Source organism: Telopea speciosissima, chromosome 2, assembly GCF_018873765.1.
Source record: "Telopea speciosissima isolate NSW1024214 ecotype Mountain lineage chromosome 2, Tspe_v1, whole genome shotgun sequence".
Lineage (NCBI taxonomy): Eukaryota > Viridiplantae > Streptophyta > Magnoliopsida > Proteales > Proteaceae > Telopea > Telopea speciosissima.
The window spans coordinates 42,623,719-42,695,807 of NC_057917.1; the positions used below are offsets into that span (position 1 = coordinate 42,623,719).

General features: G+C 41.8%; 1 long non-coding RNA gene across 1 annotated transcript; it reads right to left on the reverse strand.

Moving 5' to 3' along the window:
* Positions 1 to 31,311: 31,311 nt before the first annotated feature.
* LOC122652170 lies at positions 31,312 to 45,124 on the reverse strand. Its single transcript, XR_006331561.1, has 3 exons — positions 45,115 to 45,124; positions 39,344 to 39,349; positions 31,312 to 31,453 (listed from the first exon to the last, which is right to left on the reverse strand). It is a non-coding gene; the product is annotated as an uncharacterized LOC122652170 (long non-coding RNA).
* Positions 45,125 to 72,089: the final 26,965 nt, after the last annotated feature.

Consider the following 72,089-nt stretch of genomic DNA (forward strand, 5'->3'; position numbering starts at 1 on the left):
TGAGTCCCTTGGGTCCCAAATACCCTAAATTAAACCTTGGCTAAGCCCTGGGCCAAGGCAAGGTCGAACCAAGCTACCCTTGGCCTCACAGAGACAATTCTAACATCTGGCAGATCATGGGCTAGCGGCTTATGCATGATCTATCAGTTTCCTACTGCATGATCCGCCAGTCCCAGATTGGCAGTTTAGGGGCCCCCAAGATGCTAAGATCCCTATTGGTGGGTCCCAACCAATGAGGGGGGGGGGTATTAATGGGCATCAATGGAGGAGGTTGGTAGACCAATTCTCCCCGGGGTATAATTAGAATTAAAATAATGTGAATTATACATACCTTCATTCCTCCAAGGGGGGTGGTCCCGAGGGAAGGTTGACATGTGTGGAATCATTGATGAACCTTCCTCGATCCCTATCGAGAAACCTCTCCTCAACAGGCTCACCATCCGACATATTGAAGATCTTATAGGTTGGTTTCATGGTGATGTTCCAGAGGTCCCCAACATAATCGAGCTCTGCCCCTACACACAGGTTTAAATTAATAACGATTTGGTTACAGATGTAACATTCTTCCCACCTTATCAGAAATTTTGCCCTCAAAATTTGACGTACTTGATAGTCCAAATAATTTTGGATGCTTTGCCCTCAGCTCGCTCTCGAGCTCCCAGGACGCCTCCTGATTGGCGTGGTTGCTCCAACGCACCCAAACAAATGGGGTAGAGCGGTTCTGAAGGTTATACCCCTTCCACTGCAATATTGCCATAGGCCGCTTGTGGGAAAGAACATGAGTTTGGTCCACGACATATTTCTTCAGCATGGACATGTGGAACACGTCGTGAACCTCTGCCAAGGTAGGAGGTAGGGCTAATCTATATGCCACCTGCCCAACATGAGCTAAGATCTTATACGGTCCAATGTATCTCAGACTCAGCTTCCCTTTCTTCCCAAATCTCGTCACCCCTTTGGTGGGTGAAACCCGAAGGAACACTTTCTCCCCTACCTCAAACTCGAGGTCCTTTCCTCTGACATTGGCATAACTCTTCTGTCTTGCTTGAGCGGTCTTTAACCGTTCCCGAATCAGATCTACCACCTTACATGTCTCCTGAATCAAGTCTGGTCCTAAGATGCGTCGTTCGCCAACCTCATCCCAATACAATGATGTCCGATACTTCCTCCCATACTGGGCCTCGAAAGGTGCCATGCCAATGGATGCCTAATAGCTATTGTTATAGGCAAATTCGATGAGAGCTATGTACTCATCCGAGCTACCCTTTATGTCGATAGCACATGCCCTAAGCATGTCCTCCAATGTCTGGATGATATGCTCCGACTGAGGATGAAAAGCTGTGCTGATGTTTAGCAATTAGCCCATGGCTTTTTGAAAACCACCCCAAAATCTCGAAGTAAACTTTGGGTCCCAGCCTAAAACAATGCTAACAGGCACACCATGTAAGCGAACTACATTGTCGATGTAAAGCTTGGCCAGCCGGTCCATACTATATGTTATGTCACACCCCAAACCACCCCCTAGGAGGATTGGGTCAGTGACCCGAATTGCATAACGGCAATCCACCAAATCCCACGGATCTAGAAGCAGTGCTTAAGATCATGGAACAACCATCTCTTTACCATAGGCAAGATCAGAGTGTCGTAGATAACTACAATTTAATAAACAAAAGGAAACGTAGTGATACGGGGAAACGGTGATAATATTTACATATAAAAGGTTTACATTTCCCATCAACCCACACACAAAGAAAACAAAGAAACAAAGCTGATGAGTACAGTACTACTTACAAAAATATATACAGGGCGAACATACTCAGCCCCAAAAGGGAAAAAGTAAAAACTACAAACAATAAGTCAGAACGGGGATAACTCCAGAGAACCCGAAAGGAGTCCCCAAGTCAAAAAGCTATCATGAACACTCTTCAATGGTCTTCATCAACAACCACCGAATACGTGCGCAGGATCGATATGTCCTCCGTCGGGGTCCACACCAAGATCATCGTAACAACCAAAAGTATCCTCCTCGGGATGGCCCGCCATGCCACAACGGCATCCACCTGTAAAATCATTTAAGAAAAATATTGCATAACAGAGTGTGAGACCCACTGAGCTCGTGAGCAAATAATATCAATCATGCATGCATATGAAATCATAATTCACAATTCATATGGTCCTACATGATATGCAAGTCCAGTTTGATTATTAGCCACCTAGGAATACAACTAAGTTAGGTCTGTGCAACTACAATCCCCAATACATGTATCCCTGGTGCGGGCTTCTAACCCCTTCCCGCGATACACCCATTGAGTTATCGGAGAAGACTGGTCAGCCCCCGCATTCATTCATTAAGGTCTGCCCGACCAGCCCTCTGTGATTAACCTGGGGAAACAACCGTTTCTTCCCTCATTTTCTTTTATGGCTTAAAGCCCATATGCACAATTCCGGTGTTCTTTTATTCTTTTTCTCTCTCCTTGATAATTGCCCCCAGGTATCCAGCACCTTAACCCCTGCTGGCAAGGGTGCCTAGCACGGGTGATGAAACTCTAGCCCCATGTCTATATGGCATCGTATGAGTCAAGCGGTGTCAACCGTATCCCATAATACGGGCTACCATAGGCCCCATTTCCAAGCCGACTACGGCATCTAGTCTAGTAGACATTCATCAAGCAACATTCTCAGAGTTGATCAACACTCATTCAATATGTAGTGATTTGAATAGCTTTAAACAGAAATAAATATCACAACATTTATATTCATTTCTTATTAGCCGGCATTAGATCATGATCACATTTACACATATGATAGTATTATTCACTCACCAGTACTTGGCTCTAGGTACTCAGTCACAAATTCAGTTCCAGCAGTTGTCTGATCGTTGTCCTTGAGCACGGGATCAAGTCCTAGATGTAAATCACAAGTTGTCATGTTAAGTTATCAGTCTGTCATTAGAAGTCCTAGGGTTACCCTAATCTTACTGGGTTGACCAAGAGTTCAATTGGTTCACTCATGGAATCACTGGGCCATACACTGGGCCTTAGGTCATGTCTCGGTGCATCAACCAATGTTAGTGGCTCAAAGGGCAAAATGGTCATTTCCAGGGTTATACCTGACCCTAGCCTAGGATATGCTTTCAGTGCTGTCCACAACTTGTCTGTGTTGTAGGACTAAACATAGAAGTGATACAATCACCTGCGGGGCCCACTAGGGTTTCAGAATATTTCCCAATTAAGGATAGATGTGGGGAAAGGGTATTTTTGTCATTTTCCACATCCCACAGTGTTCAGGGGGTCATTGGATGAGATCCCCCAGCTCTGTCCAACAAAATAGTAGGTTTTCCATCACTGGGCGTTGGCTCTGGGCACTGCTGCAATGCCCAGTGCCTGCAATTGACAGCAGGGCTGAGATCCCAAGGTTACAAGGCTGGGCTTATACCTGATCCTTTGCATGTTTAGGGGATTAGGTAGCCCCAGTGATGGTCTACATCATGGTCCAGAGGGTTTTTCCATCAGCCCCACTGTCAGGCTGACTGTAGCTGCCCAAGTAGCCCTGATGAATAGTATTCAGGGTTTTGGCTAGGCTTGGATTTCAGTTCTAGCCTTGTATATGGCTGAAAATACATGAATCAAGAGGGCTCAAGGCTGCCTCCATCTAGGGTTAGGGCTGTGTAGCCTTGGCCTGCACCCAGAGTTCCAAACCACAGATCAATAGGGCCATCTGGCAATGCAGGTGGGCCAGATTTTGGCCATAGAAACAGCACATCTAAATGCTAAAAATGTATAAAGATCTCAGATCTTCCATGGACAAGGTCTGCATGGTAGATCACGACCAACATTGGGCAAACCCTAGCTAGTCTGGGATACCCAGGGAGCAAAACACAGTGAAAACAAGAGAGGGATAGGGAGCAACAGCATATAGGAGTATTTTATACCTGCACAAGGCTGGGAGAACTTGGATCCAAGCTGGTTGCAGGGCTGCAACAGGTCCTCCTCCCTTCTTCTTCTCTTTCTCTCCTTTTTCCTCTCTTTCTCTCCTTCGGATTCAGCAGAGAACAAGAGCTCTAAATGAGTTTAGGTCATGCCTATTTATAAGCCCAAGACCACTAAGGTCTGTTTGGCCTAAAGTCCCTTTTTAAAAAATCAGTTTTTAACTTGATTCTGACTGATTCTGGGCTCACTGGTGGGGTCCACACTGAACCAGGGGTATGAGGTGGTCCCTCAGACTCCCCTCTATCAGTGGAGGGTTTCCATGTCCATGTTGGGTGGTCCCCACAATTGAAATAATAAAAAATAATCAAAATCAGCCACTGGGCGATGTCACTGGGCCTTGCTGAATCGCCCAGAGAATTCCAACAAGCTGAAATTCAATGGGGCTTGCACAGGGGTTTGACCCTTGGTCAGGGTATTGTCCCCACATGCCACCTAGGGACTTTTACATGATTTTTTCAGAGGTGGGTCCCACCATTATAAGGAGGAGAGAGATTACCTGGGACCCAAACCATATATCAAGCTGTGAGTTGCACAGTTGCAGGGGTCTGCTATCCATCTTCTAACAGGTATATAGGGAAACCTATTCAAGGTATTCTCATTGATCTCATTAAGTGGAGTGATGCTCCACAGTGATCCTAGTGGCCTGGCCAGGGGTTCCTGCCCTTCAAATAAAAAATCCAACCAGTCAGGAGCAGGGTTTGACATTTCTCCCCACCTTACAAAAATTTCATCCTCAAAATTTGCTTACCTTGTAATCCACAAAGTTGGGGATACTTCTCCTTCATTTCTTCCTCTCGTTCCCACGAAGCTTCTTTTACTGGATTATTTCCCCATCGAACTTTCACAAAAGCGACGGTACGGTTACGAAGGTTATGCTCCTTTCTGTCCAATATCTCTGTGGGGTGTTCTTCATGGGTCATATCCACGTCCAACTATTTAGGTTTAGTCGATAGTACATGTGTCAGATTGTTTATATATTTCCTCAACATCGACACATGAAAAACATCGTGGACGCCTAACAAAGATGGTGGTAATGCCAGTCGGTATGCTACGGGTCCCACCTTATTAAGAATTTTGTAAGGACTGATGAATCTTAGGCTCAATTTGCCTTTCTTGTTGAGATGTAGCAATCCTTTGGTTGGAGATACTCGAAGGAATACTTTTTCTCCAATTTCAAACTCGATGTCCTTCTATTATCCACATAACTTTTATGTCTTGACTGGGCTGTCTTGATCTTTTCTCTTATGACATCCACCTTGTCACAGGTCGCTTGTATCATCTCAGGTCCGAGATATTTTTTCTCGCTAACTTCATCCCAATAAAGAGGAGTTTGGCACTTCCTGCCATAGAGTGCTTCGAATGGTGCCATGCCAATGGTGGAGTGGTAGCTATTATTGTATGCAAATTCCACCAATGGTATGTGAGCATCCCAACTGTCATTCATTTCCAGAACACAGGCTCGGAGCATGTCCTCTAGAGTCTAAATGGTTCTTTTTGATTATCCATCCATCTACGGGTGGAAAGCTGTACTAAGATTTAGTTGAGATCCCAATGCCTTTTGTAAACTTCTCCAAAACCTTGAAGTAAATCAAGGATCTCTGTCAGACACAATACTGACAGGCATGCCATGTAAGCGGACTATGGTCTCAATGTATATTTGGGCAAGCTTCTCCATTGGATAACTTATTTTGATCGATATGAAGTGAGCTGCCTTTGTCAGTCCGTCTACAATCACCTAAATTGAGTTCATGCCCTTCTTGGTGTTGGGTAAGTTTGTCATGAAATCCATAGTGATTCTTTCCCACTTCCACTCAGGTATGGGAAGTGGTTGCAACAATCCATATGGTCGGTGTCTCTCTGCTTTTATTTGTTGACAGGTGAGGCACTTGGACACGTATATTACTATGGTTGCTTTCATTCTCATCCACCAGTAATACTTCTTCAAATCTTTGTACATCTTTGTACTTCCGGGGTCGATAGTATGGGTGAGCTGTGCGTCTCTTTAAGAATTCGGTCTTGGACATCATAATCATCAGGCACACATAACCTGTCCAAAAACTTCAATGCACTTGGCCAATGAAAAATCTAGGTCCTTATGGACACCTTGTTGAACTTCCCAAATTATTTTGGCCAGCTTGGGATCTAATGGTTGTTTCGCAATTATTTCCTCTCGTATCGACAGCTGTAGGTCCATTGCTGCTCATTGTATAGCCGCTTCTTCGATCACGAGTTCTAGATCAAATCTCTGAGCTTCTTCTATTAATTGCTTACTTATGACCAAAGATGCAAGGGACGCAGTCTGAGATTTTCTGGTTAATGCATCCGCCATAACATTGGCCTTACTGGGGTGGTACTGGATTTCACAGTCATAATCCTTTACCAATTCTAGCCATCCCCTCTGTCTCATGTTCAGCTCCTTTTGGGTGAAGAAATACTTTAGGCTTTTGTGATTGCTCAAGATTTCACTCTTTTCACCGTATAGGTAATGTCGCCCAATTTTCAATGCTAAAACTACAGCTGCCAACTCTAAGTCATGAGTGGGGTAGTTTTTCTCATGTTCCTTTAATTGCCTGGAGGCGTATGCGACTACTTTACCTTTCTGCATCACGATGCCACCCAATCCTGTTCTGGATGCGTCGGTATATACTACCATTCCTCCGGTGCCATCCGGAATGGTTAGAACTGGAGCTGACACTAATCGGTTCTTCAACTCCTGAAAGCTTTTCTCACACTCTTCATTCCATTAGAATTTGGCTCCCTTCCTTGTAAGTTTTGTCATACATGCTGAAATCCGTGAGAAATTCTCAATAAACCTCCGATAATAACTGGCCAATCCTAAGAAACTTCAGATCTCAGTGGCACTCTTGGAGTCTCCCACTCGAGAACCGCTTTCACCTTGTCGGGGTCTACTTTGATGCTGTCTTTGGTGACGATATGCCCCAGGAAACTAATTTGGTGGAGCCAAAATTTACATTTACTAAATTTGGCATAGAGCTGGTGTTCCTACAATCGCTGCAACACGAAAGTAAGGTGTCGTGCGTGTTCCTCCTCATTCTTAGAGTACACCAGAATGTCATCAATAAATACTATGATGAACTTATCTAGCACGTCATGGAATACTCTATTCATCATATCCATGAGTGCTGCCAGGGCGTTGGTTAATCCGAACGACAACACTAAAAATTCATAATGTCCATATCGGGTTCGAAATGCCGTTTTATGAATGTCACCACTTTTGATCTTCAGTTGATGGTATCCCTACATAAGATCAATCTTGGAGAAAACTCTTACTCCGTGTAGCTGATCAAACAGGTCATTGATATGCGGCAATGGATATCGATTCTTAATTGTCAGTTTGTTCAACTCGCAGTAGTTGATACACAACCGCATACTACCATCCTTCTTCTTTACAAACAGCACAGGTGCTCCCCAGGGTAATACACTGGGTCGGACAAATCCCTTCTTCAGCAAGTCTTAAAGTTGTGCTTGCAATTATTTTAACTCTATAGGTGCCATACGATATGGTGCCTTGGATACCGGTGCTACACTAGGAATCAAATCAATCGCAAACTCTATATCGCGGTCAGGCGGTAGTTGAGTCAGATCTTTTGGAAATACATCAGGAAAGTCTCTGACAACATGGAGTTTCTCCAAGGGTTTTATCTTCGCCTCCATGTATATCACAGTGGCCAAAAAGCCTTGGCATCCTTCTTCTAGTAACTTCCGCGCCTGAAGTGCGGATAATGTTATCCTTCTGGATTTTCTCCTTGGTTCACTTTGATAGGTGAAGTCTGACCCATCTTCCAATTTAAATTTTATCTTTTTCTCCGCACACATGACGTTCACACCTTAGGCAGTCAGCCAATCCATGCCTAGTATTACGTCAAAATTATTTATATCCATCTTTATCAGTCGTGTGGTTAGATTCTTCCCACAAATTTTGATCTGACAAGGGTCGTAAACCTCCTTCAATCTCAAGACACTCCCTGTTAGTGTACTAACTACTAACTCATGCCCGATGTCCCTTGGTTGATCTCCCATCTTACTCACAAAGGTTGAGGAGACGAAAGAGTGGGTTGCGCCCGAGTTAAATAATACTCGAGCGGGATGGTTGAGACATTCAGGGTACCTAGGGTTTGTAGGTTATTTAGGTTACATGTAGTAAGCCAATTATTCCCTATAGTTAAGTAGTGTTCAGCAACGTACCTGTCAATACGTCGGGGTTAGCCTCAGCTTTTTCATTCGTCAAAGCATACACCTTTCCTTGTGTTCGATTGTCCCATGGCTGAAATGGCCTAGTGTAGGGCTGGTTTGATAAATTGTTACCATATCCACGCGATCTGCAATCTCTGGCCATATGGCCTTCCTTGTTGCACAGATAGCACTTAAAGGGTGGAACTCCAGGTGCTGAGGCTTTGCTCTCTTGACTTGTTGTTGGTTGGGTTGGCAAAATTGCTGTCGTCGCTTTACTCATAGCAAGTTGAGCGGGTCGAGTGAATGTAGGGCAAAAAGAGATCTGACCTACGCCCGGCCTACGATACAGAGTCGAGTTCGGACTTGAGCTCGAACCCCTATAAAATTTACTCGGCCAGCTAGAGGTTTGAAAATTAATTGGCCTTTTATTCAACCCAGATGACGTCACAGTCTTTTCTTTCTCTTTTTCCTTGAATCTATCCTCCATTGTCTTCGCCTTATCAACCATTGAGCATAATCCCGAATATCCATAATTGACAAAACTGATCCAATCTTAGTTTTGAGTCCTTTCTCAAATTTCTTGGCCTTACTAACTTCCCCTTTCAGGTGCTCTGGGGCAAAATGGAACAGATCTTCAAATCACTATTGATAGTCCAGCACTGATTTATTTCCTTGCACTAGTGTGTTGAACTCAGCTTCTTTTCTATCCCTGAAACTCTCGGGAAAGTAGTTCTTGAAGAAAACTTCCTTAAACTACGCCCACGTGGGATTTGGGTGAGCAGCTTCCAAATTAGGCCTAGTTGCCTTCCACCATGCTTCAGCTTCATTCTACAACTTATATCCAGCAAAAATAATCTTTTGTGCTTCCGTGCACTCAAGTACTTCAAATGCCTTTTCTAGGGCACTAATCCATCGTTCTGGCTGCATTGCCTCAGAGGTTATTTTTGAAAATGCAGGCGGTTGAAGTTTCTTGAATCTCTTCATAACCTTGGCGGTGGAATTTTTTGCTAAGTGCTGAGGTACTGGTGGTGGAAAAAGTACGGGTCGATTAGGTGGTGGTGATGGTGCTATGCGTTCGTGCATCATGGTTGCAAATTGGGTTGACATTTGACCAAGCAATTCTTGTTGTTGTTGCATGGTCCACATTATCGTGGTCATGAATACAGTCACGTCGCCGGCTGCCACACTTGCCTGAGGTGCTATTGCAGTAGCTTGTGTAGCCGCTGGTGCTTCTGATGAAGCAGCTGATTCCTCAGAGTTTTAAGCCTCAGTTCCGTTAGGCAGCTCAACCTCCGGTAAAACTCTAGGTTGTTTACCTTTATGACCTCCACGAGAACTTCTAGTGTTGACCATTGCTGCTTCTCTGAAAAGAGAAGCATGTTCAATATTCCCAATTTCATCTATATGGATAAATAGTTGTTTCTTAACTAAGCAGGTACAAATCCAGTCCACAATTCCAATGAGTATCATAAGTCATACCAGTAAGGTGGATTGTTAGATTCATTATCTTAGTTTGTTAAGCAATGTGTTTTATTGAATACCTTGGTGTTTCTCTTTCTTATGCATTTTATGTGTCAATATGCTATGCATTGCACTAATGAAAAATTTCAGATTTTTTTAAAAAATAAAGACTTTTAATTACTTACCTGATCTAGCAAGCAAGCATCTCCAGCTTCTTCCCAGTCACAAACCCCATAGCCAAAAGAAATTCTATGTCAGCTCTTACCTCGTCAGGTAAACTCATAAAATAACCTTGCTCTTTAGGTCCACTAATAGCAGCAATTGCCAAGTAAAAGTCCAATTGATTCTCAGCTCGGGGTAACACTAATCGTATCCATCTCAATCTCTCTCCCTGGTGTCTAAGATAGATCATGATGCTGGGGTCTCCAGCCTCAGGTAAGGTAATATCTGTCACAATAAATGGTTCTAGGCATGAGGGCTTACTTAATTAAAAGAATTAAGTACACGACTACTAAAACTTAAATAATCAAAGATCAATGAAATAACTCTTGGGTTGGCTTGAGCTACCTTAGCGTCTAAGTGTTTCGATTGACTAGGAGCCCTATTAGGTCCTATTCTCAGCTATCCTAGGCCTAGGTTTGGATGAGATCTATGCTTCCCACACGTACTACATACGCATTACAGCATACCTATGTAACTATGTCCAGTTTGCACATCAACAGTCCAGTCAGTTCGTACATTACAATAGGCAAGCATAAAGCATATTAGTAATACACACCATATGCTGTAATTATACATACAAATATACTCACAAATATGAAGTACACTAATTATTTATTTTAACCTGACCATATAGATTTTCCCTAATCCCAATGTGTTGCATTTGTAAAATTTTCACTCTCTTGAACTCATGAAATCTAAGTTCTTAGGTCATCAATTATTTATTATTATATTTTATTAATATAATATTATTATTATTTAATTATAATATTTTGTTTTTATTAGTCCTTATTTTTTATGTCCTATGGGGTCATTATGCCCAAACTAGGGTCCTCATGTACAAATACTGAAATTCTACAAATTTACCATCACTGGGCGATGTCTCTGGGCGTTGCCACATCGCCCAGTCCCATCGCCCAGTCCCATCACCCAGAGAATCAAGGAACAGGGTTTTAAGTCCGAGAGGGTCCCATTTGCTCCCTATTTCACTCTAAACATCTCTAAACCTTAGAGAGAAGCTCTTGGAGGGTGAAGGGACCACTTCTACACCAAATCTCATCGATTTCTTGGGCTACTTGCGACCTTACACGTGCTTTGGTAAGCTTCCTAGGTCTACTTTGTCTTTTACTTGTCCCTTTCACTTCCCTTTTACTTTGGTTAGGTTTTTACCAAATTGCTAGCCCTAAACAAGGGGTTTCTTTCTTTTTTTGTAGAGAATGTCTACTAGTAGGCATACTACACGAAAATTAGTAGCCCAAAAGAGACTACGAGTCGAATCTGAGGAATCTTCTTACTCTTCGGTTCCACCATCATCCTCTAGAGATGATTCGTCTTCCGAGGAACCCGATTTTGACCATCATCTTTTCTCCAGGTTTGAGTATGCTAAGGAATGGAAGAACTTTGCTTCGGTGAAAATAGTGAATGGCCGGGTGGTGAGAGTTGAGGACTTTGAGCAGTATAACCTCTATGCCCGATTTAATGCCCTAGGTTGGGCATCCATGTTGTCCCCCACCGAGTCATGTTATCCCAACCTGGTTCGGTATTTCTACTGTAACCTAGGGCCCTCTAGTGCACCAGTGTTCGGAGTGGAGAGCAGGGTGAAAGGAGTGGACATCAGATTGACTACTTCCCTCCTAGCAGAGATCTTGGATTTACCAGACACAGGAGAGCGGGTTTACTATCAGCCTCGCATGGACATCTCGTAGATGTTCACCCTAGAGACCAGGAGGACAAGATTCGGGCATCGACCGGGTCAGAAACACTCCTAAGTCTGAGACTGCCTACAAACCTAGTGCCAGGGTAATTAGCAGGTGTGTCACCTATAACATCTACCCTAAGGGCGGCAACAAGGGTAGTATCTCTATGATGAGGGCATACATTACCTACTGCTTACTAGGAGCTGGTCAGGGAGGTCCAGTCATCAACCTTCCATACTAGCTTCTTTAGGTCATGCTTTATCATGCGAGGAACCTAGCTGATGGGAACCTTCCTTATGGGAAGTTTCACACCTTAATTTTTCAGCATTTTGGGGTTCCATTGGAGGGTGAGTTTATTGATAGGACCAAATCCAGCCCTATAGATAAGACTTCTATCTTGAAGATGAAGGTGCCTGGGGAAGATCCAGTAGTGGGCGAGAAGCAAGGTGGTGATGCACAGGATGAGGGTCAGACCGGAGAGGAGCAGGGCGACATTGGAGTAGACACTTAGGGCATGTATACAGAGGAGCTAGGCATGGATTAGGACGACTTGGAGGGCTTAGGCACCCCGTTCACTAACCTACCCGCTTATGACTCAGTCGGTGCCACTAGCTCACAGGTTCCAGGTCCTTCAGAGTGGTCTCAGATAATGGCACATTTCCAGAGCCTCGGTACCTAGCTCACTACCTTGACAACCAGAGTAGATCAGGGTTTCACTTCCCTGGAGCATAGAGTGGATTCTGTAGAGCAGCGCCTTGACTTCTGGGATAGGTTCTATAGAGTTGATTCACGCCAGACACAGGCTCCGCCTAGTGATATTCCTCCTACAGAGTAGTTCCTTATCAATTCCTGACAGTCTGCTACGTGGTCTAGATCATCATCATTTTTTTCCCTGCTTATGTATTTTTCTTTCTTTGTTTTCAGTTTATGTACTTGTTAAATTGCAGTTATGCAATCAAACTTTTGTAATTATTGCTGAGTTAATGAAAATTTTGCATCTTTACTTAATTACATCTACGTCCCCTATAGTTTTTAATTCTTGCATGTTTTATTGTTTAAAGCTTATTAGTCCTAGTCTGCAGTCCATAATCGTAAGAAGAGCCTCACGCTCTGATACCAAGCTCTGTCACACCCCAAACCACCCCCTAGGAGGATTAGGTAGGTGACACGAATTGCATAACGGCAATCCGCCAAATCCCACGGATCTAGAAGCAGTGCTTACGATCATGGAACCACAACCATCTCTTTACCATAGGCAAGATCAGAGTGTTGCAGATAACTATAATTTAATAAACAAAATGAAACGTAGCGATACAGGGAAACAGTGATAATATTTACATATAAAAGGTTTGCATTTCCCATTAACCCACACACAAAGAAAACAAAGAAACAAAGCTGATGAGTACAGTACTACATACAAAAATATATACAGGGCGAACATACTCAGCCCAAAAAGGGAAAAAGTAAAAACTACAAACAACAAGTCAGAACGGGGATAACTCCAGATAACCCAAAAGGAGTCCCTAAGTCAAAAAGCTATCATGAACACTCTTCAATGGTCTTCATCAACAACCACCGAATATGTGCGCAGGATCAGTATGACCTCCGTCGGGGTCCACACCAAGATCATCGTAACAACCAAAAGTCTCCTCCTCGAGATGGCCCGCCATGCCACAGTGGCATCCACCTGCAAAATCATCTAAGAAAAATATTGCATAACAAAATGTGAGCCCCACTAAGCTCGTGAGAAAATAAAATCAATCATGCATGCACATGAAATCACAATTCACAATTCATATGGTCCTACATGATATTCAAGTCCAGTTTGATTATTAGCCACCTAGCAATACAACTAAGTCAGGTCTGTGCTACTACAATCCCCAATACATGTATCCCTGGTGCGGGCTTCTAACCCCTTCCCGCGATACACCCATTGAGTTGTCGGAGAAGACTGGTTAGCCCCCGCATTCGTTCACCAAGGTCAGCCCACCAACCCTCTATGATTAACTTAGGGAAACAACCATTTCTTCCCTCATTTTCTTTTCTAGCTTAAAGCCCATATGCACCATTCCGGTGTTCTTTCATTCATGCACCAGTCCGATGTTCTTTTATTCTTTTTCTCTCTCCCTGATGGTTGCCCCCAGGTATCCAGCACCTTAACCCCTGCTGGCAAGGGTGCGTAGCACGGGTGATGAAACTCTAGCCCCATGTCTATATGACATCGTATGAGTCAAGCGGTGTCAACCATACCCCATAATACGGGCTACCATAGGCCCCATTTCCAAGCCATTTACGGCATCTAGTCTAGCAGACATTCATCAAGCAACATTCTCAGAGTTGATCAACAGTCATTCAATATGCAGTGATTTGAATAGCTTTAAACAGAAATAAATATCACAGCATTTATATTCATTTCTTATTAGCCGGCATTAGATCATGATCACATTTACACATATGATAGTATTATTCACTCACCAGTACTTGGCTCTAGGTACTCAGTCATAAATTCAGTTTCAACAGTTGTCTGGTCGTTGTCCTTGAGCACGGGATCAAGACCTAGATGTAAATCACAAGTTGTCATGTTAAGTTATTAGTCTATCATTAGAAGTCCTAGGGTTACCCTAATCTTACTGGGTTGACCCGGAGTTCAATTGGTTCACTCTTGGAATCACTGGGCGATACACTGGGCCTTAGGTCATCTCCCAGTGCATCAACCAATGTCAGTGGCTCAAAGGGAAAAATGATCATTTCTAGGGTTGTAAGTAACCCTAGCCTAAGATTGCTTCCAGTGCTGTCCACAGCTTGTCTGTGCTGTAGGACTAAGCACAACAGTGATATAATCACCTGCGGGGCCCATTAGGGTTTCAAAATATTTCCCAATTAAGGACAGATGTGGGGAAAGGGTATTTTTATCATTTCCCACATCCCACAGTGTTCAGGGGGTCATTGGATGAGATCCCCCAGCTCTGTCCAACAAAACAGCCGGTTTTCCATCGCTGGGCGTTGGCTCTGGCCGTTGCTACATCGCCTAGTATCTGTAATCGACAGCAGGGCTGAGATCCCAAGGTGGGGCCTGTAAGGCTAGGCTTATACCTAATCCTCTGCATGTTTAGGGGATTAGGTGGCCCCAGTGATGGTCTACATCATGGTCCAGAGGGTTTTTCCACCAGGCCCACTGTCAGGCTGACTGTAGCTGCCCAAGTAGCCCTGATGAATAGTGTTTAGGGTTTGGCTAGGCTTGGATTTCAGTTCCAACCTTGTATATGGCTGAAAATATATGAATCAAGAGGGCTCAAGGCTGCCTCCATCTAGGGTTAGGGCCTGTGCAGCCTTGGTTAGCACCAAGAGTTCCAAACGACAGATCAATAGGGCCATCTGGCAGTGCAGGTGGGCACAGCCAGATTTTGGCCATAGAAATAGCACATCTAAATGCTAAAAATGTATAAAGATCTCAGATCTTCCATACACAAGGTCTGCATGGTAGATCTGGACCAACATTGGGCAAACCCTAGCTAGTCTTGGCTGCCCAGGGAGCAAAACACAGTGAAAACAAGAGAGGGATAGGGAGCAGCATCATATAGGAGTATTTTATGCCTGCACAAGGCTAGGAGAACTCGGATCCAAGCTGGTTGCAGGGCTGTAGCAAGTCCTCCTCCCTTCTTCTTCCTTCTTCCCTTTTCTTCTCCTTCTCTTTCTCTCCTTTTTCCTCCCTTTCTCTCCTTCGAATTCAGTAGAGAACAAGAGCTCTAAATGAGTTCAGGTCATGCCTATTTATAGGCCCAAGACCACTAAGGTCTGTTTGGCCTAAAGTCCCCTTTTTAAAATTTAGTTTTTAACTTGATTCTGACTGATTCTGGGCTCACTGGTGGGGTCCACACTGAACCAGGGGTATGAGGTGGTCCCTCAGACTCCCCTCTATCAGTGGAGGGTTCCTATGTCCATGTAGGGTGGTCCCCATAATTAAAATAATCAAAAAAAATAAAAATCAGCCACTAGGCTATGTCACTGGGCCTTGCTGCATCGCCCAGTGCCATCGCCTAGAGAATTCCAACAAGCTGAAATTCAATGGGGCTTGCACAGGGGTTTGACCCTTGGTTAGGGTATTGTCCCCACATGCCACCTAGGGACTTTTACATTATTTTTCAGAGGTGGGTCCCACCATTATAAGGAGGACAGAGATTACCTGGGATCCAAACCATATATCAAGCTGTGAGCTGCGCAGTTGCAGGGGTCTGCTATCCATCTTCTAACAGGTATATAGGGAAACCTGTTCAAGGTATTCTCATTGATCTCATTCAGTGGAGTGATGCTCCACAGTGATCCTAGTGGCCTAGCCAGGGGTTCCTGCCCTTCAAATAAAAAATCCAACCAGTCGGGAGCAAGGTTTGACATGTCATCTTTATAGGGATGAAGTGTGTTGCTTTGGTCAACCGGTCCACGATGGCCCAAATGGAGTCTACCCCTCTAGATGTGTGAGGCAAACTAGTGACAAAATCCATGGTGATGTTATCCCACTTCCAATCCGAAATAGGCATCGACTGTAGTAGCCCATGGGGTCGCTGCCTCTCGGCCTTTACCTATTGACAGGTTAGGCATCGGGAGACATAAACTGCTACATCTATCCTCATACCATACCACCAATATCTCAGCTTCAAATCCCTATACATCTTGGTGCTACCTGGATGTACCAAGTATGGTGAATAGTGAGCCTCGCTCAACACCTCTTTCTTTAATTCGTCATCATTAGGTATACAAACTCTCCACCGAAATCTAAGTATGCCATCCTCAGATACGATGAAGTCTGTATCAGAGTCGTGTCCACCTTGAGCCCTCTTTATCAACTCTTGAAATTCTGGGTCATTGGGTTGAGCCTCCTTGACCCTTTCAAGCAAGGATGATTGTATGGTGAGAGCTGCTAAGGACACCATTACATTGTCAATCATACCCTACTCAAGTAGGGTGGCTACTAATATTGACTCTCCCTGCACTAGCACCTCAAGCTCCATTTGGCGGGCTTCCTCAACCAACTGCTCATAAGTGGTCAATGTCGCCAAGGATGTAGTTTGGAATTTTTGGCTGAGGGCATTCGCTACCACATTTGCCTTGCCTAAGTGATAGTGAATTGTACAGTCATAGTCCTTTATCAGTTCTAGCCTTCACCTCTGCCTCATGTTTAGCTCCTTCTGTGTAAAGAAGTATTTCAAACTCTTGTGATCACTGTAGACCTCACTTCTCTCACCATACAAGTACTGGCGCCAAATCTTCAATACAAAATGACTACCGCCAACTCAAGGTCGTGAGTGGGGTAGTTCTTCTCGTAATCCTTCAACTATCTCGAAGCATAGGCCACCACCCTCCCATTTTGCATCAATACGCATCCCAATCCTAGACCTGAAGCATCACTATAGACAGTCATCCCGCCAGTGCCATCTGGTAATGTCAAGACCGGTGCAGTACCTAACTTCCCCTTCAATTCCTGAAAACTCTTCTCAGATTCATCAGACCAAACAAATTTCACCCCCTTTCGGGTTAATTTTGTCATAGGGGCAGATATCTGTGAGAAGTTCTCAATAAAGCGCCGATAGTACCCAGCTAACCCCAAAAAGCTACGAATCTCCCCCGCATTCTTTGGTGCTTCCCAGCCCATAACAGCCTTTACCTTCCCTGGATAAACCTTGATCCCTTCAGCTGAGACCACATGACCTAGGAAGGCCACTTGTGAGAGCCAAAACTCGCACTTGCTATACTTTGCATACAACTTCTTCTCCCGTAGCTGTTGCAATACCATTCTCAGATGTACCGCATGCTCCTCCTCTAATTTTGAGTAAATCAGGAAGTCATCAATAAATACAATCACACACTTGTCTAGCACATCTTAAAACACCCGATTCATCAATTCCATTAACGCCGCTGGGGCATTAGTCAATCCAAACGACATCACCAAAAATTTGTAATGGCCGTAGCGTGGTCGGAATGCTATCTTCCTAATGTCACTCTCTTTAATCTTCCATTGGTAATACCCAGACCTCAAGTCTATCTTGGAGAACACCCTAGCCCCTTGTAGCTGGTCGAACAAATCATTGATCCTAGGTAGAGGATACTTGTTCTTGATTGTGAGCTTGTTGAGCTCCCTATAGTCGATGAACATCCCCATGCTCTCATCCTTCTTCTTGACAAAGAGGACCGGTGCTCTCCATGGGGACACACTAGGATGGATAAAACCCTTCTTCAACAAATCTTACAATTGCTCTTGCAACTCCCTCAATTCGGTTGGAGCCATCCTGTAAGGGGCTTTGGACACCGGTGCTGCCCCAAGTAGTAAATCAATGGCAAACTCAATCTCCCTATCAGGGGGTAATTTAGACAAGTCATCTAGAAATACATCCAGAAAGTCTTTCACAATCTCCAACTCTCCTAATGGTTTCACCTTGGCTTTCGTATCAATTACCGAAGCTAGGTAGCATTCACATCCTTGATCCATAAGTTTCTTGGCTTGGAGAGCCAAAATCACAAGCTTCTTGGATCGCTTCTTCATGTCCCCCTGGAATACAAATTCTTCTCCGTTAGTGGGTTTGAAAGCAATTTGTTGCTCTGCACAAGCTAGATTTGCCCTATAGGCGGCAAACCAGTCAATACCCAGGATCGTATCTAAATCCCTCATGTCTAACTCCATAAGATGTGCAACAACCATAGATCCATACGGGCAGGGCTCATAAATTGTGTCTAAGCCAACCACACCTCCCATAGGCATACTAACTGCTAAACCTTGCGTTAGGCCCTTCGGACTAATACCCAACCTCTTGGCAAAAGAAGAGGACACAAAAGAATGCGACGCCCCCGAGTCAAAGAGAACGTACACGGGGATGGAAGCAATAGAAATGGTACCTGTTACAGTTATACCATACAACCACACATGCATGAAATGACATGATGCAACACGATAGCTTCACATAAGTCAAGAGTAGAGTAATACATTTCAACACTCCAGGTGTTGCCTCAACTTCGGCATCAGTCAAAACATAGACCTAGCCTGGGATTCTACTCCCCTGGGTTGGCACGGGGGCCTTGCCGTCCGGTTTAGAATGAGACACCTGCGAAGCTGAGGGCTGCGCTGTAAGCCACAGTGTCCAAGGCTTGGGCTAAGGACAAGCCCTGGAGATATGCCCATGCTTGTTATAATTGTAACACCGCACCGCACCTCCTGTAGGTAAGGATGAAGCTGCAGACTAAGTAGGTTGTGCGGGCTGAGTTAAATCCGCACGCTTGAAAAAGGTGGGGGTATAGCTTGAGTACTGTGCCCGAGGAAACTTGCTTGGTTCATGGCTAAATGATGTTGTGGCCGCTCTCTTGCCCTAATTAGACTGAGCAAAGTATGAACCCATTTTCCTATCTTCAATAGTCTTGGCTACCTGGACCATCTTAGTATAGGTCTGGGGTTCATGGGATGACAAAATTGAGCTAATCCTCGGCCTCAAGCCCTTCTCAAATCTCTTCCCTTTCTCAATATCCATCCTCAAATGGGGAGGTGCAAAGTGAAATAATTCCTTGAATTTTTGTTGGTATTCAAGAACAGACTTGGCCCTTTGTGAAACATCCATGAATTCCGTCGCCTTCCTCTCTTGAAGCTTTCCGGGAAGTAATTCTCAAAGAATGCCTCTTTGAACTGTTCCCATGTGAGGTTAGGGTGGGCAACAAGTAGGTTAGGCTCCATAGATCTCCACCAGTCATCCGCTTTGCCTTTCAACATATAGGCGGCGCACTGAATCTTGCAATCTTTGGTGCAATCAATCATAGTGAAGGTCTTCTCCATTCCTGGACCCACACCGCCGGGGTCAATGGATCTTTGTTAAGACCGTTAAATTCCATAGGCCTCATCTTTTGGAACCTCTCCGTGATCTTTATAATTTCGGCTTGTACTTGAGCCGGTGGAGCCACCACCTCTGGTGTCATAGGTGGAGGGGGTGGAACATGTGTTGCTGCCCTAACCCTCTCGCCAACCTCATATCGACTGGTCAAGTAATCCACAAACTCCCTTTGTTGCTGCTGGAAGGTGTGGCTCATTTCATCTAAGTAGTCCATTTGTTGGACCCAAAATTCCCTCATCATATCTCCGACCATTTAGCTCACATCATGAGCCATAGCGTACCTAGGGGCATCCAGAAATGGGTCGTTGGAAGTACTAGCCATATCCCGATCATAGCCCCGACTAGGTGTAGCTGCCCTAGGACCACGTCCACGTCATCCGCGCACATGACTATCCTCCTAGAAGGAAGGAAAAGAAACCACAAACATTAGCCTCGCAATTAAACATATTACGAAATCAACATAAATGCAAAAATTCAGACAACTATATATGTGAAGTCATACTTGAAGGGTCTATAGCGTGTACTGAGCATGTATGCCAGATGGGGCGGCCAAATGCAATAAAATATGCCCAGATTGCACCTGGCGGACAATGTGCCTAGCGGATCATGCATCGTCCCCCAATTCTGGCAGCTCTTGCAGACAGTAGCTGGCCCAATTTTTTCCAAGCGGATGATGATAGGAGGATCGTGTGAACAGTTGTGGCAGACGATGGATCATACGCCGCGATGGAATCAGGTTTTTAAAACAGAATCGCGATCCTTGGTCCCTCATTTTCTATTCCCTCTTCAGCTAGGGCAGGATAAGGGCGACCAATAGAGGTCTATTCCCCCTCCAATCTTCATCCCTAAGGCTCCAAATATCGTGGCTTCATCGCCCCCGCATCACACGAGGTGAGTTTCTCGACTCCAAATGCTCTTTTCCCTCTTCCTTCTTCCCTCATCGATCTATGCTTAGGGTTTACGATTTTCCTTTGAAATTTCTTGTTCCCCTTTACTTGATTAATTATATCCTTGTATTAATGAACTCCAAATGCATCCATGCCCGGTATAAATGGTCACCATGTTTGTTGATTCCCTGTTTCGACATGGTCTCTGTAGCCCTATTTTGGGGTTTTTGATGGATTTACAAAACAATTGAATCCTATAGCATAGGTTAGGGTAAAATCCATTACACATTGGTTGTTTGAAATTAACACTTCGAACGTACACCATCACACGCGTTTATTTGTATACTTTCATGGATTTACCTCTTATTGTGCTCTGGAATCGATGTTGTGGCTAGTTCGGTATGGTTGAATGTGTCCAAGTAGGGATTTCCCTCATACATACATGGATGTAGAATTTATTTCATATTGGGTTTGGGTTCTTCTATGCCGTTCTAATCATTGGAGCTCGATCTAGGGTTTTAGAAATCTTTGCGTCTTTGTTAGATTTATCTCGATTAATTGCTGCCCTTTATTTGTCATGTAGATCACACACCCTGCTTTTGTGTTTTAGCGTCAATGGATATTATTTTATTATCTGCCCTAATCGAGGTATTCTTGGCCGTGTTTTCTCTCCCCATGTAGGTATTCCATGGCATTCGATGAGCACTTGTTCCTCGATCCAGCCTATGCGGAGTTGTGGGGTGACCTTCAACATGCCTCCGTCCTACCAGAGAGACGGGTCATGACCGGGGACTTTCGCTCCTTCTGTGTGGCGGAGAGGTTTGCCTACCTAGGGTGGTCAAACATACTTGAACCGGAGAACGACTACTACCCTTTGCTTGTTTGATACTTTTACGCCAACCTGGACTTGGAGGAAATTGGCACTGCGGGGCATCGACTCACCACTCGAGTCACCTGGGTGGATATTGCCATTACTACAGCCGAGTTGGGCGAGTTGTTAGGTGTATCCATGGCCAGCTCCTGAAAATATGGACCCCCAGGGAGTGATTGCACATCCTTCCTTACTGATGACAAGTACACTGCCATGGTCAAGGTCCTAGGTTTGGAGGGAATCACCACTCATCTCCTTATCAAGGATTACTTCCCTTCCCTTCGCATCCTCGCACGTCTGGCGCAACTTGTCTTCCTCCCATTGGGCTGTCACAAGGATCAGGTAAGAATTTTATCCATTTATATTTATTTAATCACTTTGCTTTGTATATATATAGTCATATTTCGGCTTGGTTCAACTTATCAAATTTTTTTTTTTAACTCTTGCTTTCTATTTCTTGACAGGTATCCAATATGCAGAGCTATTGTGCTTACTGCCTATACAAGGGGATACCACTGTGTCTCCCTAATGTGATCATCTGGACTATGGGATGTCGTGGTGAGTACCCGCCTGATGCCAACTTGCCTTACGCCAAGCTGATCACTCGCATCCTTCGCCGGTTTAATGTTCCCTTAAGTAATGATTGGCTGGGCAAGAGTGTCACCCCTATCAGCAGAACCACTCTATCGAAGATGAAGATGACGATGCGGGATGGGAGCTTGGACTTATCTCTGGAGAGGCCAATAGGGGATGGTGATGGTGATGATAGTTTTGATAGTTCTGACGGAGTTGGTGATGGTGGTGCAGTGGCTCCTCCAATCGTTAGTGAGGCCAGAGTTACCCGAGCTTCGGCAAGCATTGCAACACGGGGTCGTGGACGAAGAGGTGGTACCACTATAGGCCGAGGTGCAAGTACTATAGGTCGAGATGCTGGGGCTTCTAGTTCCCAGGTCCCTGAGGGGCCACCTCCATCAGGGGAAGAGAGAGACGTGGTGAATGCACTAGGCTGAGGGTACCTGATGCTGAGGTTTACATCCATGGAGCAGGCGTTGTAGCAGAGGCTTTCTACCATAGAGAAGAAGTCTAAGGCCTAATACAATGACATAGTGGCCCTAGTGAATATGGGGTTTGATGACACCGATCTAAGGTTGGCTGACATCGAGTCCCGCTTGATGATGGACAGATCTGCTACTAAGAAGACAGGGCCGGCCTTGGCACAAGACAAGGGAAAGGGGAAAGCAGCTGATCAGTCTTAAGAGCTGCCTATGTTATTATGCTTTTTAGTTTTATTTCAGCTTAGTATCTACTGTTCTAGGAGGTAGAGAGAGTGAACGGGGACATTGCACTTTTCTCTTTTCTTTCTTTTTATCTTGACTATTTCTTGAGTTATGTCGGCCTTGGACGGCCTATCTACATGTAATTAAGCTCTACCTAGTGAAATTTCTATTTTCAAGCATCAATAGGTTTCTACCTTAGTCTTCTTAATTATACTTGTTAAGATTTTTATCATTCGAACCCTAGCATAGAATGGATCAAGATAGAGCTTGTCTGGTTCTGCACATGATAGGGCACAAGTTGCTCTAATACCATACTGTCACACCCCCATCCCGCAACTGAGGGAATTGTGATAGGAATACCCCTGTATTCCACACCTAGTAACAAGATTGACATACTTTACTGTGACATGTATATTACCTGGCTTCTCATTCAATGAATAAGAAGAAATTCAGAGATAAGGCAGAAGAATATATATACATAATGATCACTATAGATTAGGAGTTCTAAGTGATATCTTATAAGTAACATAATCAGTTTAACACAAATACCTCAATTCACAAGTGTAACACCAGTACTAATCTCCAAATGAGAGTAAGAGAAGAAAGTCAAGTATTAAGTCATTATTACATTCATCCTTGAATCCATAAGTACGAGGTATCCAAACCAAGTAAGCTCCAGGCTCAAACTAATAACCCTCATGGGTGCACTCATCGCAAAGATAATCCGACGCCAGCTCTGACTCTGGCTGAGCACCCCAAGCCTCAAAGTCCTCACCCAAGGGTGACGTCGAATCTCCCTCAACTATGTCCCCTGCCCCTGTATCCACATTTAAAATCAAGGTTACCGAGGGATGAGATTACAAAGCCCAGCGAGCGATCAAACCATCCACAATATATTTCAATAGATACACCATCAATGCATGCTAAAGTATGCTCCTCACAGATGATGCATGAATGCTCTTACCCAATTCCACACCTAGCAATAAGATTCTACGTCAAGTCAAGTACTACAATAACATAAGCAACATTGTCGGCAAATGGTACCATAAGCGGATGACAATTAACGGTGCCATAAACGGATGACAATAACGGTGCCATAAATGGATGACAATAACGGTGCCATAAATGGATGATAATAATGGTGCCATAGAAACGGATGGTATTCTGACCTTGTCAATCCCATGTTATCAAGGAAACCTACGAGACTGGACCCATTCACCGAGTTGTCCACGAGCCCCTAATACAAACCCCGTCCTGGCATCACTGAAATACAACGATGACTTCACGGTGGGCTATCCCAAAATACGGTCGGCACCCATGGGTTTGCCCGACACCTACACCCCTGTCGGAAGGGTCGTAGTACTAGGTACATCAATTCCTAGCCAACAAACAACTATTGAATGCAATATTTAAAATTACAATCCCACACTGTGCGAGTGTAGTCTGGAGATCGAGTCCATAGTGCCTAATCTGGAGGTCACTACCCTCTTATCTGTCCAGCTTATACCCACACCAAATAACAATACGGAGGGTGTAATACCGAAATAACGGTCGGCCGGTCACCACCCGAATCAATTCCATAAATTAATCAATATAAAGAATTATATGTGAAGCATCCTACAATATACATATCTCCTTCTCAATATTATCAACATGCATAGCTCATCATGTTTCCTTGCATATGAAGTCCGATTCCATTAATTAAACATATTATAGATGGAGCAATCATAAATATCATACACACAGCCTATCAGCATGCACTACTAGCAGGATGCCTAGTGAGAAACATGCTGTAAAATAGTTCAAGTATTCGATCTACTCACCGAGTTCCACGCGTAGGAGAGAAGGGCTCCCGTGCAATGTACATCTCTCCCACATGCGTATGTTAGCCTAACATGTCATAATAGAAGTATGCAACAAGTGAGAGGTGACCCAAATGAAGTCCCAAAGCTGGAACCACCAAAACAGGGTATTTTGGCCTTGGCGAATGATGCCCTATATAACTTGGCAGATCATCCATCGTCCGCTAGAGTCTGAGAGAGTTGTATTCAGCTCGGATGCCATCCAAACTGGTGCCAATGGCCAAGGGTTCTTTGGGGACAATATGGGGGTGTCAAGGGTCCCTAATGGAGCCATTAGGTCAGTGGATATGACTCCAATTAGTACCTAATGGGCTGGAGCTTGACCCAAGCACCCAACATCCATGGAAATGGTGTTTCAATTGGGTTTCCAAGTTATCTAAGGTAAGAGCTGAGGGATTGGTCCCTTCTTGGGCATTAATTGGTTCAATCAAGGCATAATCAGTGGGCTAGGTTCTTAGAAATGAAAGCCCCTTGGTTGGAGCATGGATTGGACATCAATACATGAAATCTATATAGTTTAGCATAAAAACTAGGTGGAAGTGATGGCTTACAATGAGTTCCAGTCAAGAATAGCAAGAGAAGGAGTTCCTAAGCTGAGCTTGGGCTATAGGACAACCTTTCCATGGACTCCTACTCCATTGGTGAGTGAGGGGCTGGTTGGGGAAGAGATGTGAGCTCAAGGCTAGCTCAAATGGAGGTGGAGACCCTCTTATCTCCCTCCTTCTCTTTTCTTCCTCCTTCTCCCTCTTTGGTTTGCTCTCCACATTTTCAGCTCCCTCAAGGGTTATGATATGAGTGAAATGAGGAGGAATAGGGTTTGGTTGGGTTATATAAGTGGTCTAGGTATTGTTTGGCTTGGGGATGGGTTTAACGTCCAAAAAAATGGGTTTACTTTAAGGTGTAGCCTAAATGGGTCATAGGTTCATGGCTTGTAACCCATAGTGAGTCCCTTGGGTCCCAAATACCCTAAATTAAACCTTGTCTAAGCCCTGGGCCAAGGCATGGTCGAACCAAGCTGCCCTTGGCCTCACATAGATAATTCTGACATCTGGCAGATCATGGGCTGGCGGCTCATGCATGATCCGCCAGTCCCAGATTGGCAGTTCAGGGGCCCCCAAGATGCTAAGATCCTTATGGGTGGGTCCCAACCAATGGGGGGTATTAATGGGCATCAATGGAGGAGGTTGGTACACCAATTCTCCCAGAGGTATAATTGGAATTAAAATATTATGAATTGTACATACCTTCATTCCTCCAAGGGGGGTGGTCCCGGGGGAAGGTTGACATGTGCGGAATCATTGATGAACCTTCCTCGATCCCTATTGAGAAACCTCTCCTCAACAGGCTCACCATCCGACATATTGAAGATCTTATAGGTTGGTTTCATGGTGATGTTCCAGAGGTCCCCAACATAATAGAGCTCCGCCCCTACACACAGGTGTAAATTAATAATTATTTGGTTATGGATGTAACAGGAAGTACCCTGAATATTTTACAATGGGTGAAAAGAAGCGGTTACAAAAATATGCCATGCAATTCATGCTCTAAGGAGACCTATTGTACAAAAGGTCTTACGATGGCATACATTGTTGTGCGTAAATGAGGAACAAGCTCAAGTAATCATGGAAGAGATCCATCAAGGAATCTGTAGACCACACATGAATGTTAGGATGCTCGCCAAGAAAATCCTAAGATTGGGATACTACTAGGAAATTATGGAAGAAGATTGCACCGCATTCATCAAAAAAGTGTCACAATTGTAAGATATTTGCCAATATTATTCACATTCCTCCGATGGAGCTTCATTTACTAAATGCTCCTCGACCATTTTCCACATGGGGCATTGATATAATAGGAAAAGTGGCTCCAAAAGCATTCAACAGGCATGAATTCATCCTCGTCGCCATAGATTGTTTCACCAAATGGGTGGAGGCGCAGTCTTATGTTATCCTGACAACTGCGAAGGTAGCGAAGTTCATCAAAGAAAATATCATATGCAGATGTTGAGTACCACATGCCCTCAGATTTGGTTCTTCGAGAACAAAGAACACCCATCCATGACCCAAGGGGCAAGTTCAGGCCTAATTAGAGCGGACATTACCACGTGAAGGAAACCCTAACTTGGTAGGCTGTTCATCTCATGGATCTTGACGGAGAAGATGTAAAGGCCTTATCAATATGGACCAACTTAAAAAATATTATGTATAGCCGTCTGGCCTACACGAACTACATCTGACCTAATTCCTTTTTAAAAGATACGTAAACAACTTGGCATGCTCAAGTGCGGTCTCAATAACCCATTTCCAGGGGCATGTTCCTAAATTCACCATCTGACATCTCTACCATTCATAAATCTGCCATCCGATATCTCAGTTAATATATATATATCTCTACCACCTGGCATCCTTCTATGTGTTACTAGTACGAGCTAACCATTCCTTGAGTCTTAAAAAAACAAAAAAAAAAAAAAAAAGAGAGAGAGAAAGAAAAAGGAAAGGGACCTTTTCTAGTTTATTGAGAAAGTTCTTTGGTTGAGTGCAGGCCACATGCATCCCCCAAAGAAAGCAACCCTTGATAAGATTCTGCGGCAATGGACCATCAACATGACTTCAGAGGATCTGACCATTTTGGATGATGTCCGATTGCCGGTCTTAGGAAGGATCATGTGTATGGAGATTCATCATGATATGCTTCGACAAGCACACCAATGTTGGGATCCAGAACTACATGTTTTTAGATTTGGAGAAGTGAAGACAACACCCACAATTGAAGAATTCTGAGTTTGCATGCTCTCACCACCTCCAGGGAGACTCTTTTAACCCCCTTGTGCAGCAACTATGAAGAAGCTTTACAAGATTTCTTTGGGTGGACCAAGAGGGAAGTCAAATAAGTCATGATTGAATTATGGAAAAGTGGATATTCTAAAAGTAGCAGGGATTTTCTCCAGACAAGAAGGTGTCGAAGGAATCCAATAGAAGAATAGGAGGATAGCATATCTCTTTTGCATGATCGGGAGATATTTGTTGCATACTCCGAAGAAGGGCGTTCCCCCCATAATTGTAAACCTTATTTGACAACTCTTGGATGGATGCGACATCGTCCCTACAGTACTGGTAGAGACTTTCAAGGGCCTAGATGGAATGAGTGTTTCTCAAAAGTATGGAACAGACTATTGCATGGGATTACCCATAATATTGCAGATATGGTTACTGGAAAGCTTACGGTTGGTCAAACCAATGTCCAGTGCCGAGCTTCAACCAAAACATTTCCAAATCCGAAGAGAGACGAAGGAATTCCACACGATCAAGGATTACAAAAAGTATTTGGAAGAAAGAACATACCAAAAAATTCAGTGGGATTGCCATTGGTGGAATGCGGAAGCCCCAATCATCAAGACTCAAGGATATCATTACGTAAGGTTAATGGGTCTAACCCATACCACCTTCTACTTGCCTCACCTTGTGCATGTGTAATTCCGCTTGCTACCAAGAACATCAGAAGCAAAGGTTCGACCACCAGAAGAGTTAACACTAAGAGTCATAAGCTTGTTAGACGAACTATGGATGAAATATATAATTACGGGGTAACATTATTAGGCTGTGTTGGTTCCACCCATTGGCTTGATGTCCCTTACTCCCTTAACATTTCCATGCATGTAAAGATAAAAAAAAGTAACTGAAAATATCGGGAATTATGCATTGCAAAGGAAAAGTAAGTGTCTTAAGGTGATTAACATATTTTTTGTTCTAAAACACAATAAAAAAAAGGAAATCAATCAATAGTCATCCAGTATTTCTTCCTTCAAACCATAAAATACAATAAAGAAAAATGTATGTAATAAAAGGGGGAAGGAAGACTAATTCTCATCACTAGAGGATAAAGTCTCATCCTCGGCATCTGGCTCACCCTTATCATCACCATCGTCATCCTGATCACCACCATCATCATCATCCTCGCTATCATCTTCCTGTGGCACGAATAGAGCAGGGACAAGTCCCACAGTTACCAACTATCTCTGAAGATGTCGGTTCTCCACTGAGTAAATCTAGCTGCAATCCTGAAAGTGATCCCAAGACTCTCTAGTGAGGGTGGGGGTGAGTTCATTTCAAGAAGGTAAGGTCTCAAGGAAAAAAAAGAACAGAAACAAAATGAAAGAAGGGAAGAAAGCACCCACTAGCTATTGAATGTAGCATGTCTGCTCTAAGAGTACCGTGTTCATGCTTGTCTGCATCCAGCGCATGTCAGCGTATCGCTTTGCACTGATCTGTTGTAACAAAGGACAAAGAGTCAACATCAAGATTAAGGGAAACAAACAAAGACAAAAGAAGGAAGGTGACGTACCCTATCAAAAGGAAGTAGGAGCCCCAAGTCATGATAACAAATTTTATAAGCAGGGAGAGCAGTTTGAAGACTGGCATCTGACATGGAAGGTGTAGTCCATCCTTGATATCGTAGGATGAGATCACCTATTCCGACAATGCGAAGACCAACACTAGTACTCTCAGAAGGGCGAGAGCTCGTGCCACAACCATATGAAGGAGGCATTACATATGTACCGAGGATCAGGCAACGATTTGGATACTGTAAGGAAAAAAGAAAACAAAACTGTCAAAACAAGAAAAAGAAGAAAAGAACACCAAGTGGGGCAAAGTTCGGAAGAATACCATAGGACCCTCTCAAGTCAGGCAAACAAAAACTGTCTCTAAATAGAGGAACTTGATAATTCCAATTAGCCAAGGTCAATCCCAATGTAGGGATCCCTACCCTTAATTCATCAATATCGGGTGACAGAAGAGGAGAATGCATATGAGAAGGAGGAGGCCGAGGCACCAGCTGAGTAAAGTGCCACTGAAGAGTGACTTTCTCCCCTAAATAAAGCTCAACCTCAGTTGGACTTTCAAAAGCTATCCGCCTCTGAGTAAGCGCGAGAGTATAAGTGTACTCGTCTCTATCACCCTCATCATCCATCTCCCCCTCATCATAAGGCTGCCAGTGGATCTACAAGCAGTACTCAGAAAAATCTATTGTCATGTTTGAATAAAATACCCAGTGAGGTTTGATGTTACCTGATTGACCGTCAAGTCGTTGAGCTGGAGGTGTACTTGCAGATCATCAATGATAATGCACTTCTATGTCCCCAACGCATTGGTCTAGGGATATAAGGAGCGGTCTTGTCATGCGGAGAAGGGATATGAATCCCTAGAACTTCATAACACCATACCTATCAATGAAGGTTAACATGAGAAAATGGCATCAAACAAGAAAGAAAGAAGAAAGTGAAAAGAAAAAGACGAGAACTGATGCATACCCAAGGCATGTAAGCGCAATCGGTGAGACCAGGCGGCCCTAGAGGCAACCAGTCCAACATCCCTAAGAAATGGGTGTAAACTGATCCGCCCCAATCAAAGGTCTGTGCATTCTCAAGATCCAAGAAGAAACAGACAAGAGAAGTGTCTAGGCGGCCTCGTATGTCACAGAAGAGGACATTGCAGATTAAATACAGAAGGAAGGTCCTAGCAGCCTGATCTAGCAACTCGTTGGGAGAATTATCATCTATCACTTTACTATCCCATTGTTTATTCAAGGAAGGCAAGAGCATGACTCGCTCTGTCACCTTGAAACCGAGAAGCTTACTGATGTCCTTGAAAGACCTCATCCGGTCTAATGGAGTCAATGCAATAGGCTTCCTAGAGAAAGGGAGCCCGGTATTCATAAAGAAATGTAGAGGAGTAACATCTACCTCCCCTATAAGCAGATGAAAAGTATGGGTCGAGGGCCACCACTGGTCTGTAAGAGCCTGAACAATAGGAGTATCGAGCTTCGGGGTGACTACTTGGGCTATACAGCTGAGCCCCGTCCTATCTACCTACTCCCTCACTATGGGATGGAGTTGCCAGTACCACATCTAGACATCGTCCGTACAGCAGTACTTCTTATAACAAGGAGAGTAGAGGTCCTACAAAATGGATGGCTGAAATCAAGAACTGGACAAAATGCATACTATATAGGAAAATGAAAGCAGAAGTCGCTTACACTCTTGAGGCCCTGGACCCAGATGGTACAACACTTGTAAATACAAAATTCTATCGATACTTGGTATCAAAAAAAAAAAAATAAAGAAAATAAATGTATCTAAATGGATAAAAAAAAGTGGGTTCCATCTTTTCTATGGTTACTTCTTAAACGGTGAGGTCCCCTCTATACACCGGAGCCCTTCCCTCATTTTAATGAATATTATTGGTAACTTGTACAGTTCACACCCTTTGGCTCTACCCATGAATTATCCAATAATTAGGTCTTTTCACAATGAGATCTACCTATACAGTAACAACATTTTATTATGAAGGTTGGTTAGGTATCTGACCCTGTTAGTCCGTTCAACTGACTTCATCACGAAAGATTACTTTTTTTAGGCCAAGAGGTTGATAGCGAGATCTCAAATCAACTTATTGGTCTCATGGTATATCTCATTATAGAGGATGATACCCGAGATCTGTATTTGTTTATAAACTCTCCTGGCAGATGGGTAATACCCGGAATAGCTATTTATGATACTATGCAATTTGTGCCACCAGATGAGCATATAATATGGAACATGATACCGTAAGCTCCCAAGCAATGGGAGGAGACCAGGGCTCTGACCGCATGCCTGTTGAAGAATGAGCCGGTGACTCATAGGCAGTGGCTTGGTTAAGGGAACCCACTAGAGTCGTAGCGAAAGCGAGTCTTCATAGGGCAATTGTCACTGGTTATGGACCCAAACCTAGGTGATCTATCCATGACCAGGATGAAGCTTGGGTGAAACTAAGTGGAGGTCTGAACCTCTTAAATAATTAGAAGGCTCAGTATACTGTGATGTGTGATTTGATCGAAATTATGATTTTTCAGAATGAGAAACTGCCATCCCATTTAATTCGATTGGGAAGCCCTGACTTTGACATGTCTCTTGGGAGGAGTAACATGAAGCTCAGAATTATGGGTGTATTCAATACTCCCAGATAAGCTTCATCGTCGAGAGGGAAACAGCTCGGATCACAAGCTAAGGCTCCTAAATGATCGCTCAGTGATAAAGGAGGTAGAAGTGCAGAGACAGCCAGGAGGTTTGCCTAGAAGCAGCTACCCTTGAAAGATCTCAGATGTGTCCATATCAACGGAACGGGTGACTCATTATTTTGATGAATCATTTCTTTGGACAGAAGAAGATTATGGAAACACTTACTCAAATTCTCACTTATCAGATTCCATTGTGGAAGACACCAATGATCAGAGGTTGAATCGATCATTAGAAGAAGAATTAGACCAAAAATTAGGATACATTCTAGGAAAATGAAACTTCCTTGGAAGAGAAGCAAATGAAACGCTTTCATAAAAATTCTCGTAGAATTGAGAATGAAGTTTTCAATCTGTACATGCCAGATCATGAATTAGTAAGGTATTGCTGAGGGCTAAGCTGTAGAAGGTATCACGAGACAACCAGAGGCAGAGTGTAAAATACGAGGTACGTTATTACTTAGTCTGGCTTTTATGGAAGCTTTAACAATTTATGGACTGGTCGTGGCATTAGCACTTTTATTTGTGAATCCTTTTGTTTAATCCTAGCAAAGAAAAAATACCTTTTTTTATTACCTTGGACTTGCCGTTAGATATCCCTTCAACACAACATAGGTCATCAAAAGGTTCTCGGATGACCCACCAAAGCACGAAAGCCAGGATCTTTCAGAAAATTGATTCCTATTTGAAGAGTGCATAACCGCATGGATAAGCTCACACTTATGGACTAACTGGAAAAGTACAACCTGTAAATCCGGCATGGGCCATGGAAGGTTTTGATCCTTTTGTTCCAAGAGGAAAAGCCTCTCATCATTTCCCCTACTTGCTGCATCAAAAACTAAATCACAAGCTTCTGATAAAAATCGAGCAGTTCTAGTAAGATTTGTTATATGAGGTGGATCTCTTTGCTTCGGAACAAAACAATTAGAATTAAGCTCGGTCAACTGGAATGTGTATTCTCCATATAAGAGATCTTCTAATTGAGAAGATCCATCGACCTAATACGAATGACTTCAAAAGAATTGAACGAGGAGCCGTATGACGTGAAAATCTCATGTATGGTTCTGTAGAGTGACAGTAAGGGTGACTTATCTGTCAACTTTTCCACTATCACTCCCAAAAAACCAAACTCTGCCTTACGTAAAGTTGCCTGACAAGGTCGAGGCTATTTTATCTAATTACTTTTATAGATTATAGTTTTTTAGATTAAAGATAGTTTTCATAAAGAAGACAAAAAATATAAATATAAATACTGGCATTTTTAAATGTTGTAGCAAAAAAAAAGTTTTTCTTTTTTGAAGTAAAAAAACTAAGTGAATTGGAATTGTAATCGGACACCTTTAACGTTTTTGAGAACCATTTGAATCGCTACTTGATTCAAATGGTTCTCATCTTCCAATTGAGAAGATCCATCGACCTGAGACGAAGAGAAAGGTCTATCTATTTTATTTAGTTATTTAGTTAAACCAATAATTCGTTATTGAAATAGATAGCAACAACCATTTCATCGGACATGCATATTTTTTATTTTCCAATGGATTTACATTCTTTTCTCCATTAATATACAATTTCTCTTGTGATTTTTTTTTTGTCTCATATAAAATATCAATAATCAATTTAATAATAATAATAGATACAATAGAATAGTAATAATTCTATACATATGAAATCCAAGACATAAATATTATTGGTAATGCTTAGGAAGATTCTTCATATTCAAAAAAATCATCAGAAAAAGGAATGGAGTAGTTTGAAACATTGGAGGTGTCCATCATAGTGGTACCAGTATACCACTCCGCCCGCATAGAAAAGAGCAAAAGAAAGCAAGAAAAATAAGAAAAAGAGAAAAATAGGAGAAAGAAAAGAGCAGGAGAGACAAAGAGGAGAGAGGGCAGAGCTCCAAGTAGAAACCCAAAAAATTGGAAGAGAGAAAAGTGAAGAATGGGGAAAACCCCCCTTTTATAGCAATTGGATGCTTGGCGGTGCCACGGAGCCAAGGCCGCACGCCTGGCGACACTGTATGGAAGCACCGTGGCCAGCCTGTGGTCCCGCGTGATAGTGCCGCATGACCCACGGCCTCGCACAGCAGTGCCGTGCAATTCTGTGAAACAAAAAAAAATTGTCTCACTAACATCTAAGTCATTCATCTTTCAAAAATTTTGGTCTTGAAACCATCGGTCATGATGCCGTCTCATCATTGTACATCTTCAAAATTCAGTCATGATGCTGTCTCATCATCATATTTTAAAAAATTTGGTCACAAAGCCGTGTCATTGTGACATATTTTTAAAAATTCAGTCACGATGCCGTCTCATTGTCATATTTTCAAAAATTTGGTCACAATGTCGTCTCAGCATCATATTTTCAAAATTTTGGTCACGATGCCGTCTCATCGTCACATCTTATAAAAATTTGATCACGATGCCCTCTCATCGTCACTTCTTTCAAAAACTGGTCACGATGCCGTCTCATTGTCACATCTTTCAAAAAACCGATCATGATGCCATCTCATCATCACATCTTTCAAAATTTCAGTCACGATTCTGTCTCATCGTCGTACCTTTCAAAAAATCTGGTCACGGTGCCGTCTCATTGTCACACCCATGCAAAAAGTATCGGCGAGCAATGCCACTTCATCAAAAGTACCGGCGAGCAATGCCACCTCATCAAAAGTACCGGTGAGCAATGCCACCTCATCACAAGTAGTGGTGAGCAATGCCACTTCATCAAAAGTACAGGCAAACAATTCTACTTCATCAAAAGTACTGACGAGCAATGCCACTTCATCAAAAGAAGCATGGTCGAGTGATGCCATCTCATCCTCAATAGGTAAAAGCCGATCAGGTAATACCATTTCATTTTTATCATTGGTCGAGTGGTTCCGTATAACCCTCACGGGTGGCCTTCACGGCCCTCGTCTTTGGTTGAGTGGTTCCTTATAACCCTCATGGGTGGCCATTCACAGCCTTTGTCTTTGGTTGAATGGTTCCTTATAACCCTCCTAGGTGGCCTTCACAGCCCTCGTCTTTGGTAGAGCGGTTCATTATAACCCTCACAGGTGGCCTTCCCGGCCCTCGTCATTGGTCGAGTGGTTCCTTATAACCCTCACGGGTAGCCTTCCCGGCCCTCGTCATTGGTCAAGCGGTTCCTTATAACCCTCACGGGTGGCCCTCCTAGCCCTCATCTTTGGTTGAGTGGTTCCTTATAATCCTCATGAGTGATCCATGGTCCTCATTCTTCATTGAATTTTATTAAACATCATGCTTTCCGAATGGTTTGCCGAAATTGGTTTCATCATTCATCGAGCGGTTTACCGAAATAGGTTTTATCATTCAAAACTCCGTCACCTATGAGCAAAGTGATGGTATTAATTGCTCAACCCGAGACAATTTACCGAAATGGTTTGCTAAGGGAACTTTGTTGATTATGAGCAAAGTGACGGTAGTAGTTACTCAACCAGAAGATTTACCGAATAGTTTATCGAGACACGATTTTATCGTTCAACTCCACCACCTTTGAGCAAAGTGGTGGTAGTACATGCTCTTGGTGACAAAATCAAGCGGTCTTTTATTTTCTCCCTTCGGCTGTTGGCATAGGCCTCGGCCAAAGAGGGGTAAACTATAGACGCTGAATTTTATCACTCCCAGCGATGACGATAATCAGACGCAAATGACTAGCAATGTCCCTTGAAATCCATTCTCAAACACCACAAAAATACAAAGAAAAACCCAAAAGTACCTCCGTTCACCCTGTAGGGCGTATACCATATGCACGATAGTACCGCAGACAAGCATGACCCTGCCAGGTGACAACACAATGGGTGCAGCCCCGTAGATAAAGTGTGGCCCCGTCAGGAAGTACCACAGTCTACGCAGCCCCTTAAGGTAGTGCCACACAATCCACGCGGCCCCATAAGGTAGCACCGTGCAATCGAAGTGGCCCTGCCATGAGGCCCCATGCATTCATAGTGGCACTGCAGAGCCCAATTTTTACCTATAAAAAGGGAACCCTCCCCTCATTTGCACATTCTAAGTTTGTGGGAGAGGGGGCACCCCCAGAGCTCCAATTTTTTGATTTTTCATAGTTTCCTTGTTCTGGGGCCCTTCCCCAATCTGATTTTGAGCCTTCGAGCCTGGTCCTCTTATCCAAAGCCGAAGTTATTCGAGCTCGGCTTCTCCGACCCTTTTTCCCCCAAGTTCTGGGAATCTCCCATAGCATAGCCACTTTGTCTGACGTTCAAGTATCCAATTTCTGGAACCTTACGATACCTTTATTCTGCCCGAGATCCTAAGATCCAACACTTGTAAGCCGTTATTTATCCAACGAAGGACAAAACTAGTCTTTTGCCTCCACCTGAGCTGGGGGATGCAATCCGTCTTGTATAATTGCATTTGTTTAAAGCATACAGGTATACATTTCTTCTATTAACTTTAATTTTGGTACAATATAGCCTTTCAAAGTATTCCTGTGTAGTGTATAGTTGTTAGTATAATATAGCAGTTTAATTTAATTGAATAATTGGAACATCATTATTTAGCCATACATGTGGATATAGGACATTCATAAAGGGAGAATATTCAAAAACCAGCATATAGTAGAAAGACCAGTTTACCCAGACGAGGTGGGTGCCTAACACCTTCCCACTCCTATAACCTGACCACTTACCCTGAATATCTGACCAGACTAAATAGAATCTTGTAGCCCTTCACAGGGCTACACCATTGGGTCCTAGGCCCTAATCCTAGGTGGCGACTCTATTAATTTAATTGTATGACCCCCATCCCCTAATGAATTTCTGAGAAAATGCATTCCTTCTCTTTCACCCAAGGAAAGGGAAAACCAAAACCCTAAACCCCTCTCCCATCTGACGCATCGCGGCACATCCAGGAACGAATCCTCACACCACCACTTCGATTGGAGCTAGAGCTTCAGTCTCATACGCCTGGTGGAACAGACTTTCTCCTGTTGGGGTTTGAACCATTGTCTTATATACCTAAAAGACACTTAACAGCTTGTCCACCTACCTTCTCTTAGCCTCTGTGAGCCTCCTCTTTATCCCGTCCAAAAGTTTTCAGTTGGTGACCTCTACCTGACCATTGGCCTGTGGGTATGCCACTGAGATAGGTCGAATATCTATGTGGTACTTCTAGTAGAACTCTCAAAAGGATGAATTCTTGAACTACTTTCTATTGTCTGTAATGAGGATACGAGGTAACCTGAACCTATAAATGACTTTGTCTAAAAAAATTTCTCCCTTTGTTTCTCGATAATTTTGGTTAGGGGTTCGGCCTTAACCCATTTGGTAAAGTAGTTGATGGCAACCAATAGATATTTTTGTTTCCCAAAGCTGGCACAAAATCTCCGTGAATGTCCATCCCCCACATAGAAAATGGTCTAGGGCTGAGGACCAAGCTTAACTGGGTCGCCAGTCGATGTGGTATAGGGGTGAACAGCTGGCATTGCTTGTATGTCTTGACGTACATTATTGTGTATTCTTGCATCTTCAGCCAATAAAACCCTTAGCGAAGCACTTAATTCGCTAGAGCTCAACTGCCCATGTGGCTCCTACAGATCTCTTCATGTAATTCGGCTTGGGCATACTAAGCTCGCTTTGGGTCGAGGCACTTCAGTAAAGGTGATGTGACCGACCTCTTGTATAGGTCTCCGTCAATCAATGTATACTTTATGGCTTGTTCTGTTATCTTTCTTGCCTCAACTTGTTCTCTTATATTTCCCTTCGTGTAATTCGGCCAGTTCGTTCCTCAAATAACTGATTATCGGATCCATCCTACTTGGTTTGTCAATTTGTCTAATACCTCGATATTCACTACACTACTTAAGTGTGGAAACTCAGCTGTGGCAAGCCTTGACCACTCATCTACTGCTGAGTTTTTTTGGCTTGGGGAACCCTCGGCATTTTGAAACCAATAAATTAGGAGATCATGCTTCGGGCTTTATAAAGGTATGTCGACATCCACTCGTCTTTTGCTCCGTATTCTTCGCTCACTTAATTGACCACTAGCGGCAAGTCACTACGGACCACCAACTGCACGATCTGAATGGCTCGGGCAACTCCAAGTCCAACCAGCTGGGCCTCGTATTTGGCCTTATTGTTTGAGACGGGGAAGTTAAACCATAGCGCATATGGTATTTTGAAGCCCTCAAGGCTGGTCAGCATGAGGCCAACTCCAATTCCCATTGAGCTACTCGAGCAGTCCACCGTGGGCTCAATCATGACCTTTTAGCTTAGACTCTACCTTTGGTTCATCTTAAAAAAATGTACACACACCTATGAAATCCATGAGGGTCTGCCTCGCCCTTGATGGCGGTACTTGGTCGATAGTCAATATGGTACTCATTTAATTTGACCGCCCAAGTGATGAGCCGAACCCATACATCGGGTTTATGCAGTACCTTCTTCAAGGACTGGCTTGTCAGAATAATGATAACGTGAGCCTGGAAATAGGGTCTCAACTTTTTGGCGGCGACCATGAGTGCATACACCAACTTCTCTATCCTTAGGTACTGTGAGGATTCGTTCCACTGACGAGCACGGGGTGGGGGTGTTTCCCGCGAGGTGGTTCTCGTTTGTGGATGGCGGGTGTGTCATCTATGCTCCTCAATGGAAAGAAGGGTCTTACATCAATTATCAAGGGATGGGGATCATACAATCATATGGAATGGATTCGCCACCTAGGGTTAGGGCCTAGGACCCAGCTGGTGTATGTGGGATAACCTAGAGGGGGTGAATAGGTTACCACTAGTGAAATGTTGTCCTTTTAAAATTTTCTTTGAATTAAAACAAGATAGAGAGAGAAATTACGCCAATAGAAGACACATAGAATTTATAGTGGTTCGGCTAAACTTAGCCTACGTCCACTTCTCTCAACCTTGAGAGAATTTCACTAGTTACTTCCTTTCAGTACAGTAGGTGGGAAGAACACCTTTATAATCTTTTTCCACGAGATAAGAGGATCCCAATCTTTTAAGGATAAGAGGATCATTGCGCAACCTAAGTACAGTCTAGGCTAATGCAACAATACTTTATAAACTCAAAAACATAAACTAATACAATGAGAATAAAGGTAAGAGTTACCTAGGCAAGGAGTGTGATGTGTACTCCTTGCAAGTGCCAAATGATGCAAATGAATGCTTGTAAAGATGACCTTCTTCAAGACTATTCTTTAAAGTGCAAGTATATGAAGGTCTTTAAGACTTTGAAGTCAACCTTGGAATAGGCTTGATGAGGACAAAAAGACTTTAATAAATGAGAACTTGAATTGACTTTTCACCTTTCACAAAAGAGTTAATTTGGACTGTAATGGATGGGTGAAAAGGTCTGACATGTTCTCTATTTATAGGCTCATTAATGACCTTTAGAACATGTACAAAATGTACTCTAACGGATCTATTTTTTACCAATCCGGTCAACCTGAAGATTGATCCGGTTGACCGAATCCTAGCCGTTATAAAAGTAGCCGTTGGAGGGCAGTAGGGCCATCCGATCGATGTCCCGTCGTCCGGATCATCGTCCCACTTAATCCGATCGACCGGATTACTTATGGGAATGTACCTATGAAGCCTTTGCCAGATCCGATCGATGCATGTACTGAGATCCGATCGACGAGATGCTCAGACCGGATCACAGTCAAGTTATGACTTCGACAGTTTGACTCCGGGGTTTGGTTTGGGGTTTTTTCCAACTGACTCCAACATGTTTAAGAGTCAAGGAGGGTTCAATTTTGACCTCCTAAGGTCTCTAAATGATGCATATGAGTTTTCATTTATTTAATGCAAATGCAATTATAAGTATGCAGTGTTGTGTGTCTAAGTATGTGCACACGAGCATCTTGAGTCTTGATTCGACTTCTTCATGTGATGTTCTTCAATCTTCGAAAGATTTTCTTTTCTTTTAGATCTTCACATGCCTTCGAGATCTTAATCTTCAATGCTTTGTTTGAACATCTTTACTTCGTACTATATGTCTTCTACTCTTTTAACTTTATTAGCCCTGTTGACATATAGACATATACAAGACTTTGTTTGATATGTTTGTTATCATCAAAACAATTATGAAGATGGGGTAGGATTTCCCAATAATCTCCCCCTTTTTGATGATGACAAACATATGATTTGGTAACAACATAGCAACCAAAAATAATGCAGCAATATAATCAATTAAAGTAATCAAGTGCATTCAAAAACAATATTCACGAGTCATAAGTTATGTTCCAAATCATTTAAAATTTCTTCTCCCCCTTTGTCATAATAAAAAGGAGTAGAGAAGGCTCCCCCTGTAATGTAGAATCATATGCAGATAATATAGAACATAGAAAGTAGTGCATCATATAAAAAGTAAACCACATAGATAAAAGAGTTTAAAATAGTCAAAAGCACTCTCCCCTAGAGAGGTGCAGTGTTCAAAAGTCATATCAAAAGTAAAGCAGTAGTTTGAAAATATTACAACCAATATGTCTTTAAAAGGAGCATAACTAAAAAGCACTAATCATCTGCATGAGGGGTAGAAATGTGGAAATGCTGAGTGATCATCCGAAGCTGAGCCATGATCTCCTTGTTGTCTCCACGAAGTGCTGCGAACTGATTATCAAAGCCTTGGAGGCGGGAATCAAGTTTCTCCTAGTACGCAGTAAATTTAGCCCTGGACACATATTCTTCATCCGGACTATCATCCTCATCAGAGGCATCACTATCAACAAAGGAGGAAGAGGCTTGCTTGCACCGAGCTTGATGGGGAGGAGGAGGAGGAGGAGGAGGAGCATTAGCTCCACTAGTAGGGATAGCCATCTTCTTCAAAGTAGAAGAATCAATTGCAGAAGGATTTGAAGTTGGAATTTCATCAGATCGATCAACTTCAAAATGCTTGAAGATAACTGTCAGGAACCGACTATAGGGGAGGCTTACCTTGGAGTCCAGCAGTCAATTCTATAGTTTTCATAATCACATAGGGAAGAAAAATTTGGTGGGTATTGGCAATGCACCAAATGAGATAGGCCTGGAAGCGGGTAACAGCATCTCTATGCCCACCAAGAGGGAGGATATTGTAGGTCAAAATCAAATTGACTACTCTAGGAATATCTCCAAGATGAATAACAGTAAGACCCTTGGTTTTCCCCAAATAGTTCTTGAAAATCGAACCATATACCTCATCAATATTTATAAACCCTTTTGGAGAGGTCTTGGTACGGAGATACTTACGATCTCCAGAGTCATCCACCCCAATAATCTAGGCAAGCTCCACAGTGTCAAAAGAAATATGTTTTCCCTTAACAAGAGAAGTGATGGTATAGTCTCCTTCAACTCCAACCACTTGGAGATTGCAAAAAATAGTTGAACCAGCCTAGTATAGGCTTTCTCTTGGGGATAGAGTATGGAATCCCAACCTAACATCTCAAAGAAGGTATTGATTTCAGTAGGAAGAATATTGTTGAGTTCAATGACACTTACAACCCTTTCTCTAATAAGCTTCTTAAGTTGAAATTGCTTCCACCAAATTGAAGCCTCTCTAGAGATGAACAATGTTCCATCATAAGCATCTTTCTTTGAAGCGCCAGATTCTCCTCTTGAAGCCATTGAGAATAAGGGTTTTGGAGAAAAAGGGATTTGAAAGGTTTTTAAGAAGAAAGATGGGAGAACTTATAGATTTGATGGTGAGAGTGAGATTGGATCACCAATAGAGCAAAGAACTTCAAGGGTTTTTAAAGATTTTGCCCTAGAAACTTAAAAGAGGGTTTTTAGAGAGGAGAGACAAAAGTTTGAGTGAGTTTGGAATGAGCCAAAAGACCCACGGATTGGGTTAAAAACTAATCTGTCCGTAATCTGATCGACCGGTTTCTATCATCCGGTCGACTGGATGACCTAAATTGTGCATTTTAAGCCGATCCGGCCCAGAATTTGATCGCAAAGCCTATTTGGACGAAATCCAAGGAATGTGACTCAATCAAACGGATTACACATACCTAATTCATGTCGAAGAGTACAAAATCGTTCTTCATACAAAGGTTTGGTGAAGATGTCGGCGACTTGCTTTTCAGTCTCAATGTGTTTGAGGACTACTTCACCTTTCTAGATAGTGTCGCGAAGAAAATGATGGCAAATATCTATATGCTTTGCTCTTGAGTGAAGAATAGAGTTTTTGCTCAGATTGATGGCGGATGTGCTATCACATAGAATTTTGGAGGGATTGAAGGAAATTCCATAATCGAGAAGAGTTTGAAGCATCCAAAGTATTTGAGCACAACATCTGCCGGCTGTAATATATTCAGCTTCGGTAGTTGAGAGTGCCACACAGTTTTGTTTCTTACTGAACCAAGAGACGAGACATGATCCAAGGAAGTGGAAAGTACCACTTGTGCTCTTGCGATCAATATGACAACCAGCAAAATCAGCATCAGAAAAGCTAAGTAATTCAAAATCATTAAGCATTGGATACCATAATCCTATATTGATAGTTCCTTTTAAATACTTGAAAATTCTCTTAACTGCACTCAAGTGTAATTGCATAGGACTAGCCTGAAATCTGGCACATGCACAAACACTAAACATGATGTCAGGTCTATTGGCAGTCAAGTATAACAAACTTCCAATCATACCTCGATACCGAGTAGGATCAATAGGAGTTCCATTCTCATCTTTTGAGAGAGTTATGGAGGTACTCATGGAGTATTAGAGGCCTTTTGGGAATTAATGCCAAATTTCTTCAATAATTCTTTAATATATTTTGATTGATTGATAAAAATCCCATTTTTAGTTTGTTTGATCTAAAGGCCTAAAAAGAAATTGAGTTCACCCATTAAACTCATTTCAAACTCATTTTTCATGTAATTGCTAAATTCAATGCATAAGGATTCATTAGTAGCATCAAAGATAATATCATCTACATATATTTGTACTATGATTAATTTGGACCTTTTACGCTTAACAAACAATGTAGTGTCTATTTTACCAATGATATATGCATTTTCAATCAAAAAGGTCTTTAATCTATCATACCAAGCTCTTGGTGCTTGTTTGAGTCCATACAATGCCTTCTTTAATCTAAAAGCATAATCAAGATGAGAAAAGTTTTCAAAACTGGGAGGTTGAGATACATACACTTCTTTTTCAATAAAACCATTCAAGAAAGCACTTTTCACATCCATTTGATAAAGTTTGAAATTTTTATGACAAGCAAATGATAAGAGCATTCTAATGGCTTCTAATCTACCAACAGGTGCATAAGTCTCATCAAAATCGATTCCCTCTTGCTGATTATATCCTTGTGCCACTAGTCTTGTCTTATTTCTAACAATAATTTTATTTTCATCAAGTTTATTTCTGAAAATCCATCTTGTTCCAATTATGGATTTATTTTTGGGTTTTGACACAAGTTCCCATACATCATTTCTTTCAAACTGATGGAGCTCTTCTTGCATGGCCAAAATCCAATCATTATCCACAATGGCTTCTTTTATGTTCTTAGGTTCTATCATGGATAGGAATGTAGTAAAGCTATAAGTGTTTTGAAGTTCAGACCTAGTTTGAACACCTGATTCTAAATCACCAATAACTTGTTATAATGGATGATTTCTTATTGGTCTAACTTTTTTAGGAAGTTCTAATGAGTCTTCATTTGATGTGTCTAGAAGAGAATTATTCTCATTTAAAGAAGTGGTCTCAATTTTGGATATAACATCCTCATCATCATCAACTAGAGGTTTATACTTTTCTTTTAGAGGAGAAATATCAAATCTAATGTTCATAGATTCCTCCACTACTAAGGTATTTTTGTTGAATACTCTATATGCACGACTATTGCTACAGTACCCAAGAAAAATGCCTTCATCTGATTTTTCATCAAATTTTCCTTTGGAGTCTTTAGTATTCAAAATGAAACATTTACAATCAAAAATCTGAAAAAAATCAACTTTGGATTTCTTTTCAAAATATAACTCATAAGGTGTTTTGGATAGGATCTTTCAAATCAAAACACGGTTTAAAACATAACAAGCAGTATTCACAGCTTCAGCCCAAAAATATTTAGGTAGGGAATATTCATTAAGTATAGTCTGGGCAGTCTCTTGAAGAGATCTATTTTTCCTTTCAACAACCCCATTGGATTGGGGTGTTCTAGGAGCAGAAAAATTATGAGTAATGCCTTCATCATCACACTATTTTCCAAACTGGTTTGAGTTGTCAAACTCACCACCATGATCACTTCTTATTGTAGTGACCAAATAGCCCTTTTGGTTTTGGATTTTCTTACACAATTTTGAAAATTCATCGAAAGCCTCATTTTTATGTCTAAGAAACGAAGTCCAAGTATATTTAGAATAATCATCAATAATGATAAAAGTGTATACTTTTCCACTCAAGCTTGGAGTAGAGATAGGGCCAAAAAGATCTAAATGGAGAAGTTCAAGTAGTCTAGAAGTTGAAACTATGTTTTTAGATTTGTGAGAAACCTTAACTTATTTATCCTTTTGGTATGCATCACAAAAATGATTCTTGTCAAACTTTAGTTTAGGTAGGTTTCGGACAAGATCTTTGGAGACTATAGATTGAATCAAACTTGATATTTATATGTCCAAGTTTTCTATGCCAAACACTTGAATCTTCATTGAAAACTAAACAAGTATTGCTAGAACTAGCTTCATCAATGATGCAAGTATATATGTTGTTATTTCTAGTTCCCTTCAAGATTATTGTATTATTAGCATCCATCACTAAGCAATGTGAGACATCAAAACTTACTTTATATCCAATACTACATAGTTGACTTACACTAAATAGGTTGTAGGCAAGTTTGTTTACCAGATAGACGTTTGAGATGGTAGTACCTCCTATGTTGATGTTTTCAATGCTGATTATCTTTCCTTTGCCATTATCTCCAAAGGTCACCCATCCTCCATCATACTTTCTCAACTTTGTAAATAGCTTTGTATTTGTCGACATATGCTTGGAACATCCACTATCGATATACCATTCTATTTGGCCTTTGCTCTTTAAGCATACCTACAAAACAAAGTTTACACATGTATTGATCCCCATAATCTCATGGGTCCATTGTTATTAGAGTTGAGAGATTCCTTAGGTACCCAAACCTTCTTATATGTATGGTTCATGTTGGAATCATGATTTGTGTCCGGAACATAGTTCTTGGGTCATTGGCCCCTAGGACCACAAATATCAAATGGAGATGGTGTCCTTTTCTGTCTTTATGATCTTTACCAATCAAAGGAATTTTGAGTCCTTCTACCTCTTTGGAATTGATGGTCATAAGGTCTATATGAGTTATTCTTCATATATGGTCTATGGTTTGGTTGAGGTCTATAGCTTCTTTCCATTGTGTAAGGACATTATGGTCTATGAAATTGCCTTTGAGGTCTTTGAGGAATATATTCCTTTTGAGGTATATTCCTTCTTTGAAAGGTACATTGAAATGCATGATAATTTTGATTTCTATACCTTTGATTTTGATGCCCTTGATTTCTATATTTTTGATTTCTTAAAGAGAGAACATGAGAGAATGATGTTTGACCTTGATTTGTTCTTCCTTCTTCTGTGTACACCATTTTCTCTTTACCTTTGGCATGATATGGGATTCTCCTATTGTAGCCTAGTCATTCCTTGTCTTGTGGTGCTTTTTGAAGTGTACCTAGAAGAGTGTCTAAAGATTTTTGACCCTTGGTGAAGGTTAGCAAAGCTAACGTCAATCTCCCATTTTCTCCTTCAAGTTGGGCAACATAGATACGTAGGTCATCTATTTTATTGTTCAATTCTATTACTTCCTTTTCTAAAAAGGAGTTTAAAGATTCAAGCTTGCGACTTGCCTCATAGAGAGCTTCAAATCCCTTTTCAATATCATCTTCATCTATGTCATCCGTATTTATCTCTTCAATTGAATCACTATATTTAGAATTAGAAGTAAGATAGGCCGAGCTTATCTCTATGTCATCTTCTATTGCCATAAGAGCTAGATTTGTGACTTCTTCATCAGAATCTCCTACCACTTCTTCTTCACTTGAGTCCCATAAAATTTCAGCGGCATATGCTTTCTTCTTATCTTTTGGGCACTTAGTTCGAAAGTGGCCAGGCTTTCTGCAGTTACAGCAAACAATATCTTTCTTAGAAGGAAAAGTTTTGTCTTTCGTAGGAATCTTACCTTTGCTAGCTTGTCCCTTATTGAAGTATTTGCCTCCTTTCCTTTTAAGGAATTTTTAGAATTTCTTGGTGATAAGAGACATTTCCTTTTCTGAGAGATTGATATCCTCTTCTTTATTGCTCTCTTCATCTGATGATTTAGTTGTCTTGAGAGCTATTGTCTTTTTTTTTTGTTCTTTTATTTCTGACCATCTTTCATCTTCATTCAATTCAACTTCGTGAGTAAGAAGAGATCCAAGCAGTTCATACAGGCTCACTTTGTCGAGGTCTTTTGCTTCCTTTATGGCCGTTACCTTTGGTCTCCACTTGGGGGGAAGTGACCTAAGAATTTTTTTGACATTTTCGAACTTGGTATATATTTTACCTAAGCCCTTCCACTTGTTGGTGATGTTAGTAAAGCGTAAAAACATATTGGAAACATTCTCATTTTCTAACATCTTAAATAATTCATACTCATGCACAAGTTTATCAATTTTAGATTCCTTCACTTGTGAGGTTCCTTCATATGATACCACAAGTGTATCCCAAATCTCTTTTGCCGTTTCACACATGGTAATTTTGTTGAATTCGGAATCACTTAAGGCATATTGTAGGAAGGTGATAGCCTTAAAGTTATATTAAATTTTCTCCTTTTCAATAGGAGTCAATTCGAAGGTTTCCTTAGGAATACTCTCACCTTCCACAATTTTTGTGAAGGAGTATGGTCCACGTTCAATTATATTCCATACCTCAAGATTATGAGCACAGGTAAAGTTCTTGAATCTAATCTTCCAATATGAAAAATTATCTCCATTGAACAGAGGAGGTCTAGAGATATTTAGTCCCTCAAGTGGATTGTTGTAATGTGATCCCATAGATCTTAAGTCTCAAATAAAATGAGCTCCCGCTCTGATACCAAATGTGGGATAACCTAGAGGGGGTGAATAGGTTACCACTAGTGAAATGTTGTCCTTTTAAAATTTTCTTTGAATTAAAACAAGATAAAGAGAGAAATTACGCCAATAGAGGACACACAGAATTTATAGTGGTTCGGCTAAACTTAGCCTACGTCCACTCCTCTCAACCTTGAGAGAATTTCATTAGTTACTTCCTTTCAGTACAGTAGGTGGGAAGAACACCTTTACAATCTTTTTCCACGGGATAAGAGGATCCCAAAACCTAGGTATAGTCTAGGCTAATGCAACAATGCTTTATAAATTCAAAAGCATAAACTAATACAATGGGAATAAATGTAAGAGTTACCTAGGCAAGGAGTGTGATGTGTACTCCTTGCAAGTGCCAAATGATGCAAATGAATGCTTGCAAAGATGACCTTCTTCAAGACTATTCTTTGGAGTGCAAGCATATGAAGGTCTTTAAGACTTTGAATTCAACCTTGGAATAGGCTTGATGAGGACAAGAAGACTTCAATAAATGAGAGCTTGAATTGACTTTTCACCTTTCACACAAGGTTTAATTTGGACTGTAATAGATGGATGAAAAGGTTTGACACGTTCTCTATTTATAGGCTCATTAATGGCCTTTAGAACATATGCAAAATGTGCTCTAACGGATCTATTTTTTACCAATTCGGTCGACCTGAAGATTGATCCGGTCGATTGGATCCTAGACATTACAAAAGTAGTCGTTTAAAAACTAGCCGTTGGAGGGCAGTAGGACCATCCGATCGATGTCCAGTCGATCGGATCATCGTCCCACTTGATCCGGTCTATCAGATTACTTATGGGAACGTACCCATGAAGCCTCTGCCAGATCCGGTCGATGCATGTACTGAGATCTGGTTGATCGGATGCTCAGACCGGATCACAGTCAAGTTATGACTTCGACAGTTTGACTGGATGGTTTGGTCCGGGGCTTTTTCCAACTGACTCCAACATGTTTAAGAGTCAAGGAGGGTTCAATTTTGACCTCCTAAGGTCTCTAAATGATGCATATGCTTTTTTATTTATTTAATACAAATGCGATTACAAGTATGCAGTGTTGTGTGTCTAAGTTTGTGCACATGAGCATCTTGAGTCTTGATTCGACTTCTTCATTTGATGTTCTTCAATCTTCGAAAGATTTTCTTTTCTTTTAGATTTTCACATGCCTTCGAGATCTTGATCTTCAATGCTTTGTCTGAACATCTTTACTTCGTACTATATATCTTCTACTCTTTTGACTTTATTAGCCCTGTTGATATATAGACATATACACGACCTTGTCTAATATGTTTGTTATCATCAAAACAATTATGGAGATGGGTTTGGATTCCCCAACAGTGTAGCCCTGTGAAGGGCTACATGATTCCGTTTGGCCTAGTCAGAGATTCGGGATAAGTGGTCAGGTTACGAGAGTGGGAAGGTGTTAGGCAACCACCTCATCCGGGTAAACCGGTCTTTCTACTAGACGCTTGTTTTCAAATATTCTCCCTTTATGAATGTCTTATACCAATATGCATGGCTAAATGATGATGCACAAACTGTTCAATAAAACTAAACTACACTATACTAACTACTATGTACACTACACATGAATACTTAAGAGACTACATTGTGTAAAAATCAAAGGTTAACGATAGAAATGTATACCTGTATACTAAACCAATGCGATTATGAAAAATACAAGATGGAAAGTGTCCCCCGACTCAGGTGGAGACAAATGACTAACTTATCCTCTATCGGACAGAGTATAACTTACAAGTATTGGGTCTTAAGATCTTGGACAAAATAATGACTTACAAGTATTGAGACTTGGAACCTTGGGTAGAGTAATAGCATCACAAGGCTTTGGGAGCTGAATGATCAATCCTCGGATGAAATAACTTCGTCATGGAAAATTCTCAACTCTTCAATAGAATAGGATGAAAATGGGTTGAAAAAGTTGGATTTGGATGATCCGAACTTTGGCCAAGGTAATAAGGCTCAATGATTCAAAAATGGAGGTGGGGCGAACCCCGAAATGGGTGAAAGAGGGCTTTAGGAAACGAAAAGTGTGAAAATGGGGTCTGGGAGCTAAATTCTCGACATTTGGACTGCTTGTAAATGAGGGGTGAAGAACCTATTTATAGGGATTTTTGCCCATCTGCGGTGTTGCACGCGGCACTGCACTAGGGCTCTGCTGCAGTAGTGTGGTGCTGCGATAGCCCTCGGAATATTATAGTGTTTGCAGTTTGTTGCAATGGTTCGGGTACAGGCCTCGTGCAGGTTAGGTGTGTTTCTACCTCTTTGGCTGAGACCTGTGCCAATAGCCGAAGGGAAAAGACAAAAGACCGCTTGATTTTGTCACTGGGAGCATATACTGCCATCACTTTGCTCATAGGTGACGGAGTTGAATGATAAAATCGATCAGTAAATCTTCATGGGTTGAACGATAAAACCTTTTTCTTAGTAAAATCGTTCGATAAATCGTTCAGTTGAGCATGAATCGCCATCACTTTGCTCATGGGTGACAAAGTTGGTGAATCTTCTTGGGTTGAACGATAAAAATCATTCGGTTGAGCATGAATTGTCACACCCCAAACCACCCCCTAGGAGGATTAGGTAGGTGACCCGAATTGTGTAACAGCAATCCGCCAAATCCCACGGATCTAGAAGCAGTGCTTACATTCATGGGTCCACATTCATCACATTACTACAGGTAAGATCAGAGTGTTGCAGAATAAACTACAATTATAAATAAAGAGAAAGCGTAGCAATACGGGAATGAGAGTGATATATACATATATATTATGTTCTAAAAAATTCCCACCCAGATACAATGCACAATAAGAAACAAAGCTGACAAAAGCTAAAGAAAGAAAGATATACATACAAATATGTACAGGATGAGCTAACTCAACCCCAAAAAGAAAAGTAAGAAAACCTACAACAGAACCACAGGCAGAACGGGGATAAACTCTTAAACAAAACAAAAAGGAGTCCCTAAGACAAAAAGCATCAGGTGCACTCCTCAACGGTCTTCATCAATGACCACCGAGAATGCACGCATCATCAGCACAACCTCTGTTGGGGTCCACACCAATATCATCATAATAATCAGGGCTCTCCTCCTCGTAATAAGCCTCCATGCCACAGCGGCATCGACCTGCAGAATCATCGAAGAAAAACATTGTATAACAGAATGTGAGCCCCACTGAGCCCGTGAGCAAAACATATCATCATGCATGCACGTGCAACCATAATTCACATGATCCTACATGATATGCAAGTCCAGATTATTTATTAGCCACCTAGCATCACAACTAAGTCAAGTTAGTGCTACTACAATCCCCAATACATGTATCCCTGGTACGGGCTTCTAACCTCTTCCCGCGATACACCCATTGAGTTGTCGAAGAGGACCAGTCAGCTCCTGCATTAGTTCACCAAGGTCAGCCCGACCAGCCCTCTATGATTAACCTGTAGGGCAATCCATCATATTTCTCATTTCCTTTCTTTTCTAGCTTATAGCCCATAATCACCATTCTGGTGCAAACACATTTCTTTTCATTTCATTTCTTTTCTTTTCTCATATACACATATGGTCACCCTCACAAGCGTCCAACACTTTAATCCCTATTGGCAAGGGTGCATAGCACGGGTGATGAAACTCTAACCCCCATGTCTATATGGCATCGTATGAGTCGGGTGGTGTCAACAGCAACCCATTCTACGGGCTACCATAGGCCTCATTTCCAAGTCGACTATGGCATCTAGTCTAACAATCACAATCATCAGATAAAATTCATAGTGTTGATCAATAGACAATCAATGTGTAATATGTTGAATAATTGAACAGAATTTAAATAACACAGCAATTATGATTTAAATTATATAGCCGGCATAGCATCTCAATTACATGTACATATATGATAATATTTCACTCACCTGGATTTGGTTCTAGGTACTCAGTCTCAAATTCAGTTCCAACAGCAGTCTAATTGTAGACCTCGAGCGCAGGATCAAATCCTAGATGTAAATCAGAAATTGTCATGTTAAGTTTCCAATCTATCTCTGGTAGTCTTAGGGTTAACCTAAGCTCACTGGGTTGACTCGGTGTTCAGTTGGTTCTCACTTGGAACTCTCTCTGGGCCTTGCACTGGACCTTAGGTCCATGTCCCGGTACATCATCCAGAGATAGTGGTCTAGGGGTAAAATGGTCATTCTCAATGATTGTACCTGACCCTAGGTTAGATTAGGTTCACAGTGCTGTCTATAGCTTGGCAATGCTGTAGAACTAAGCACAGGTAGGGTTTCCCTCACCTACGGGGCCCACCTAGGTTCCCAAGCATTTCCCTTATAAGGACAGATGTGGGGAAGGGCATTTAGGTCATTTCCCACCTTTTTACACTATCACATGGCCATTGGGTGAGGTTCCCCAGGTCAGATTGCCAAAACTATAGCAAATCTCTCATTGGGCATTGGGTGCATTGCCCAGAGTCTGCAAATCGTCAAAGGGCTGAGATTCCAAGGTTGGGCTTCATAGGTAGTGTTCTCAACATCACCCCATGCATGTTAGGGGGTCAGGTAGCCCTAGGGATGATCTCCATTTTGGTCCAGATGGATTCTCCACTGGGCCCACCATTTGGCTGCCAGAGGCTGCCCAGACAGCCCAGTAAATAGTGTCATAGGGTTTTCTCCAAACATGAATCTCAGTTTCAGCCACATGCAAGGCTGGAAACAGATGTAATATAGGGATTCATGGCCGAAATTACCCAGGGCTAGGTCTGTGTAGCCATGGTTTGCATCCAGGGTTCCAAACAGCCAGCCAATAGTGAATCTGGGTAGTGCAGCTGTGCACAGCCAGATTCGGCTTCCATAAACAACATAACAGATCTATGAAATTTAATAAAAATCACAGATCTCCCATGCTCTAAGCTTGCATGGCAGATCTGGAACCATCCCTAGCATTTCCCAGCTATTCTGGGCTGCCAGAGAGCAAAAATACATCATCACAAGCAGAGATCTTAAGAGGGCAGCAAGTTTTTCATGAGATTTTATACTTGCACAGGTGTGAGAAACTTGATCCAAGCTTTGATGGGTGGCAGCCTTCAGATCCCCTTCCTTCTTCTTCTTCTTTCTTCTTCTCCTTCCTCTTCTTTCTCCCCCCACAGTTCCAACAGTGCTAAGGGTTCTAAATGAGCCCAAGGCATTCCTATTTATAGGCCCAGCCCACACTGAGGCTTGTTTGGCTATTAAGGCCCATTTTGAAAATTAGTTTTTAAACTGATTCTTAGTGACTTTGGGCACCCTGGTGGGGTCCATAGTGAACCAAGGGTATGAGGTGGTCCCTCAGACTCCCCTCTATCTATGGAGGGTGCCCATGTCCATGTTGGGTGGTCCCCATAATTAAAATCCATTAAAATATACTGTTTCACTCAATGGGTGATGTCTCTGGGCCTTGTCTGCATCGCCCAGTGCCATCGCCCAAAGATTGCAGCAAAGCTAAATCTCATTAGGGCTTGCATAGGGGTTTGACCCTTGATCAGGGCATTGTCCCCACATGCCATTTAGAGATTGTTACACACTTTTCCAGAGGTGGGTCCCATATTTATTGAGAGGAGAGAGATTACCTGGAGTCCAAGCCATACATCATGCTGTGAGCTGTACAGCCGCATGGGTAGTGATCCACCTACTGACAGGCATGTAGGATGATCCACACAAGGTTTCTTCATCAATCCAAATCATCGGAGTGATACTCCATAGTGTTCTTGGTTGCCTGATCAGGGGTTCCTGTCCTTCAATCAAAATCCCAGCTAGTCAGGAGCATGGTTTGACATAAATCTCCATCACTTTGCTAATGGATGACAGATTTGGTGAATCATCATGGGTTGGATGGTAAAAATTGTTCGGTTGAGCATGAATCGCTATCACTTTACTCATGGGTGACGAAGTTGGTGAATCTTCATGGGTTGAACGATAAAAATAATTTGGTTGAGCATCAATCGCCGTCACTTTGTTCATAGGTGATGGAGTTGGTAAATCTTCATCGGTTGAACGATAAAAAAATCATTCAATTGAGTATAAATTGCCGTTACTTTGCTTATGGGTGACAGAGTTAGTGAATCTTCATGGGTTGAACGATAAAAATCATTTGGTTGAGCTTAAATCACCATCACTTTTCTCATGGGTGACGGAGTTGGTGAATCTTCATGGGTTAAATGATAAAAATCATTTAGTTGAGCTTAAATTGCCGTCACTTTTCTTATGGGTGACAAAGTTGGTGAATCTTCATGGGTTGAATGATAAAAATCATTCGGTTGAGCATGAATCGCCATCACTTTGCTCATAGGTGACAGAGTTGGTAAATCTTCATGGGTTGAATGATAAAAAATCATTCAGTTGAGCATGAATCGCCGTTACTTTGCTCATGGGTGACGGAGTTGGTGAATCTTCATGGGTTAAATGATAAAAATCATTTGGTTGAGCTTAAATTGCCATCACTTTTCTCATGGGTGACAGAGTTGGTGAATCTTCATGGGTTGAACGATAAAAATCGTTCGATTGAGCATGAATAGCCGTTACTTTGCTCATGGATGATGGAGTTGGTGAATGTTCATGGGTTGGATGATAAAAATCATTCTGTTGAGCATGAATAGCCGTTACTTTGCTCATGGATGATGGAGTTGGTGAATGTTCATGGGTTGGACGATAAAAATCGTTTTGTTGAGCATGAATCATCGTCACTTTGCTCATGGGTAACGAAGTTGGTGAATCTTCATGGGTTAAATGATAAAAATCATTCGGTTGAGCATGAATCATCGTCACTTTGCTCGTGGGTGATGGAGTTAGTAAATCTTCATGGGTTGAACGATAAAAAATCGTTCGATTAAGCATGAATTGCTGCCACTTTTCTCATGGATGACGGAGTTGGTGAATCTTCATGGGTTGAACGATAAAAATCATTTGGTTGACCATGAATCATCGCCACTTTGCTCATTGGTGATTGAGTTGGTAAATCTTCATGGGTTGAATGATAGAAATCGTTTAGTTGAGCATAAATTGCCGCCACTTTGCTCATGGGTAACAGAGTTGTTAAATCTTCATTATGATAGGGGATGATAACCTTGTTTGAAGTTTTCATCATTTTTTTAACAGCGCTACGGTCTTATGCGGCGCTGCCACCGCAGTGCTGCGAGCTTACGCGATGCTGCCACCCTGGCACTACGGGCTTACGCAATACTACAACTGCTTAGGTCGTTGTTCTATGGCACCGCAGAGGGTATTTTCTATATAAAGATGGTCGCCCCCTCATTTCTCACTTTTCTCTGTTTTGATTTCCTTCCCTCTTGCTCTCCTCTCTCTCTCTCTCCCTCTCTCTCTCTCTCTCTCTCTCTTGCTCCCTTCCCTTTCTCTCTCTCTCTCTCTTGCTTCCTCCTCTCTATTCTCTGTTGACCATGTCTTCAAAGAAGAGGGCCCGAGCTGGGGAGTGCGCGATGGGGACAATGGGCGACATGTGAGAAGAGTGGTATACGGGTATCATCTTAAAAGATACTGCCCACCATAAATGCTGCAATGTATGGGGGGTAGGGTCTCAAGGGTGTGAGTAATTTTTGGCCTTCCTCAATTTCCTTAACATGTGGTGTGATCTGGGTTGGTGTTGATTCTTGCTTTTTATCTTGCAAGACCTTTATTATCCTCATTACAAGAAGTACTATCGCACAGATGACGTGCAAGCATGGTACTTGCAGCTTCATCCTATTATAAGAGAGAGAGAGAGAGAGAGAGTAGATTGGACTGGGCTCGGCCGTATAGCCCAGGTAGTTACCCCGTAGCTTGACACGGTGGTAATACAGGCTCTGGAAGATTGCTGGTGACTGGGGATGCATACCTTTCATCTTCCTGCAAGGGAGATAACCATCACTCCACTAGACTTCCATATGATTACGAGGCTGCCATTTGGTGGGGCACCCATTTCCTTATCCCGGGCGGACTGCGAGAGGTCACTGGGGGAGATCAGTAGGCTCCTCGATTTTGAGGTGAAGGGGCATTCCATTCTTTTATCCACTTTGAGGAGACACTGGGATGGTCAAGAGGTTAATGATGACTCTTCTCCTGAGCTATTGAATCAGGCTACTTAGAGTTTCCTCCTTTATTTGATTGCTCACGTACTCTTCTGTGATGCCCCAAGATGTAAAGATGTCTCCTTTGTTTGTTTCTTCTTGGACTTTAATGATGCAGGGTCCTTCGACTGGGTTAGATCAGCCTATGATTACTTCTTGGAGATGCTAGATTGGCTTCCTTTGGGAGCATCCGTTCTTACCAGTTGTGCTTATGTTCTCTGGGTATATCTTAACTCCTTTGTTTCTCTCTCTTTTTTCTTTATTTGATATAGCATTTCCTCATACTACCTTCCTAATAGGTGTGGTGTTACGAGGTGCTGGGATCCATACTCCTATCCCGCCAAATGCATAAGCTCCCTATATCCTGAGAGTAACATGCTGGGGGTCAGGGAAGATTGTTACCATCACAGAGGAGTAGGTGCACCTCCAGCTCGATGCCTTGACCATCTAGTAGTTAATGTCCTCCCCTTTTTTGCCATTTATTGCTCATGTGTTATTTTGACCAACCTCTCTTCATAATATCTTTCAGATCAAATGGCATCCTTATGATGAGGAGCATGCAGCTGAGGAGGGTGACAAGGATGAGTATGCCTATGCCTTTGTACTTACTCAGAGGAGAATTCTGTTCGAGGGTCCAAAGGGCAACAATCTCTACCTAGGGGAATGGGTCACTCTTCAGTGGTCCACCATTTTGCTGGTGCCCTAGTCTCCTCCTCCTCTTATGCATGTTATCACTTCTTCGTCCAACGTTGAGGAGTTGAGGGCCGGAATTCTTGCCTCGAAGCTAACTCTTCCTGATCAGTCCTACCAGACTTACCTCTATCAAGAGATGGTTTTGCATTCCTTGACTCGAGAGGGTTGATGTGGTATGCTTTCATGCTTCTCATTTCTTGATGTTTTTCTTGTCAAATCTTGCTCTTGAAATCCTCTTTCCACTTTTTGTAGTATTCAGGTCGCCGTCTCATCCCAGGCGTATACGGCTGGCCATCCCTTCTGGTGGTGGCGCCAATTCTTCTCATCCGACTCAAGGCAGGGGGCCTTCTTTGAGGATTGTTGGTATGAGTGACCACATTCTGGGGTATCGCAGATGGACCATGCCCACTATGATAGACGCTCATATCACTACTGCTCTCCCTATCTGTATAGTTCCTGATCATGATTTAGGACTCCCGATCCCTTTCAACGGGGTATGACACTCCTCTCTTGAATTTATTGGATCTATTGGTTATGGTATTAACTTGGCCCTATCCTAGCAGATCAACACCGAGCGGTACGCAGATATGCACTAGATGCAAGCAAGCACGGATTTGATCCTCTCTGAGCGAACGGACCTTCTTTGGCAGCTGGTGAGTATCTCTCTTCCTTTTGTCACTAAGGGCTTAGTATTCTTGAGAAAATACTTATGTCCCTCCTTGATAGGGTGGCAAGTTTGGCTCCCTGATGACTTCATATTATGCTTTAGAGGATCGTAGTCGTGCTTATGCAGGGGAGTTAGAGAGCCTCCAGAGACGAATGGAGTCTATGGGATTCGATCCTGGTCCGTTGACCGTGGCTCAGGGTAATGAGCATGATGATGAGGAGATTTCACTCTCCGAGGATGATGATTAGACATTTTTTTCCTTTTGGTTTTTGTAACATCTAGGATGATTTTATTCTCTTCTTTTTTGTTAAAGATTTCAGGATGCTATTTTCTCTTTCTTTTTGGGTTTTTTTTGTGACGTAAGAAACAAATATGATCCTATGAAAAAATGAAGAGCAATCTTAAAAATCTGTTTTTTTTGTTTTTTCCTTCTTTTGAGATAAAAAATGAGGAACAAAATATTTTTTTTTTTGTTTTTGAGATGCAAAAGTAGAAAACAATATTGAAAATTGAAGAAAAATTTTAAAAATCCTTTTTTTTTATTCTGAGATGCAAAAATAGAAAAAAATACTATGCAAATATCAATTTATGAAAAAATGTAGAGCAATTTTAAAAATCCTTTTTTTTTTTGTTCTGATATGAAAAAAATGAAGAGCACTTTTAAAAATCCTTTTTTTTTCTTTATTTTTTTGTGCAAATGTGTATAACCACAAATAGATGATGATGCTTACCAAATATTTCTCATTCTTTGTATTACACAACACCTGTTCTACACAAGCGGTCAGTACACAATTACATGTGATCAACAAAAAACCCTTGGATTCTTTAACTTGTGGAGATGATCTGTGAGTCCTTTAAGCACTTTATTTTGAAAATCCACGGTTATTCACATTCTTACTCAACAATGCACAATTCTTAACAGGCATACTATCCACATCCCCATTACACATGTACGCTCGACAAACACTGAGGGGCCAAGATGAAATGGGTAGAACTGTGCTCCAGTAAGTCAGAATGGCTATAAATAAGATGTGTGGATAGTTCATTCTTCCCTTCTTTCATGGGTAGCTTTATCCTTCCCTTTTGCATGGCCATTTCATCCTTTTAGGCTGAGACTCTTCAATGATCGAGAACCAATCCCTATAGACAAACTCCATCTTTAATCCTGCATGCTCTTGCCTGGTATACTGCCCCAAAAAAATGAATCTTCTTCTTCATGCCCCCATCACCCTCCTTATCTTGGATAGATATTGCAATAGCAACAACTTGATTCTTCTTGCAGTATTCCCCTGGAAACCTCATCGGTTAAAAGGGAGAGTACACTACTGCTGACATTCCAATCATCATGACTTCATGAGTCATGAATTTCCTTGATCTTGGTAGATAGACTTCCTCTTCTTTTTCTATTTTTTTTTTGCTTCATTGGGTAGCATCAAAGAGAGAGATACTAAAGAAGAGGGTAGAGCGGAAATATGTCAGTATGTAAGTGGAAAGCATAAAATTGGAGAAATAGATGGATGAAATGAGAACTGTACATGTGGGAGGATCGAGCTTGATTATTTTTTTTATCAAGTTGCCTACGTACCTTAATTAGGGATCAGGTCAAACGTAGTTCAGGACCAAGACGTCTTAATGTCAAAGTGTTGAAAATGAACTTCCATCATAGTTGAGTGAGCTTAAAGCTGTTGATGAGAATCCCACCATCATTTAACCTGACAGGACTTCACTAGGTTGTAACGGGGTTTAGGACTGGGTTCCAAAGGATCGTAAAGGCTTAAATATGCCCCTAGGGTCCAATTATGACTTGACACTTCTGCTCCCAAAACTCAATCATGAATCTGGTAATTGAACTTATTGGGGGTGGGTTTGACAATTTTTCTTTCCAGAGGTGCAATTGAGAAGTTTGGCAATTTCTCTCATGCTTTGGAAATTTTGTACCCAAAGATTGGCTAAAAATTTTATCGATTCCACCCCGATGGGAAATTATCAATTTTTGACCCCATGGTCTAATTGCTCCCAATTGTTTGTAAGATCTTTGGCCAATGCATCCTCCCTACATTTTTTTTTTCTGTTTTTTTTAGCTCTCATTTTTTTTATTGGCCCAACTTCGGTTCTGGAGATGGAGCCTTTTTTCTTTTTTATTCTTGGGAAACGCATTGCCCTTGTGACATATGACTTCAACACGGAGACCTCTTTCAATTAGACCCTAGAAGCTGGTGAGACATTTGATAAGCAGGAGGATGTATGGACAATGGGGTGTAGGTGGGCCAAGATGAGTTTTTCAAAGGAAAAGGCTAAGGCACAACTGGGGGACTAACGGATTTTGTTGTCTTAGGATTTATCTGCGATAACTGGAGGCCAAAGGGGGCCTCCCTTAACAGGCTTCATAAGGTGAAATCTTCATCTAAGCTTCTGGCTCGTTGGAAGGGAACAGATGTTTGGAAAGCTTAAGATCTTTGACATCAGGAAAAGGGGTAATGGGTTTTTTTTTTCTTTTTTTTTTTTATTGGTCATTCTGGATTGAGCCAGCTTTTTTTTATTATTAGCAGTCATGAAATCATCATAAACTTCTATTTGGATGAAAGTAAAAAGAAAGAGACTGGATGGACGGAAAAGAAAAACATATTTATTGGACTAAATGAAAAACCTAAAGACCTAAAAGATGTGGACCCAATGATGTTTTCAGTGTGATCCTGTCTACATAAGAGTAAAGTACTATCATCGCTTCACATTAGACTGTACCATTCGTACCATCAAAAGTGTCTTCTAACCGAAGTTGGGTTCTAGATTCATTCACAAGTCGGCCAACAAGAGTGATGCTCATCAAGTTAATGATCGTATTTTAACACCTTCGGGCGAGAGCATGCCTCGGTTCTCCGAAAGTATGCACTACATCTCCTTGGGACTGAGCTTGCACTGTCTGCAAGATTTGCGACATAAGCTGTCTCATTTCTGCCATCTCAAACTATAACTGATTCACTTGTCGACCCAACAGTGTTTTGGGTAGATTGTTGCCTGATGAGTCCATGGTGGTTCTATCTGGGAAAGGCCTTGTTGGACTCTGTCTCACAATGTTGAGTGGAGAAAGGGACGTACTTTAAGACCTCTGGGGATCAAATCGGACCAATTCGGGTTAGCTTATCATCATGACGGGCCCACACAGTAATAGGAATCTTTCTTGATGTGAATTGTGCTTTACAAAAGTAAGAAAGACTTATTTTAGAATTTGAAAAGATATTATTTTTTTATTATTCATTTTTTATTTTTTTGTTTTTTTGTTATCATTTACATCAAAATATATATACATACAAATATATACAAACAAGGTTAGTCTGCTCAACAATTCGCCTTTAACCTCTTGATTCCATCTTACTTAAGTAATCCATGGTATAATTTCATTGAAACTCAGGATTAATCAGGGAAGACCCTTATAACCTTAGAATTGATGTAATGATACCATAAATCCTTCATTGTTCAATGGTTTTTTAAGGTCAAATTCTAATCATCACACAGTAACACACAGAATGGCCTAATTTATAATTTCTTGGTTGTCTATCCTTTGCTAATATAGAGTGCCTTTCATTGTGGGATATCCTAGATAGTGTATCATTCTTTGAGGGACAATCAAGGCTACATTTTTTGATATGCTAATCCAGATAGATATGTCGCTTTTGACAAGGGACTATCGAGAGTTCGATAGAGCTCTTTTCCATTATAAGCAATCCATATTAGGAGGGGTATACCCCTGAAAATCTCGCTTATAGCCCTGAAAAAACTGTGATAGTTTGTGGTGTATCCTAAGCGTATATGGTCTAATTTCCTATATGATCCATGCAATAGATAGGCTGATAACATAGAACAAGGTCACCCTTGATAGAACCGATATACCTATCGCTTTACGCGATTCATGGGTACATTGTCCTTTTGATATACCTGGGGAATAGGTCACATGATCTCAGAGTAATCAATATAGTGCCCTTTTTCGGTATCAAAAATATCCCATGAAACACTGGTGAATACCCTCGCCAGTTATTCTAAACCTGTAAAGTAAATATCAAGGGCTATGGCTTGGCTGCGAATTAGCCATGACTAAACATGGGGTCCAACGACTAACCACGGGGTTAAATGTGTTCTCATGTCGTTTGTGTGTGTGTGTGTGCATGATAGTGTAGTAAGAAGCGGCTATCATCCAATCTTAGGGTACTTAGAAAGATGTGCCCACCTCCCCGGGGGTAGAGGCACAATAGGGAGTACCCTCGTCGTTTGATTTCACTTTGAGCACGATACATAATACAGTTAGTACAACAAAAGGGTTTAGCTAAACATGTTATCAACCAAAAAATGCATAAGGGAGAAAATTATTACGTTCAATGATAGCATCTAGTATTGAAAGCTTGACCATCATATCCCCACTAGAGTCGCCACTATGAGGATCCATCATGTCGACACGCACAAGGTGGGGGCTTTTCCTATGAGGTGGTTCTTGTCTGCGGATGGCGGGTATGTCATCTGTGTTCCTCGATGGAAAGAAGGGTCTTATGTCAATTATCGGGGGATGGGGGTCATATAATCATATGGAATGGAGTCACCCCTAGGGTTAGGGCCTAGGACCCAATTGATGTAGCCCTATGAAGGGCTACATGATTCATTTGGCCTGCTCAGAGATTTGGGGTAAGTGGTCAGGTTACGAGAATGGGAAGGTGTTAGGCACCCACTTCATCCGGGTAAACCGATCTTTCTACTAGATGCTTGTTTTTGAATATTCACTTTTTATGAATGTCCTATACCAACATGCATGGCTAAATGATGATGCACAAACTGTTCAAATAAAACTAAACTACATTATACTAACTACTATGTACACTACACATGAATACTTAAGAGTCTACATTGTGCCGAAATCAAAGGTTAATGATAGAAATGTATACCTGTACACTAAACCAATGCGATTACGAAAAATGCAAGATGTAAAGAGACCCTCGGCTTAGGTGTAGACAAACGACTGACTTATCCACTGTCGGATAGAGTAACAACTTGCAAGTATTGGGTCTTGAGATCTTGGATAGATTAAGGACTTATAAGTATTGAGTCTTGGAACCTCGGGTGGAGTAAGAGCGTCACGAGGTTTTGGGAGCCAAATGCTCGATCCTCGAATGAAATAACTATACTGTAGAGAATTCTCAAGTCTTCAATGGACTAGGACGAAAATAAGTTTAGAATGTTGGATTCGGATGATCCGGACTTTGGGCAAGGTAACAAGGCTCAAGGATTCGAAACAGGAGGTGGGGCGAACCCCAAAATGGGCGAACGAGGGCTTTGGGAAGCGAAAAGGGTAAAAAATGGGGCCTGGGAGCGTACTTCCTGACATTTGTACTGCTTGTAAATGAGGAAGGAAGACCCCTATTTATAGGGATTTTTGCCCCTCTGCGATGGCACTGCACGCACGGTGCTGCAATAGCCCTTAAAATATTAGTGTTTGCAGTTTCTTGCAGTGGTTTTGGTACGGGCCTCATGCAGGTTAGGTGTGTTTATGGTTTTGGAGAAAATGGGAAAAGTGTCCATGGGGGATGTCATCATTCATCTGGTGACAAAATTCAGCGTCTATAGGTACCTTGTCTCGGCATTGAGGACCACATGGCTGAGGTAGTAGATCGGCTTTTACTTCATTTCATCTTCTCTCAATAGGACAACGCTGATTGCGGCTGGGGACGAGGCTAAGTAGACCAGCTGCTCATCATTCGGCTCAAGCCGAATTAGCAATGGTGGGTTTGCAAGGTTGTATTCAATGCTTCGAAGGCCTTCTGGCACTCCTTAGTCTAGGTAAAGTCCATGGGGCTCCTTAAATTTTTCAACATTCTGAAGAATGGCAGGTACTTGTCCCTAGATCAGGACATAAATCGAGTCAGTGCGACTACTCTTCCATTCAACCTCTGCACTTCTCTTGTCGTTTTGGGTGGCACCATATCTTGTATAACCCAGATTTTAGATGGATTCACCTCTATGCCTCAATAGAAGACCATGTAGCCCAAGAGTTTGCTTGTGGTTATCCCAAAGGCGCACTTTGTCAGGTTAAGTCTCATCAGATTCTTCCTTTGCACTTGGAAGATCTCATCAAGGTCGGCTACATGGAGCTCGACTCGGATGCTTTTGATAAGCATGTTGGCGACATATACTGTTATAACCGCACCCGGGATACTTTCACACCCCGAACCCACCCCCTGGGAGGATTCGATGGTTGACCGAATACCCAAAGTATTCGAAGACCTCCAGGATCCAGATGCAGTAAATACACGTCACAATCACAACATAATATCGAGATAACAAGTGTTAGATTGATTAGAGTGTAGGAAAAATAATTATTTACAAGTACTATATATTATTTACATTAAAGTTCCAACAGCTCGATATTCCCAAGTTCACGACCATTGAGCCAACACACAACTATTCTAAAATATAAATAGTGGAAACTCATCCACCAAAAAGGATGATGTTTAACAAAAGAAAACATAAAGATAACACCACGTCATCAGTCCTTGTTCTCCAAGGACACCCTAATCGTTCGTATGATTGGGGTCACAACCCTCTGGGTCTGAACCAGCACGTTCACAGTGGTCATCAACCTCCGCCTCGAAGTAATTCTTCCTACTACTTTCACATCCATCTGCAAGACAATCTAAAAAAAAATATTCCACAGGGGTGAGCTCCACTAAGCCCAGCAAGTAAAGGATAGACCACACACACACAAGTATGAATCCTAAATGTATGGGTTCAATTTTAATCTTAATTTCCACCTAACAAGCAAATGCCTAAGTCGGGTCTGTGCTACGCCAACAACTCGGAAAACATTCTCGGTTCCTTCTTAAACTCCCTGAGACGTAACCTCTACTGTGGTATGGAGCCCACATCGATCGTTAGTATTATGTACCTTCCCATGGGTAGACCCCGATAATCATAGCCAGGATCCCATCCCAGTATACTTCATACTCCTCAGTGATAGGGAGCTATGATCACCCAACACCTGAACCCCTGCTGGTAAGGGTTGTAGCATCAAGGAATGACATTCCTAACCATATGCAGTCTAAATGGCATAGTATGAGGTGTACAGTGCTCCTGCATCCCATACTACGACACACCATACCTCTCATTTCCAAGCCGACTACGGCATCTAATCTATCATAAGAATTCATATTACTAACCATTCCATATCATATCATTTACAACTATAAGTCATACGCAATGAAAACAATAAATATCATCAATAAAATAGGAATTTAAATATGCAAATGATTCCTGACAAATACATCTAAGAATGAAATAAACACACTTAAAAGAAATCAAAGCCTACCCCCATTTACCTTGTTATACTTGCGACTAAGAAGTCGGGTTAGGCTTCGTGTCGGTTGTTGGTACGATTCGACGATTGAAAGGTAAAGTACTACGAATATTTAATCACACCCGATGTTAGAAAGCTTAAAACACTTGTGTGGAGTCCTAGGATTATCTCGTGGTAAGGTTGGACAAGGTCTAGTACGTGTTCGCGAGTGAAATAGCATCTCAGGTTGATGCAGCAATCAACTGGGACATCAACCTGAGATGGAAGCAGCTAAAAACTGAAACAGTTATTCTCTGGTTGATGAACCAGTCAATTGGGACACCAACCTGAGATTATAACAGGTGTAAAAACTAAGGCAATATTCTCTGGTTGATGGTCCAATCAACTGGGATATCGACTAGAGTTATCAATAGGTGTAAAACTGAAGTAGCATTCTCTGGTTGATGACCCAGTCGACTAGGACATCGACCAGAGATGCACAGTAGCCCAAAAATCGCAGGAAAATAGAATTTTAATAGGGTTTTGGGCTGGATTTTTATCCAATTAATCAAGGGCTATTGTTCACATGATCATTACCATGAATGGAAACCATGAGATGATCAATATGCATGGAAAATTGAGGTTTTGAAGGTGGGTATAGCTATGAATGGAATTTCATGAATTAACTTTGGATAAAACAGTTTTGTATGGCTGAAACATGAATCAATTACTTTAATTCAAACATCAGAAATGTGAATAGGTTAGTAATAAGGCTAACTTAGGGTTAGGGTTTTGGATTTGAATATGTATGTGGGTTTTAGGTTCCAATTCTATAAATTAAAACCCAGTTTCATAAGAAGCATGAACTGAAACAGAGCGTGGTTTATTCCATGATTTTGAAAATCAGCATGGGTTCAGTAGGGTTTACTATGGGCAAAATCGATTAGGTTGAAGAGAAGATGAGAAGGTGAAGATTGATACCTTACGTCAGCAAACCAATTTAGTCCAGCCCCTTCTTCCTTTCTTCTTCTTCTCCTTCTTTTCTCTTCTCCTCTGTTTTAGTTCAAATGGTTGGAATAGTGTAGGTGAGTAGATTAGTTATTGGAATAGTGTAGAGTATTAGTTTGGATAGGTTTTACTTTCTTTACTAAATTTAAATATGAGTCGGTTTGTGGTTCATTGCTTTAGTTGCAATCGGTTAGAAGAGTGTGGAATATGGGATTAGATCTTAGAATAGTGTAGATGACCAATTTAGATAGGTTTTTAATTTTTTTATTAATTCTAATCATGGGTCGGTTTGGGTTTAGATAAGATTTGTTTGTTTTAATATTCTAATATCTCACATAAACCGACTCCATCACTAATTGCTAAAATTGTCATTTAGTGGAGGTTTTAGATCTTTATGGGCCCCATGGGTCCTAGAATGTTGGGGAAAACATTCAAATCCAATATTCGGGATGCGGCGGCGAGATCCTCGATTCAAAACACTGGGTCCCATACCTCTAGGAACAAAATTCGTGGTGGCTGAAATCTCTGGTCGATGCAGCAATCGACCAGCACATCAACCTGAGATTTTTGTCTTTGTTTTCTTCGTGTCGGAACACCCAAAAGTCGATGCGTTTCGTATGCGAACCCACACGGACATATTTATAAAACTAAGAAATACCCCTCACATGTTTAGAGTCACATACCATGATTTATACAATAGATTTTGTAAATTTTAAAATTGTATGGGGGGGGGGGTATGCGTCATTTTGTCGGCAAGCAACGTGTTACTACCGGGATTCCTTCTTCATCTTCTACTTGTTCAAACATAAATCAATACTCCATATCGCACACGATGCCACGACTTCGGGTTACGGATCTACATTCGGATTCGGGTGAGGGTTCGGGTCAAAAATTTACCAAGCCGTAACATTCTCCCCACCTTACAAAAATTTTGTCCTCGAAATTTGACATCTCCAGGGATCCGTATAGGTGAGGATACCTTGACCTCTTTTTATCTTTTCGTCACCCAAACTTTCCTTGATTCGATGCGATTACATCATAGCATCTTTTTATCTCACATTGGTATGACTCTTTTTGTTTTGATTGCACCACCAAGGTTCAATTCTCTAGTGATCTAAATAACACCCGGGTTAGGTTGGCCTAAAGCTCTGCCTGATATAAGAGCCTAAAGGGAAACGAATTCCAAATGTATATTCCAAGAAATCAACTGATCAACCTATCCTCGAGTATTTCACCCACTAATCCATGTTTCTTACGGCTTGGGATTATAGGGTAAAAGTCTATACTGCCTTGTCTACACGACTTTTCTTATGAAGGCCTTTGTTATGGTTCTTCAATACCTAACTCAACTTTAGAATGAATTGGAATATTGATGGAATCCCTACTGTTTACTCCCAATAATGGAGGGGACGTTCGGTGATCCATTACTCCACTCATACCTATTGTTGAGCATGGTTTCATCCAAAGTTCTTTGATTTTGGTCTCTTTCAGTTCTCGGCTATTCTTGGCTATACTTGACACCTGTTATTTAATTTCTAGATTTTGTTATTTACCACCCACTGCTTGGTACACTTTAAACTTACTTGAATTCAGCCTGAAATATTCTATTTATCTGGTTTGCGATTATATAACCTTATCTAGACTTAATTATGTGTCTTGGTCTCTCATCGACCCTCTAAAATTTAGATACGAACCAAAGATTTTCTAACGGTTAAGACTCATACACTTCGTTTAGATTCACAATATACCCAGCAGGAGTGCTAACCACAAATTTGTGTCCCAAGTTCTTCTCGGGCACATTCATCTTATCGCAAAATAATGGAAACAAAAAATGTGATGTACCAGAATCAATTAATACTCGATCAGGTGAGAATGATATGGAGAAAGTACCTGTTATCACAACCGGGTTTATCTCAATTCCTTTCGTGGTCAAGGCACAGTCTTGCTCTTGAACTTTGTTGCTTTGGGGCTAGTAAGGTCGAGCAATAGGTGGAACTCATCGTGGTGCACAAAATCTGCGATGGGGACAATCTCTAGACATGTGTTCGGATAGTTTGCACGTATAGCAGTGGCTAGATCCAGCAGGCGGATAGATAGGTGTAGTCGGTTGAGGGGACGGAGAGATTGTTGTAGCTTGGCTTGAGGCAGGGCAGTTTCTGGATACGTGTCTGGTTTGATTGCATTCATAACATCAGATCGGACCAAAGGGTCATAGATTATATGCAGACCAAATGGGCTGAGAACTTTCTTAAATTATAGTTGGTCGAAGGGGATGAAAAGTTTGACCTACTTTTGGCCTAGTATCCTGTTGTGGCTGCTCGAGATGGGGGACGTATACTTACGACCCATGCTTGGCTTTACGATACGGGCAATCCCTGGACATATGCCTCAACTGGTTGCAGTCAAAACAATAAATGTTCACACTAGATGGTTGTGATGTAGCTGTGAACCTTGCCAATTAACTGAGTCGATTTTCATCCTTTCGGTCATGGCATGTTAGAGTTGAATCAGGATAGGGTCCTTCGGGAGCCTTACTAGGTGTTCCAAACTCTCGTGAAGTCATAGGTCTCTTATTAGACCCCTTGTCGTGTTACACCCTTAACTATTGGTCCTTCTCCCATAGATTGGTCAGGCACAGACGATGTGTTATATACAAGAGAATTTCCCAGTACGGCCTGCGTCTATTGCACAACTTGAATTTGTCCATTTATGCAAATCATGAACTGCTGTTGAAGTCGTCGCATCGCAGCAATTGTATTGCTCATGAACAATCCCTGTTGTTGTTGAAAATCTTTCATCATATCTCCTATGATCGCAATAGCATCTTGAGCTGTATGCACTGATGGAGCTATGGGGGTTATAAGCATGGTAGGATTAGGTGTCGCGATTATTTTCTTATCTCACATTACTTATTGAAATTGGGCACTCATGGTTTGCATGAAGTCTCTTGTTCCTGTTGTATGAACTGCATCTCATTGGCTACGATGGCAGCTACCTCACTAGAGGTCAGAGCAGGGAAAGGTGCAGGTGCATGGGCTGGAGGGGCCTCAGGTACAAGTATAGGAGGAATCTCAGGTACACTTGTAGAGGTGATAGGAATTTCTATGCTCTGAGTAATGGGTTCATCGAGATGTCGAAGTGGACGAATGATAGGAGGACACACTCCACGAGGAACATTTCTGTTGGATCGTGTTCGAACCATGATCGCTTATTGAAAAGAAAATTTGGAAATATATTCTTACTTGGATGCAATAAGAAGATTCGATATATTTTATATATTGGGACAACATTTGTACTCTCCAAATATTGGAACAGAATCAATCAAGGATACATGCATCACAAAAGTGCAATTTAAGATCTGAATTTTACAGTCGAAACGTTTAGATAGAAGGATGATGAGGCAGGACTAAGCAGAAATGTGTACTTGTGTATCCTAACTTAAACTCTGGATTTGATCTGTCCATGGATGGAGTAAGGTTTCGATACGGGTTGTTTGAGTCTGGAGGTGTTCTACTCCCCTTTCAGGATCCGTCAAAAGAGTAGACCTAGACTATAGGATCTCTAGGATTTTTTAGTTTAGGTTTGTGTTTTATTCTCTTTTGCCTTTTATTGAATTTTCTTTTCCTTTTATTATATGCAAGAAAATCTAAATATAAAAGTTTTTGATCTTGGATCATTATAAATTATCGGCTTTTGCATCTAGCTAGTCTCTTATAGTGTTCTTCTATCCCCATTTATATTTATGTTATTTAAATATTTTTTCTTCGGGTCTAGACCTTATTACTTTCACTTTCCGCTTGTGAGTGTAAATAGAACATCTCGCTCTGATACCATCTTGTCATACCCCGAACCCACCCCCTGGGAGGATTCGATGGCTGACCCGAATACCCGAAGTATTTAAAGACCTCCAGGATCCAGATGCAGTAAATACACGTCACAAGCACAACACAATATCGAGATAACAAGTGTTACATTGATCAGAGTGCAGGGAAAGTAATTATTTACAAGTACTATATATTATTTACATTAAAGTTCCAACAGCTCGATATTCCAAAGTTCACGACCATTGAGCCAACACACAACTATTCTAAAATATAAACAGTGGAAACTCATCTACCAAAAAGGATGATGTTTAACAAAAAAAAACATAAAGATAACACCACGTCATCAGTCCTTGTTCTCCAAGGACATCCTAATCGTTCACATGATTGGGGTCACAACCCTCTGGGTCTGCACCAGCACGTTCACAGTGGTCATCAGCCTCCGCCTCCAAATAATTCTTCTTACTACTTTCACATCCATCTGCAAGACAATCTAAAAGAAAATATTCCACAGGGGTGAGCTCCACTGAGCCCAGTAAGTAAAGGATAGACCACACACACACAAACATGAATCCTAAATGCATGGGTTCAATTTTAATCTTAATTTCCACCTAAGAAGTAAATGTCTAAGTCGGGTCTATGCTACGCCAACAACTCGAAAAACATTCTCAGTTCCTTCTTAACCTCCCCGAGACGTAACCTCCACTGTTGTATGGAGCCCACATCGATCGTTAGTATTATGTACCTTCCCATGGGTAGACCCAGATAATCATAGCCAGGACCCTATCCCGGTATACTTCACACTCCTCAGTGACAGGGAGCTATGATCACCCAACACCTGAACCCCTACTGGTAAGGGTTGTAGCATCAAGGAATGACATTCCTAACCATATGCAGTCTAAATGGCATAATACAAGGTGTACAGTGCTCCCACATCCCATACTACGGCACACCATACCTCTCGTTTCCAAGCCGAGTATGGCATCTAATCTATCATAAGAATTCATATTGCCAACCATTCTATATCATATCATTCACAACTATAAGTCATAAGCAATGAAAATAATAAATATCATTAATAAAATAGGAATTTAAATATGCAAATGATTCTTGGCAAATACATCTAAGAATGAAATAAACACTCTTAAAAGAAATCAAAACCTACCCTCACTTACCTTGTTATACTTACGACTAAGAAGTCGGGTTATGCTTCGTGTCGATTGTCGGTACGATTCGACGATCGAAAGGTAAAGTCCTATGAATATTTAATCACACCCAATGTTAGAAAGCGTAAAAAACTTGTGTGGAGTCCTAGGGTTATCTCGTGGTAAGGTTGGACAAGGTCTAGGATGTGTTCACGAGTGAAACAGCATCTCAGGTTAATGCAGCAATCAATCGGGACATCAACCTGAGATGGCAGCAGCTAAAAACTGAAATAGTTATTCTCTGGTTGATGAACCAGTCAACTGGGACACCAACCTGAGATTATAACAGGTGTAAAAACTAAGGCAATATTCTTTGGTTGATGGTCCAATCAACTGGGACATCGACCAGAGTTATCAATAGGTGTAAAATTGAAGTAGCATTCTCTGGTTGATGACCCAGTCGAGTAGGATATCGACCAGAGATGCACAACAGCCTAAAAATCGTAAGAAAATAGAATTTTAATGGGGTTTTGGGCCTGATTTTCATCCAATTAATCAGGGGATATTGTTCACATGATCATTACCATGAATTGAAACCATGATATGATCAATTTGCATGGGAAATTGGGGTTTTGAAGGTGGCTATAGCTATGAATGGAATTTCATGAATTAACTTTGGATAAAACAGTTTTGTATGGCTGAAACATGAATCAATTACTTTAATTCAAACATCAAAGATGTGAATAGGTTAGTAATAAGGCTAACTTAGGGTTAGGGTTTAGGATTTGAACATGTATGTGGGTTTTAGGTTCCATTTCTATAAATTAAAAACCCAATTTCATAAGAAGCATGAACTGAAACAGAGCGTGGTTTATTCCATGATTTTTAAATTTAGCATGGGTTCAATAGGGTTTACTATGGGCAAAATCTATTAGGTTGAAGAGAAGATGAGGAGGTGAAGATTCATACCTTAGGTCAGGAAACCAATTTAGTCCAGCCCCTTCTTCTTCCTTTCTTCTTCATCTCCTTCTTTTCTCATCTCCTCAGTTTTAGTTCAATCGGTTGGAATAGTGTAGGTGAGTAGAATAGTTATTGGAATAGTGTAGAGTATTAGTTTGGATAGGTTTAACTTTCGTTATTAAATTTAAACATGAGTCGGTTTGTGGTTCATTGCTTTAGTTGCAATTGGTTAGAAGAGTGTGGAATATGGGATTAGATCTTAGAATAGTGTAGATGACCAATTTAGACAGGTTTTTAATTTTTTTATTAATTCTAATCATGGGTCGATTTGGGTTTAAATAAGATTTGTTTGTTTTAATATTCTAATATCTCACATAAACCGACTCCATCACTAATTGCTAAAATTGTCATTTAGTGGAGGTTTTGTTTGTTTATACATAAAGCCGACCCAGGCATAGGTTTTAGATCTCTGTGGGCCCCATGGGTTCTAGAATGTTGGGGAAAACATTCCAATCCAATATTCGGGATGCGGCGGCGAGATCCCCAATTCAAAACACTGGGTCCCGCGCCTCTAGGAACAAAATTCGTGGTGGCTGAAATCTCTGGTCGATGCAGTAATCGACCAGCACATCAACCTGAGATTTTTGTCTTTGTTTTCTTCGTGTCGAAACACCCAAAAGTTGATGTGTTTCGTATGCGAACCCACACGGACATATTTATTAAACTAAGAAATACCCCTCACATGTTTAGAGTCACATACCATGATTTATACAATAGATTTTGTAAATTTTGAAATTGTATGGGGGGTACGCATCGTTTTGTCGGCAAGCAACATGTTACCACCACGGGGATTCCTTCTTCATCTTCTACTTGTTCGAACATAAATCAATACTCCATATCGCACACGATGCCACAACTTCAGGTTTCGGATCTACATTCGGATTTGGGTTAGGGTTCAGGTCAAACATTTACCAAGCTATAATAGATACGATTATTTTATTTCCTTCCTATGCCACGTAGGGAGGTAGAGGTCCTTGTGGGTGAACTATGCCCGTCGGTTGTCAGGCCAACCCATAGAATCGTAGATCAGTTCACAGGGGTCACCCTGTGATGGGCAAAGGGTAAGTTTTGGCACCCATTTATTTTTGGTTATTGCCCTCTTTAAGTCCTTGGTGTGCGGGTCAAAGCCGATTGACTTTCAAAGTCCTCTCTACCAGTTCAGCAAGGACGGATCCACTGCTGGTGAAGTCGTCCAACAGTCCGTCAGTGCTGCTTCTTGCTTTATTGTTTTCCTGTGTGTGGCCCACGTCCCCGAGTTTTGGACACTGTGGCCATGTCCTCGGACATGATGGACCCCACCCTTACCTTCTTTTGAATTGTTTGGCCATAAAAGTGGGCCCACAAGGCTTAACTAAAACAAATAATGGTTTTTCTTATATTTGGACCAAGCCAAACAAGCCCTAGACTAAAATACATGTTAGGGCCTTAAGCTAAGCCAAACATACCCTAACTAATTGGACTTAAGGGCTTAACACTTAACCCAAACTGGCCCTAAGGCCTAACTTAAATTCAATGAATTCTTAAGTTTAAGGACCTAGGTAAACAGCCTAAGACCCATTTCAAGTCATAAAAGAAGTGGCATGAGCATCAGAAACCGTGGGAGAGAAAGGAAAGAAAGAGGAATGAGAGAGGAAGGAAAGACAGAGGAAAGAAAGAAGAAGAAGAGGAAGGGAGAAGCAAGAGAGGAAGCCTTACTGTCCTTCCCCCCCCCTCCCCTCTTGTTGTCCAGACAAGGAAAGAAGAAAAGGAGGGAAAGGGAGGAAGAAAACAGTGGAAGGTGGAGCATCATGGCTGATTTTGTCAAACCCTGACCCTGACTGACTGGAATCTTGACTGAAGGATAGGAACTTCAGACATGGCATCCAAGCA